The 60484-nt window shown below is 42.2% G+C and overlaps 1 protein-coding gene across 1 annotated transcript; it reads left to right on the top strand.

Moving 5' to 3' along the window:
- Nucleotides 1-27303: 27303 nt before the first annotated feature.
- CNGA3 (cyclic nucleotide gated channel subunit alpha 3) lies at nt 27304-52257 on the top strand. The gene is made up of 8 exons (XM_074149494.1): nt 27304-27404; nt 34171-34287; nt 37036-37215; nt 38780-38833; nt 43269-43400; nt 46207-46314; nt 47236-47342; nt 50855-52257. Exons 1-8 carry the CDS (start codon nt 27304-27306, stop codon nt 52255-52257), a joined length of 2202 nt encoding a protein of 733 aa, XP_074005595.1.
- The last annotated feature ends 8227 nt before the right edge of the window (nt 52258-60484 follow it).

Genomic DNA, 60484 nt, shown 5'->3' with positions numbered 1-60484 from the left:
ATGCTTCCTGAGGAAGTCTAAATAAATTAAGGAACTTTAAAAATCTTTCTCTTTTTTTTTTTTTTTTTTTTCTCTTCAGACACAGAGAATTGAAATAAATAGCATTAAGTCCCATTGCATAGACACATCTGTCCAGTGCTATCTGAAATACTTCAGGATCTCCAAGACATCTGGTTCAGGCTGGTGTATATGACTTAAGGAAGACTTGTTTGATCTGGCTGCTAGATGCTGGGTGAGATAATTCTCAGCACCTAAAATAGCACTGAGCCCTGTCAGTGAAGTCATTCCCTCTGGTGAATACTGCAGGAGAGGCTTAGGTTTGTCTGTTTATATCCATTACTATTTATATCTGCTTGATTATGCCAAGAGTGGAAGAAATACTCTTGCCCTTTGAAAGCTTTAGAAAACAAAGGCACACCTACTGATACCAAGGCATGCCATGAAAAATTACCTAAAAAAACTTTTTCTGCGCTGCTGCTTGAAAAGTCATCAAAAGAACATATATCCATTCTGCAAGTTACATTGAAAAATCATTCAAGCCTAAAAAATAGTCATCAATGACATGAAAATATTAACGTAACTACCATCCTGAAACTAGCTGATGGCAAAGCCACGTCTTTTAGCTGGACAACACAGAGAGAGGTGTCCTGGCTGAGGAAATAGCACCTTTTTAGTGATCTACAGGAGGGTTCAGCTGTGCATGGAATTTCAGGCCCTCCCAGTGCCATTCTCCCTTGCCGGCCTGCTTTTGTACTTGACACCTTTGCTCTTTATGTTTGTTCAAACAGTACTTTTCTAGCAGAAGAAAGAAGCCTCCATGGCTCTTTTCTCCCATCAGTGTGGCAAAGCAGACGAGAAAGGCAGATCCTCTCCCTTATCTTAGAGCACTAGGGCTGTTTGCTTGGAGCTCAGCCCTGCCAGGGGCCAAACGCTCCTAATAAGGTGGCTCAGAGGCAGTGCAATTGCATGCCCTGGGCTGCATCGAGGTGCCTAAAGAGACAGGTCCTGGTGGAGACATTAAAAAATACTTATTTCTTTTTGATTTAAGTGTCTGCTGCTCCCGAAAATCCCACAGCACGTGTAAGTAATCCTAAAACTCTGGTCCAGGGCTCTTTCCGAGGGTATGTAACTGGAGGGTGCTGCTGATGCTGTGTGTGGAGTGCCCGGCACCTGGCAGGATCCAGCCCCAAGCTCCAATCAGGCCCTGCTGGGCAAAGCCCTTCCCAGAGGTGAGGCCAGAAGGATGGTGCTGGCAGACTGAGCCCAGCTGAGGTTTGAGCTTGCCCTGCTGGATCACTGTGATGCGAGGGGACAAAATACCCCAAGCACCCCTGTTGTACTCTCTTTGGGCACAAAGAATTTGTGGTGTAAGACCTGAGGTGGGAAGAAGCAATTCTTTTATTTCTCTACTTCGGTCTTGATGAGGACGACAGACAGGTTCCCTAGCGCCATTTACACTGACCCACAGCTGGGCTTCCCAGTACCTGATTTTTTGTTGTTGTTGTAAATTGTAGCAAACAGGACATATTCCATAAAGTGAGCTCAAGTTTTCCTTTAAGCTAACACCCTCTACTGTTCACTCCTGTATATTATGCATAAACAAAATGTAGCCACGATTAAAGTGACTGTTAACTTCTGTGTGGTACAGTGACTTCTACAGTACTCTCCTAATTTTATTTTTTTTATTCTTTGAAACCAGTACAACAGTGATTTAGTCACCTGACCTACCTTGTACATCTTTCAGAAAAAAATATAACATGCAGCAATGTCACTTTTCAATAGTTTTGATGTAGTATACAACTTTCCGATTTATTTTTGAAAATATCTGTGATTCCTACAGTGCCAAGAATGGCTTAGTCTCACACTTTGATGCTATTGAATGTTGGGGCCTTAGTTTAGTAATCAAACGTTTGTGAGGTTGATTTTCCTATTTTTTATGCTATATTTTTATTTGATGTAGTTGTGAAAGTTAAATGGAGTTTCGTTGTGAATGGTGATTGTTTATGTTTCAAGAAGTTTTGATTTTGGAGACAACTGTCCTTTCCTGTGTTTAAAGAATCAATGTGTATGAGTTATCAGACTCTGAATTACCATGTAAAACAGACATCTGTGTCTGCCTACCTTGGAATTACAGGCACTTGCCATTTACCAGCTGTTTATGCCATAGAGGAGCCAGACTGGTCAGCCCGTGCTTTAAGGATAAGGTCAAGGCAAATGAAATATCCCTAGAATTAAATATTATTTGTCACTGGAAGAAGGGTGCTAAAATCAAAAGGACTTTAGGTTCCTGTCTTTGAAAGACAGCTACATGGCAATGGAAGAGGTAGGAGAAACTGCTGAGCTCCCTTCCGCAGTCTCCCAGTAGCTCTCAGTAGCATGATACAATGGTTTGAAGCTCAGTTTCAGTCTCCTTATTTCTGCATAAGAATATCTAGCACATCCTGCTTTCTAGAAATCCCCATCTCCATTAGCAATAAAAGGGCTTAAGGATAACGTACATTTAGGAATACTATTTTCTAGGGGCATGAAACTTGTCCTTCAGTGCTCTTTTCCATATGTAAACTAATGAATGGGGAGCTAACCTTGAGGAATATAATCTGCAAAAACATTCCTTTCCCTCTCACCATTACCAGCACCAAATCAGCCAGTATTTGTTGTTCTGTTCATAGGCAGGTGCAAGTACAGTTAATTCTTATCAGCTAAACAGGATTTTAATGGGATTAATCTCATGAGTTCTTCTGTCTTACTGCCAGCCTCTGAAGCTACTTCCAAAAACTCTGGGTCTGTCTCTAGAACTCAGATTTTCTGACCACCCAGAGTTTTCCCTGAGTTTCCTCTGTGCTGAAAAAAGAGGCACCATCCCAGGAAATCCCTTACTCCCAGTGGCAGCTGTGCTGCCGTTTCTCATTTGACTTTCCAAGAAGCATCAGAAGATTAGTAGCAATCTCTTTGCTAGTTGCTAATCCAGAGCTCTGTATTACAGCCGTCCCTCTGAATATGATATTAAGTAGACAATAAACAGAATAGTGTTCAGAAGTGCTACAGTGATATATGGAAAGATATATTGATGCCCCTGCCTTGAGCCCTGCTGAAATAGCTGTAACACCCCCAAGGCAATTCCATAGGCCTACTCAGGCCAAGAGGTGATGCATAGCCCTCCTCATTCCTTACGTATGGGCAGCATCAACTTTCAAACTTACGTTTTGGTGACAGTTACTGCTCAAGAGGGTCTTTGGCCATTGTATAGGAATTTTAAGTATGCTATTAGTTTGTTGAAGTAAAACTCCTGTTGGTATGGAATTAGGACAAGCTGGCCCCAAATTAGGATATTTCACTGTCTTGATGAATATATGCATCCTGATAAGCTACAACAGGCTATGCCAGTCTATGGTAAGTTATCATGCCTTAACCTTGTATGTAAGTTAAAAGAAGTTAGGATATAGGTAGCCCAGCGCTCACACTGCAAAAGAAGATATGTCCTCCAAAGAGAGACAGAAGAGCCATCTAACAAGAACCTATCTGTCCCACCAGAAGAGCAGGGAGAGCTGGTAACTTGCTCAGTTCAGGTGCATCAGTGAGGGAGGACATGAATCACTGACCAGAGCTCTCAGACAGCTTGTTTGTTCATGCAAAGCTTGCATGCAGTATGTTCTCATTGGCAAAGATTTCTGGTGTCTGCCTTCATTGTCTGTGGTCATCTTCATATCATAATACAGTTCCCACCTGCCCCAACCAGTGGTATTTGCTCTTTAAAAACATGTCTTCCTTTCTTCAGCATTTCTGCTTTGGCACACCTAATTTCTGGGAGCTGGGGCTGGCTATATCTGCCAGTGATACCGTAGTCCGAGTACTGCAGGTCTGGCTGCAGGTTGTTCCTATGCAACCATGTTGGACTGCTGCTGCCCTGCTTTACTCTCTGGTCTGTGGGAAGTCATATAAAGACATTAAACAGTGCCAGATAAATGAAAATGGACTGGAATGTTGAACATTGTGTCACTTTTTTTTTTAATGACTATTATTAACACCGGTATTAGCGAGGCATACTTTATACTTTGAGCCTTCTATACAGTAAATGGAAATAAATGGTGTTGGCCAAAATAACTCCAAAGCAAAATAAAGAGGATAGGATTTTTTCTTCTCCTCTTTCCTCAGTGGTTGAGGCAAGTCACTGCTTTCTGACAGGAGGCATCAGACTGCGCAAAGTGCTGTTCAATTGGAGGTCATCACATGGATGCTCGGAACTGTTAGTCCCTGGTAGCTGTCTCATATACTTTCTTTAGATCTCTAGTTTCTTTAGTTCTAAGTTTACAACTTGGCACCGTGCTTACAGAAAGCAGTCAGAGACCTACCACTCATCACTTGCCTCATGTATCTCAGGACACAGTCCATCCCGGAGTCTGAGCGGACTGCTGTTAGATCCAAGTAAAGATATTTATGAGTTCATGAAAGACACATCTTTAATCTGTGTTCACCAACATTTGGCTGCAGACTGTCACCCGAGTTTCCTCAGTCATTAGTGAGGCCTGGCCATGACAGCAATTGCCTTCATAAAGCAGGATGAGAAAAGCTTTTAAGCCCTACTTTATATGTCATGTAAGTGTCTCTCTTCCCTTGTGCTTGCTGCTAATGGACCACCATTATGTGACTGAAAATGCCAATTTATTCTCTTCGGAGGAGCTGGGCTGTATCCCTATCGATGCCTCAGGCCTGACTAGCATTTTGCTGAAATTCCCCTAGAGAGAGCAGGAGAGTTTTATTTTCACTAAGAGATAGGTTTGTCCTGAGAAGCAACATAAAAAATAAGTGTTCTAATGTGTACTTATTATCCCAAGCTAGTCACCTGGGAAACATTAACAAGGCTGCATTTGCAATCGTGTTTGTTTGAACAGAGCAGCATGAAAATCCACAGAAAATTCTCCCTGAGCATCTGCAGTGCTTCTGCACGGATCGCCCAGCCTGTGTCTTCAGGCAGTTTGACTCACACAAGATGGTAAGTGAATTCAGAGGTAGGCTTGCAGTCAGCAGGAATTTCCACACCTCTCTTTGGCCACGAGAGCCACGTCCCTGCTGATTGACGTCCGTGTCCCCCCCATCCCTTGGGACTCTCTTCTGGCACAGAACCGGGCATGGGCAGGTACTTGCTTTTCTGTGAAAGGCTCTGTAAACCGGCTGTGCTGCATAAATGATACAGCTGCGTGCTTGCTCCGGCAACAGGCAGGAAGGTTCCTTATCTACCTATGCATTGGCCTACTCTTACGCAAATACCTCTGTTTGTCAAACACCAAACAATATTAAAAGCTTACCATTCATTCTTTGGAAATTTTAGCCTGTAATGGCTTGCATTGTGATTTTGCTTGTAAAAATGACTGGCTTTAGGTGGACGCTAAGGCTTTCGTTTATATACCAACGATCCAATCCTATAACACCAGAATATGAGAGATGTTTTCCATTGATTTCAGTGGGACACAGTACGTGCTACTGTGCACTCAACATTTATTTTTATGCAAACCAAGGAAAAGCTCATTCATTTTGGGTAAAAAAGTTCAATCCTTCCCTCTTACTGTGCATCCCCCCCTAGTGCAGAATAAGGTAAATTAAACACTGTTTATTCACTTATAATTAGAACAGCACAGAAATTACAGAGTATAACACTGAATGGGTATGAGTGCCCTTTTGCTTTTGTCAGGTTCCGAAAACAGCTTAGCCATGTTCAGGTTTCTGCAGTAGTCAGTTCCTCGCAGGATTAGGCTGTTTCAGAACTGTGAAAATACCTGTTTCGGGGGTTTCGCAGGCGTTGAACGCTTTCTGGTCCTTGTTTCTGTTTTTATTTCCTGTCTTTTGAATCTCTTTGTTTTGCATTTGCACCTGTGAACTGCACAGTTTTGCTCAACTGAGCTTCCACTCTGTAGCTCGGCTCCAAATCACAACTCAAGCTCTTTAAATGTGAGTGGCTTTTTAAGGCAGATCTAATCAGTGTTTCTCTTGGGAGCGAAACCAAATGAGCTTTCCTCAGGTTTGCAATTCAGTCCAATTATTTCGCAGATCTTTGTTCATTTAATTCCTCTGAAGTGGAACAATCAGAAGAAATGGGTCAGAACTACGGTGCAAACAGGAAATTATGATTTCTTAACTTGAAGAAAATGAGATTTTGAAAAGCATGTATTTATATATTTATTTGCTTACTTACTTAAAAAGCCTTATTCTCCTGTCATGCATCCTGGTGATGCTTTAGTGCAGAGCACAGCAGTCTTGAGAGAACTACCACAATAATGTCAATGCCCCTCATGGCAGAACCACACAGCCAAAGCCTCAGATACTGTAAATAAGCTCAGCTCTGTTAGTTACCCTGGAGCTACACCAGTTTACAGCAGCTGAGAACTGGAAGGTCACTGGAGTCAAAGGATGAGGTATCACTTCTTGGATAGTATCATTACTTATGTGATTACATATTAATCACCTAAGAGATTCAGAAGGAGACTTCTAGCAGTGCCACTAAACACTTATTCCTTTTTGGCCACAAAAGGTGATTACGTACCTGAATTTCTACTTTGGCTATTGACCGTCTTCCCCACAGGGCCTGACTCCCTCTGTGTTTGGTTGATCATTACAACAGCACATGGTCTGTGGGGGGTATTGACTCCATTGACTGAACAACTGGGGTTTATGCTCAGATGACTAATGCCAGGGATTGGCCTCAAGGTGTGGAAGCACAGTGCTGGCATAGTGTCTGCTTCCAGCTTTTGGGGCCTCATTCAGCTCAGTGAAATCAGTGAAACTGAACTCTGCTCTGAGCCCAAGCTAGCAGAGAGCAGGGTGGGTTTACAGAGCTAGGATCGCACCTGTGAGCTGGCTTGATCCTCTTCTCAGACGTACTTTTTGCCTCACAGATTAAGCATTCCTCAAAATGCTCTCCTGTTGCTGGATGCAGGAGGGCACTGCAGTGTGTCTTCCAGCAAGTGATGAGTTTTGAATGTTTCCAGTCTATCATAGGCTCAGGATTTCATTCTATGATGGACTAAGAAAAGTCTCTGAAAACTCCTGTTGCAAATAACTCATATTTTTAACTGGTTTTAACATTAACTGGTGTATTTCAGAGATGTTACTGCTGCATCATCTGTCTTTTTTTCAGTTGATTTCTCAGAGGCTACTGATGATTAATCTGAAAACTCACAAGCCAACTTGTCCTGGAATTAAAGAGAGCTTCAGCTTGACAGACTAACTCTGGAGAAGTGGAAACCTATGGGAGAAAGATATCTGTGAAATTCTTTCTTTCTCAGAAGATTGTCAAAGTATATGTTATAAAAAAGTGCAATTTATGGACTCAATGATCGTGATTTTTCCAAGTTTTGTTTCTTTTTTCCATTTTAAAGAAAATAGATCAAAATTACATATCATTTTTATAGTCATTTAGCCATGGTGTTATTGGCAGTATTTCTATAACTCATGGGCATCTAATGAATACAATAAAATGGACCTTTTTAAAGACCACAGCATGGTATGAGAGCCAGTTCCATTACATGCAAGTAAGGGCAAATAACAAGACAGGCAGTGTCATAAAACACAGAAAAGGGAGAAGGCTGTTTCCCCATTTTCTCTTCTGAAAATAGCCTAAGCCATGCACTACAACTAACTTACTGAAGACAAAGATTTCCTAAAATGTATTGTTTGGAAAAAAAGGATTGATAGAAAATATTTGAGACATATCACCTCAGCTTACCAGCCATTTTCTAGCAGCTATATGATTTTTAAAGCACAGATATTCACTCTGAATTGGTGTCGCAGAGATTGTGCTTTGTGTGTTTTGCTCTGAAGCAATAAAAGGATACTGCAAAACTGGAATGGGAAAGCTCTTAGAAGGAAATCTTTTCAGGGGAAGCCAAAAGAATGTGGACCCTTCCTCACATCCCTTGGGTTGGTGCAGAATGTTCCTGCAACATCTGCTTTACTGATCGGCAAGAGGACAAAAACATTTCATCTTGGCAAGGTTTTTTGACCAGAGGCTGCTAGCGAGGAAAGTCCATGTTTTTAGGACACATGGACTGATACTGTAGTTATTTGTAGAAATATATATGCAGTCAGGGTAAAATTTTCTCTGTTCTTCAACTCAACAGTGAACTGGTCTGAAAAGTAGAAGGAATAAAAATGAATTAAAAAGTTATTGGACTGCGCTGACACTCAGGGACTTGAGATGCTTGCCGCTCCTGAAGGGGCCATTGCTAGCCCCATGCTCCTCAAGCCTTTGTTGGATGAGACTAAGAATTGCTTTCTTGGAAGACCTTGGTTTTGAGATGAACCCCTGAGAAACCCTGCATGAAACAGAAATCTCTCTGATGCCAGCCAGCTTTAGTAGGGAGCAGGTGACTGATACTCTTTTCCTGGTGACAGGATGTCTGATCCTTTCTTCTTCTCAATCTACTATACCTATGTTCAGTCATTTGTGGATCATTGTGGAAGTTAATTTTATTACTGATGATATGCACAGATGCACGTGAACTATTTTTTCTTCATTTTACTAACCTGGCTGTTTAACTCTCAGATATTTTATGTTTTATTTTCTCTTTTGCAGCAAGCTCATTTCTTCATCTGTTTTTCTAGAAAGAAAGGCACTGATTAAGTATTACTTAAATATTACTATTTTCCTGGACTTCAAAATAAACTAGGAAAGTCTTACAGTGGGTATTAGCATCTATGTTCTAATTTTATTAAAGTGAAGATAAAAATAAATGTACAGTGAAGTCAGACTAAAAATCTAGGAAATAGAATTCTTGGCACAGTAATGAAACAAGAAAACCTGAAAGAGAGAAGTAGACGGGCACAGCTGAATAGGGTCTTAAGGGTAGGTATGAGAAGTTCATGACATGAAAGATGAAAGAAAACAGGAGGAAGAATTTGGAGAGTGGACTGACAGCTGAGGAATTTCACTTGTGAGCTGTAAATAAGCTGGAAAAGAATAAAATGAAAGAGCAAGCTATGAGAGAGAGTACTGTGTTTAATAACCAAGGCGGTGAGGACCAAGGCATGAAAGACTGTAACGTAAAGGGTGGCTTTTTCTCCCTTCCCCCCTCCCCCCGTTTTCTATTTTGAGGTGCTGGAACTCCAGATTTTCCTTTTCTTATTAATTATAATTTCCAGCTGCAACTATCACTGATGCTTTGTTAATTGCAGACAGAGTGGAACAAAATGGGTATTTAATTTGCATATAAAACTACAGAATACTTTGTCAAAATTAGACATAGTAATTAATGGTTGTGTTTTCAAAAGGTGTCTGTCAGAGACCAATAATTTTAGGTCACTGAGTTAAATCATCAGTAGTGCCTTGCTGAACATAACTATTTGGATGGATGATGTCTTGCAGCTGTCAGCGTGTTGAATACACTTGTTGATGGCTCTCAGAGGACTGGCTTAATGATTGTACAAATAAAGCATGATCTAAACTTAAAAAGATAATGCATGAAAAGTAGGAAAATGTTAGAAAGAAGGAGTATTTGTTCCCTGAATAAGCATGTTTTCACTTATATCTAACAATTCAAAAAATGGGAAAGTGGAAAGGTATTTCTTTTTTTCCTGACATCTTCACTACCTAGGCAACTGGCCAAACTCTGCCACTAGTAGGTTGAAACCTGCTAGTAAATAGGTTTGAATAAGAACATGATTAACACTTAGGAACAAATATGAGAACTGGAAAATATTGCCAAATTTAACGACAGGACACAAGATGGTTTTCTGCCCCTTGTGCCTACTACTTTAGCAATGACTGATGACAGTAAACAGCAATTAAACCTTTTTGTCACTCTGTTGTGTGCACTTCACGCGCTATTGGCCACGTATGGTTAGAGCTTTAGTGGTTCCATATCAACAATCCTCTTTGTTTTGTCTGGGTAGCTCTACATTTTAAATGTGTTTGTTCAATCTCATTGGGAGATTATTTAGCAGAATTAAATCTGTGAGCTTTGCAACTAGTTACATTCCATTTCAGACATAATTTCAAATATAATTACTGGATACGTTACTGCCTTTGAAGAGGTATAGTCATGACACCAATGTCTGGAACAGTCACTGATATTTATAAAAGCATTAAATTTAGCAAACCAGATTTTCATTTGGGTAAACTTATGCCAACTAAAAGCCTGTACCAGCATTTTCAGTGAATTAGCTGAACATCGTGGTGCTTAGGAGCTGTACAAAGCCCTCAGCAGCACCTTTGCCTCAGAAGCAAATGGCGCATGAGGACCAGAAGGAGGGGCAGTTGGTTCAGCAGCTCCCTACTGTAGGCTGACCACACCATGTCAGAGCACCAAGTGCGCTGGAGCCATTTGGGTCCCCTCTCATCTTGTGTATGTCCCCAAAAAACACAGTGTGTATGGATGGTGGAAAGAGACTCTCTTCTTTGACTAGATGCGTAATGGGGGCATGTATAATGAGCCATCATAAACTCACAGCAAGTTTAAACCTCTTGCTGCCCTTTTTGGGCGAGTTTCAGTGCCTGAATGATGCCTGCATCCTTTACAACAGCGGTTCTATTTCTTGCTGCAGAGAGCTTTGCTATTACTTTGTCCTTCTCTTCATCAACTCCCAACTAATCCTACTTTCCCTGATTTTTTTTCCTCACCCTTTCTTACTCTCTCCAACAGCTTCGTCTCCCCTTTGCTCCATGCTCACCCCTGGCATTGCTGTGCTACTTTAGTAGACATGCCTTGCTATTGGGACATCAAATGGTTTTATGGCATATTTTTCTGGGAGGTGGTAAGAACACTCTGTCCCAGCTCTCGTTTGCTTGCAACAGTAGTTTCTCTGAGCAGCTTCTCCTCCAAATGGTCACTTGAGTGGGAGAGCAGTCAGACTCCCTCAGCTCTACTTAGTGCTCTGTGAAGATGTACCCTGTTCTCCAGGGGAACATTTAATTGCTCCCCAGTCATTTGGGTGCATGTGGTAGCAGATGGTCACTGGCTGATTAAAAGTCAGTGAGGGACTGGGATCTTAATCAAGTCTCTCTTCTGTGATTACAACCAATACAAATAGTTGACATGGCATCTGTGACTGGAGGACCTCCAGCTTTTTTTTGCAACAAGGAACACATAGCTGGAAGCGGGAGCTGGCTCAGCATGATTACCTTCTAAGGGGCGGGAGGAGGCTGGTGGTGACAGGGAACCAGTGGTTGTGGTTTGGTACCAGTCACAGCTCTGTCATTCCAGGTGGTGTGCTGTTTGAAGGGAGAAACATGCAGTATCTCTCAGTGAGTGCAACTTCTTGAAGACGACAAAAGTGCTTCACACGAGTTTGAAGAGTGGGTACTGTTTTCCCTGGTACTACTACAGATTCGATTTTTCCAGATTTTTTAAAAATGTATTTGCTATGCAGAAGCTTTTAGTGCAGAAAGGGCTGTTCGTTTTAACACAACCGGAAAGCTGAGAATGAGGTGGCACACTTAATGGAGAACACTTAATATTGCTTATGCCTTTGGTATATATTTAACAACCTGCAAATAAAGAATATTGGTGTTGGAATTTTGTGCTTTAATTAAGGCTTCTACCCCTCTACAGAACTGTAAGTGCAGCTTTTATTATTTCGACAGAGAATGATGACTCCAGGAAGAACCTAGGAAAGAGAAAGGAAAACAACTGGTGCAGGCTGTCTATTTATACTCTGAGAAATCAAGTACCTATTCTAAAATTTATGTAATTCAGCTTTACCTAAAAATTGAGAAATAATTCTGTATTCTTTAAAAAAGTTGTTATATTGTCAATGCATTATGTCCTTGAAAATAAAATAGCGTTTTTAAGCAAACATGCATGTTATGATAAATGTTTAAATAAATTTAGTTAACTTAAATAAATTCAGTTAACTCTCCAGCCTGGACAGGCTGGAGAGTTGGGCAGAGAGGAACCTAATGAAATTCAACAAGGGCAAGTGTAGGGTGCTGCACCTGGGGAGAAATAACTCCCTGCGCCAGTACAGGTTGGGGGCTGACCTGCTGGAGAGGAGCAGCTCTGAGGAAAAAGACCTAAGAGTCCTGGTGGACAACAGGATGACCATGAGCCAGCAATGTGCCCTGGTGGCCAAGAAGGCCAATGGCATCCTGGGGTGCATCAAGAAGATTGTGGCCAGCAGGCCGACGGAGGTTATCTTCCTCCTCTACTCTGCCCTGGTGAGGCCCCATCTGGAATACTGTGTCCAGTTCTGGGCTCCCCAGTTCAAGGACAGGGAACTGCTGGAGAGGGTGCAGCAGAGGGTTACAGAGATGATCAGGGGACTAGAACATCTCTCTTATGAGGAAAGACTGAAGGACTTGGGTCTTTTTAGTCTAGAGAAGAGAAGGCTGAAGGGGGGATCTGATCAATGCCTATAAATACTCAAAGGGTGGGTATCAAGAGGATGATGCCGGCCTTTTTTCAGTGGTGCCCAGGGATAAGACAAGAGATAACGGGCACAAACTTGAACACAAGAAGTTCCATCTAAACATGAGGAGGAACTTCTTTCCTGTGAGGGTGGCAGAGCCCTGGAAGAGGCTGCCCAGGGACGTGGTGGAGTCTCCATCTCCAGAGACATTCAAAACCCTCCTGGGCACATCTGTGTGCAACCTGCTCTAGGTGGACCTGCTTTGGTAGCGGGGTTGGACTAGATGACCTCCAGAGATCCCTTCCAACCCCATAACATTCTGTGATTCTGTGATTCTGTAACTTTTTTTTTTTTTCCTTTATGAAACACTTTTTTTTCTCCCAGAGATTTAATTGTATGATATGAAAGATTTGAAGATGCTTAAGATTGATTAGGGAGGTGCATTGAGGTATTGTGAAGATGTATGATAGCTTTAACATAGTAATTTCTCTAAATTTTCTTACACCAATACCACTGCCTGCTATGACAGACTTCAGAAAGTAATGCATTCCCAGGCATGCATTCCCTGGAATGCATTCCCTGGAAGAGTGGCTGGAAAGCTGCCTGGCAGAAAAGGACCTGGGGGTGTTGGTGGACAGCCGGCTTAACATGAGCCAGCAGTGTGCCCAGGTGGCCAAGAAGGCCAACGGCATCCTGGCCTGTATCAGGAATAGCGTGGCCAGCAGGAGTAGGGCAGTGATGGTGCCTCTGTACTCGGCCCTGGTGAGGCCTCACCTCGAGTACTGTGTTCGGTTCTGGGCCCCTCACTACAGGAAGGACATTGAGCTGCTGGAGCGTGTCCAGAGGAGAGCCACCAAGCTGGTGAGGGGTCTGGAGAACAAGTCCTATGAGGAGTGGCTGAGGGAACTGGGCATGTTTAGTTTGGAGAAGAGGAGGCTGAGGGGGGACCTCATTGCCCTCTGAACTACCTGAAAGGAGGTTGTAGAGAGGTGGGTGTTGGCCTCTTCTCCCAAGTGACTAATGGCAGGACCAGAGGAAATGGTCTGAAGTTGAAGCAGGGGAGGTTTAGATTAGGTGTTAGGAAAAATTACTTTACTGAGAGAGTGGTCAGGCACTGGAACAGCCTGCCCAAGGAGGTGGTGGAGTCGCCATCCCTGGAGGTATTTAAGAAACGTGTAGACATGGCACTTCAGGGCATGCTCTACTGCCTGAGATTGTTGGTTTGTGTCTGTTTGTGGGTGGGTGTAGGGTGTGGTTGTGGGCGTTTGTTTTGGTTTGGTTTTGGTGTTGGTGTTCTGGGATTTTTTGGGTGTTTTTTTTTTTTTTTTGGTTGGTTGGACTCAACGATCTCAAAGGTCCCATCCAACCAAAAATATTCTGTGATTCTGTGATTCTGTATGGACATTTGGTTTTGTTGATTCAGCCTGGTTCCCTTGTTGTCCAGATCTAGGACTTTTTGGAAATCTCCACAGCTTTTTCCTGGATTCCCTTCCCAGGCTTCCTTCAAGTAACAACCAGAATATGGTCGCAAGATGTACAACTAGACCTTACCACAGTAGGAAGCCAGGACCTGCAAAGTGCATGTATCTATGTGTAGCACCTGGTAAGTGAAACCAGAGCTTGAACCTTTTGATGGACAACAGCAAGTACTTGGTGCATGCCTGGTCGGCTAGGTCCTCCACCAGCGTTTCCAGGACACTCTCCAGAGTTCTCCAGGGGGCAAAACAGCAGGAAGGGAGGAGAAAAAGCATGCTCTTCAAACACTTTCTGCCTTCCCAGGCTTTTCTGTTTTGATCCCCACCAAAACCTGTTACTCCAAAGACCAATGTGATAGCTGCATGAGACCTTCAGTTTCTGATGGTGTTTTAAGAGTTTTAGACATGGCCTTTTCCACTCATTAGTGCTTGTTGTGTGATGTCGTTCATCATTCTTATGTAAAATAATTCTAAGAGAGGGGAGAGCAGTGAGTAACTCTGCCTGCCCATAAACCCAAGCACTTAAATGCATTTCTAGTGTCATATTGTGTTCAATCTAGCTGAATTGTCATTGTGCGGCAAAGTGCAGTGGCCTCTCAGTTATGAATGACATGGCTTCTGCTGACTCTTTTTCCAGATGAAGAATCATTTTATGGAGCTTTCATACATGGTCTTTGCATCCATCTTTTATGGACCCTGTGAAAAGCAAAATCAGAATTGAACAGGTAAAGTTCAGGGGAGTGTGATAGCCTTCAGGGAGCTTCACAAGGCCAAGATGAGGGAAGCAGGCTGCCTGGTGCTGGCTGAGTATCAGCATGAAGGTGAACTCCATCCAGGAGGTCAGAGAGAGAGGGCCAAATCATAGAATTGTTAGAATTGGAAGGAACCTTAAAGATCACCTAGTTCCAATCTCTCTGCCATGGGCGGGGACACCTTCCACTAGACCAGGCTGCCCAAAGCCCCATCCAGCCTGATCTTGAACATGTGAATGGGGCATTCACAACTTCTCTGGGCAACCTGTTCCAGTGTCTCACCATCTTCAGAGTAAAGAATTTCTTCCTAATATCTAATCTAAATCTAACCTCTTTCAGTTTAAAACTGTTACCCCTTACCCTAACACTACACTCCCTGATAAAGAGTCCCTTCCCATCCTTCCTGTAGTAGTACCTTTAGGTACTGGAAGGCTGCTACAAGGTCTCCATGGAGCTTCCTCTTCTCCAGGCTGAACAACCCCAACTCTTTCAGCCTGTCTTCATAGCAGAGGTGCCCTCTGATCATCTTCATGGCCCTCCTCTGGACTCACACCAACAGGTCCATGTCCTTCTTAAGTTGGGGGCCCCACAGCTGAATGCAGTACTCCAGGTGGGGTCTCACAAGAGAGGAGCAGAGGGGCAGAGTAGAGGGGCAGAATCACCTCCCTCAGTCTGCTGGCCACAATTCTTTTGATGCAGCCCAGGGTACAATTGGCTTTCTGGGCTGCCAGTGCACATTGCTGGCTCACGTTGAGCTTCTCATCCACCAACACCCCGAAGTCCTTCTCCTCAGGGCTGCTCTCAATCCATTCTCCACCCAGCCTGTCTTTGTCCTTGGGATTGCCCCAACCCACATGCGAGATCTTGCACTTGCCCTGGTTGAACTTCATGAGGTTTTCCACCTCTCAAGCCTGTCTGGGTCCCTCTGGATGGCATCCCTTCCCTCCAGCATGTCCACTGCTCTACACAGCTTGGTGTCGTCGGCAAACTTGCTGAAGGTGCACTCAGTCCCGCTGTAGTGAAGAAGAAACCTACTCGTCGGTACACCGAGGAGAAACACCTCCTCATCAAGAAGGCGCCAGTCCCGTCAGTGCTGTGACCGCCTGTGGGGTATCATTTCCCCACGGACGTGCCGGGACGGCGGGGCAGAGACGGGTCCCCTTCTAGGTAAACCCCCTCCCTGACGGCTGCCCGGAGGGGGGGACACGTCCCCCACTCGCCTTCCTGTCGAGGCCCCGCTCCCCGTCCGCCCGAACCCGCTCCCGTCGGCCCCGCCGCCGCCCCACCCGGCCCCGCCGTCCTCAAAGGACGGCCCCGGTGTGGGGGGGACGCTGCGGCGGGCAGCATAATCGGCAGGGCAGCCGATGAAGGCGGGCAGCCTTCATCGAAGGCGCAAGGGGCGGCGTGTGGGAGGACGCGGAGGCAGGGGAGGGCGGCGGGGAAGCGGCTTTCTCTGGCAGCCCGGCCCCTCTGGAGACGCCGCGGAGCCTCCCCGCGCCGCCCGGCCTCTCCCCGCGGAGCGGCAGCCGAGGAAGCCGCGGAGGCACCGGCGGGAGGGCGGGGAAGCGCAGCCGGGAGCGGGATGGCTGGGAGGGAGCGAGGCTGAGGCGGGCTGCGCGGAGGCTGCGACCCCGCAGCCCCCTTTCCCCCAGCAGGGATGAGAGCCCGCCCGGGCGCGGCTCCGCCCCGCCGGTAGCCAGTGCGGCGGGGGCCGAGGCGTGTGTCGCTGCCGGGCGGAGCCGCGGGGCCGGGGGGAGCCACCTCGCTTTTCGTGTCGGGGCGGGAAGGGCGACGCCGCCCCGGGCTGCGGGTCCGCGGGCCCGGCCCGACCCGGCCCGGCCCGGCGGCAGGTTCCCAACTTTTCTCGGCGTGGCACGAAACGTGCCCCGGGGCGCCGCCGAGCTGCTTTGACGTCTTGATCCTCTCCGAGAACTTAACAGGATCGCAAAAGCCTTCGAGCGGCTTTTCCCGGCCGGGCGGGTTTAGGCGTGCGGGATTCGGCTGTAATCCGCCCGTGCGGAGCGGAGCGGAGGGGAGCGGAGCGGAGGGGCGGCCGCGGCGGGCCCTGCCCCGCCGCCCCCGCCGGGCCGGGCCGAGCCGGGCCGCCCCGCCGGGGAGAGGGCTACTGTTGGCCGGAGAGAGGGCTACCGCTGCCCCGGCTTCCCGGCACCGCCTCGGAGAAGGGCAGCGCTGGCTGTCAGCCTTGCTTAAGGATAACGGCCCCGAGGCGCCTGCATTCAGGCAGACAGGCAGAGTTTCTGAGTTGGGATACAGCGGGGGAAAGCGTGGAAAGGTGAGTCTGGAAGGGGAGGCAGCAAGCCTCCGTTTCTGTTACGCTTGGGAGAGTGGGATCATGTCCTTCACCTGACTTCAGTTCTAAACCTTAACTCTAAAGCTGGAAATAGAAGCGTAACTTACAATCTTTTATTTTTTTTTTTTTTTAAGGAAAGTATTAATTTGATTAATTGTCACAAAGATCCTTGTATCCACAGTTAAATAGGATTCAGGACACAAATCCGTACAGAAGCGGGGCTGGAGGGAATTACCTGTTGACTCCCATTGACTGAGGCTTCTCTTTACCAGTTTGATCCATGTGGCTCTAACTTCTCTGCTCTCCGGTGCCTGTGGTACAAGCATGAGGTTGTTAAACCCTATAGAAAGAAAATGCTAGCAAATGCTACAAGCGTAGTGAAAGGAAATAGCTTTCCTGAGATTCGTGGTGCTCCTGCTAAATTGGCCTTGTTTTTAGCAATATGACATCTTTTGCAAAACTCCTGCGGTGTAAACGAGGCCATAGTGTGCCTAAGAATATGCAAGATAGAATAATAACTATAGTCGGTGTCTTTCTCTAGTGCATGGTCCACTCACTTGCCGAGAGAAAAAAGCCAAAACAGGGCAAGGAAAAATGACATGAATGTTACTTTAAACGTCTGAAGAAGTAATGTTAAATGTAAATGTTGGTACGAGTTGTTAGTTGACACTTTTTACTTTATTTTGTTCTCCAGGTTCAGAGTCATTCCATGCAAAGCAAGTAGTAAGAGGATTGTTCTATTTAAAATCTGTAATTTTCATTGTTGCAACTGAGTAAATTGTAGTTTCAGATGCTACAGTTTGTGAAATAGCATAACTTTGCCTTCAGTCGGCACAGTTGTTTTTTTTTCCTTGTATTTTTTATGTTGTTTTCTTTGAGCATGCATGCTAAACCAGCATCTGATTAGAAAAATACAGGGTGCAGATGATAATGGGACTGTCAGGATGTCTAATCAGGAAGGGTAATCATGGTAAACAAGCAGTGAACGACTTGAGGAAAGAGCACATCAGCTTTAAAAAATTATACCCCATCCTTCCATGTCAGCATCTCTCAGCTCAGCCTTCTGCATACCTCTGCCCATCTCAGCCTTTGTCATCCAATTTGCACCCAAGCTCTGTCATTTCGGCTCAGCACGTTATCCTGCAGCCTTCTCCAGTGCTGCCATCTCTTTTCATTAGCATCTCTTAAATCCTCTTCTGTCGAGTGCCTTTTGAAACGTGACACAAATTGCCTCTCGTGTTCCTTCCCTAGCCAAATGGGATGGCTGTGATAGTTCACATAAAGTGGGCAGGGGGTGAATTTGAATGGGTGAAATTGGCACGTATGCATGTGCACCCATGTAAACATGTATATATATATTATAGATACTCGTTAAGAAACGTAAACCTGCTGTGTTTTAGCTGTATACATGCCCTTGTCATGTTTACTTTTAAGAGTTAACTTGGCAAATGAATGCACTGACAGAGGTGTTGGCAAAAGTCGTAAATTTTAGACAGTGATTACGGGAGCCTTGGACAGAGCTTGTTTTCTGTACAGAAACATGGATACTTGCATCATGTTAACCCATGCTAGCGACAGAAACAATGTGATGTGACTTGGTTGTCCAGTCAACGGCAATTTGTAATTTACTGTGTTTTAACTTACAACGTTATATTCAGTATACACAGCTGGTTTCCTGAACAGTTTCCAGTCTAAAAAATAATTAATAGAAAATGGTCTGCAAAGATATTTAGCAGACCTTAGAAAACTGAACTGTATTACTAATAAATTATAGATATAGAAGGGAAAATAATTCGGTCCAAATAATTTATTTAGAAGACTATTTTGCTACTACAAGGTGGCAGGGATTCAACCATCAAATGGATCAAGGATAATCATCTGCATTTCATTCGGAAACTATAAATTATACGTATATGAGTATGCAGTGTTGTGTGTAGTATGCACGTCCTGGAGTATCTGTGAGAGGTAGTGTATTTGTTTGACAGATATTTAGTACTGAGGTTACTAGGCTATGCGTATAAATAATGTGCATTTTCAGGAGATATCAGTGCCCACAGATTATGGAAAATGCAATATGATGTAGCAGATAGTAATAAAATTTGAAAAGTGGTACTTTTAAAAGAGGTCATGGGATTTAAGAACTGTTGATTTAAAGTGTTACGCATAATGATTCTTGAGGGTAAGGTGGTACAGCCTGCTCATTATTTTTTCAACTTCTTGGGCTTGATCCAGTAGCCTTTAAACAGAGCTGATTTCCATGAGAGTGTGGCAGAGTTAAATCTGCAGGTCAATTTACAGACCTCCAAATCATAGAAGAAAAACAAGTTGCAGCTTGTATTCAAATCACATAGTTGCTTAAAGGTCCAGTGACCAGTCTTTGAAGTCCTTTTGTTGCCTGTACTGTCACACATAACATACACAACATACATAAGGTACAGCTGAACTACAACTATTGCGAAGTGATGTAACAAGGATCATGTAGGTGGAGGTCAAATCCTGAAATAAATCCCAAAGACTTACCAGGGTTGAACCTGAGAGGCTGTGTGAGGATTCGGAACGTGTCTTAACTAAAATGATGTAAGTGATCCTGTGCAGCTTACCGCTGGTTCCATAGCAATAAATAAAATGTTCTTGAAAGCCTCAACAACAGCTACACAAATACAGAAGATCCATTATAAAATCATATGTAAAGCCACCTTTTACTTTGTGACAGTGATAGATGTTTCACCTTGAAAAGCCGTTTTTTAAATTCTGCCATATTTTCCGTCTGTAGTCCTTTAAATACATAAGCTTTAAGAATATTAAGTGGTGGTATAAACAGCTTGATCTACCATCAGTACTTGATAAACAGCTATGTTTACTTCATATCAGAAGTATTAATATTTGTTTGGTTAACAATTTTGAATTAAGTTAGGGTGAATTAACATATTCTGCCCCAAAGGGGAATTGTTAGAGTATCCCGAATGCGAACTCTTAACACTCTTGAGAGGGAGACTATGGTAATTCAAACTTCCTTCATGGCTCTTTAAACTAATATGCATTATTGGACAATTTTGATAGGCTACACCGTTCATTTTGGTGGCTTAGCTGTTAGCCAGCAGCTTCCTAAACTTGATATAATTTGTAATGAACATGTGCAAAATTGTCTGAAACCTGTGCCATGAATCTGCTCCTTGGCCTTGACTGTGTCCAGATTGCAGTGGGTGTTGAAAACAGGTATTCCTGCAGCTGCTCTGCTGTGTGTTCTCAGAGCATTGCAAACTCATGAGAACGTATGTGTGAGTGTATCCCATGATCTATTGGTAAGGGGCTCCGGAGAGAGGGGGAAAACTGGTTTTGGCATGAGTAATTTGAAGCAGACTTGAGAAGTTTCTCATTTTTTGAGGCGCAGCTCCTTAGCACGGTGCAATTTGCTGTAAATGGGTGAGTGGACTTGAGAAAGGGGGGAATTACGTCTGTGAACCGGGTGCCACCTCCTTTTGCTGTGGAGTTAGATGCTGAGTAATTTTCAGTCTCCTGTTTTAGCTCCAGTCATTTTGCATTGGCTGGCATGTGGAGCTTCCTTCTCAGCACCTTATTCCTGGGTACCTGACTTTCTGGATGCCTTCTGTAGGAAATCCACTGGATGGTAGAGCTCCTAAAATTTAGATACTGCAGCCTTTGTACCCCTAGTTTCAAATCCTTAATGTTTTAGTTATCAAGAGATAAGTAGAACCTGATTTTAAAAATTAGGAAATGCTTATGTGAACTTGAAGCTTTCATATGTTACTTGAACTCGTATTTGTTGTCAAACAACTGTCTGTCTTGATAAAACAGGTCTTTTATACCAGACAGTGCATATAAAATAATTTGACGCAAAACATCAGTTGCTATTGAATCCTAAGGGAAGAAGACAAAAGAATACATGAACTATTTGCATATGGAGTAGGGAGAGCTATCACTAATGTATAATTTGTTGTATTTTTAGTAGTATAATACGTCTTTCTCATTTAGCTCTAGTTTCAGTCTCAATGATGTATGCACTGAAAAGCAATATTCTTGAGTATGGAATTATTATTCATCTCTTTCAGGTTAGTACAATTGGTTGCAAGGAAAGAAACACTAAGAGAGAAAGCATGTTAAAATTCTGCTTCTGCCATTGATAAAGATGTCAATCTTTTCAAGAGCTAGGATTGTTTCAGATTAAGTTTTATTTTGCTGTCTGACACTGGAAAAGTCTTCAACCTGAGGCAGGTTTTGTTTTCCATAGTTTTACTATGCTTAAAGTGCTTAAAGATAAGTCACCGAGTTGTAGAAAATTAAAAAACAGAAGGATACTTTCAGAATCCATTTCTCCAATTTGGATGCCTAAAACTGGGTAACTAGATTCAGGCTCAGAGGACTATCTATTTGTCTGTCTGTCTCTCGTTAACTCGCTTGTGAGCTAACTACCTGTTTTAAGTGCCTCACGTGGATTTACCAGACTTGTCAGCCTTTAGGCAATCAAGTTTTACCCTCAGTGTAATTAGTGGCTTTAAATATTCAGAACAGAGAGTGTGCTTCAAAGATAATAGAGATTTTATAAAAGGCAAATACCTACTTGTATTGGGTGTGGGAGCCCAGGCACTGGTGGGGGGCTGCAGGGGCCAGGGGCTGAACACAGCTGGTTCCAGCTGGCTCCAGTGGACCCATGGCAGGCACGGTTGAGACCCTCAGCCAAGTTGGTCACACCTTGGGGAAAACGTATTTAAGAAAGGGTACAACACCACACAGGTAGCGTATGAGGATCGAGGGGAAAAAAAAGTGTGAGAAACAGCTCTGCAGACACCAAGGTCAGAGAAAAAGGAGGGGAAGTGTTGTTCCATGCAGTGTAGCTGAGATTCTCCTGCAGCTCATGGAGAGGACCGTGCTGGAGCAAATATCCATAGTGGAGCAAGTAGATCATAGAATCATAGAATAGTTTGGGCTGGAAGGAACCTTTAGTGGTCATCTGGTCCAACCCCCCTGCAAAGAGCAGGGACATCTTCAACTAGATCAGGTTGCTCAGAGCCCCGTCCAACCTGATCTTGAATGTTTCCAGGGATGGGGCATCTACCACCTCTCTGGGCAACCTGTTCCAGTGTCTCACCACCCTTGTTATAAAAATTTTCTTCCTTCTATCTAGTCTAAATCTTCCCTCTTTTAGTTTAAAACCATTACACCTTGTCCTATCAAAACAGGCCCTGCTATAAAGTTTGTTCCCATCTTTCTTGTAAGCTCCCTTCAAGTACTGAAAGGCCACAATAAGATCTCCCTGGAGCCTTCCCTTCTCTAGGCTAAACAATCCCAACTCTCTCAGCCTGTCCTCATAGAAGAGGTGCTCCAGGCCTCTGATCATCTTTGTGGCCCTTCTCTGGGCCTGCTCAAACAGATAGGAAGGGAACAGCCAGTAGAGAGGAGCCCATGCAGAAACAGGTTCTCCTGACAGGAGCTGTGGCCCATGGAGGACCAGCTCCTGAAGGTTTATCGTGAAGGACCGCAGCCCCTGGAGTGGACCCACATTGGAGCAGGTGAATGGTGCAAGGAGGAAGGAGCAGCAGAGAGGAAACATTATGGACTGACCGCAATCCCCCATTCTCTACCTGCTGTGCTGCTGGGTGGGGTGGAAGAGGTGGAGGAGTTGGGAATGTAGGAGTGAAGATGAATCTGGGGAAAAAAAGAGGAGGGGAGGTGTTTTTGTCTTTGTTTCTCACCATCTAACTCTATTTTAATTGGCAATAAATTAAATTAATTTTCCCAAATTCGAGTCTGTTTTGCCTGGAATGATAATTGGTAAGTGATCTTCCTGTCCTTGTCTCAGCCCATGAGCTTTCTCATCTTCCTTTCTTCCACTGGACTGCTGAGGAGGGGGAGTGAGAGAGCGGCTGGGTGGGCATCTGGCAGCCAGCCAAGGCCAACCCACCACACTACTGTAACAACTGCATTTTTAAATACAAAGCTGAGTTGTACTCAGTTCTTAAAACTGTCTTGTAAGCACCAGCTTTTAGTGGCAGTTTAGGGTGCTGCATTTTCCTGCAGGCTGAGTCCCGATAGCTCCATGCTCACTGGAAGCTGCTCCCTAGTCAGTTGCTTGCCAGGTTCCGGATCCGGTTTTGAAATGCTGATCTCCTCCCTAGACCATTAAACACATTTATCATTAAGAACCTTGGAGGCCTAGAAGGAACAAATATTTCTCCTTTATCAGATAGCAAATAATTTGTTAGAATTTTATGTGCTTCATGCAAGGCCAAACCATGTTGCTTCAGGTCTCACCACTTGCGCTGTACCCAAATTACTATCCTGTCTTCTGTCCTCTCTACTACAGCTGGGCATGCGTGGCACAATTTAATAATGAACCTTCATCCACTCTCCCCACCTTCTTCCAAAAATGTATTAATGTATTTTATTGCTTAATAGTAGAGTTGTATTTCTGTGAAATTTATCCCTCCTCCTTTCCTCCAGTCTAGTGCAGAATAAGGGTTCAGACTACACTGTATATTGAATTTGGATTTTACAGCTGAAATCATTGTAAAGGCTCTGAAATGAGGTCCAATTTTGCCTACAATTTTTTTTTTATTTTATAGCTTCTTATTCTTTGCCTTTCTAGAGTAAGCAAGCCCCTTTTTTTTCTTTCTCTCCCTTTTCTATGTCCTTGATCATTCTTGCCATGCTTTTATTCTGCAGTATCTTTCTAAGAGAAAGGGCTAATAGTGTTCCAGATAAATCCGCACTTTTGTTTCATGGAACAGTTTTAATCTTGTGTCATTAACACTTTCCATGTATACATCCCTTCACCTTGTGAGCTACTGTGTCAGCAAGCCTGCTCTGTGCTGAGCAGGGCATTTCACTGAGCTGAACTTGTATAGTGTTCAGGTTCCCTTTCTGAGAGCGTATGGTTAATTTAGAAGCATATAATGTAGTAGTTTACATACTTTTCACCTCTATTCATTGATTTCCATTTGCCATCATTGACATTGCACATCACTTGCCATCAAATTGGGAAACTGATCTAGTTGATGTGGGTCACCCTGAAGTTCCTCGCACCTCTCTTGTTTCTCTTGCTCATAGTACCTCTTGCCCTCCTGAGATCAACTTGTCTCACTGCTCCTTCCTTTTGTCAGCATCGTTAATGAGAGGTTTTCCTAGGGAACCCTGAGGAATGTGGTTCGTAACATTTTGTAGTGGTGAGGGGTGACTGTTTAATCCTGTTTTTGCTTTCTGTCTTCTAAGAAGCTAGTTTTTAATCCAAAATAGTGTTTGATTTCATGTCCTGTGACTTGGTTTGTTTCTTTATTGGCATAGCTTTTGGAAGGCTAAATAAGGTATACAACTGTTTCCTGTATTCAGTGCTCCACTGGCATACCCAAACCATTCCAGGAGATCAGGAATATCTAATTCCAGTGTCTATTAGCGGTGTCTAATTCCAGACTCTAATTCCAGCTATCTAATTTCAGGAGATTAGTAGCATCTGGAGGAACCATATCAGTTTGAAGTTTAAAGAAATACTGTACTTAATGGTTTTTAACCAAACTTTCAGGAACTGATGCAGAAATCACAGGTCTGACAATCCATACGTCACACCTACAGTTTTTGAAATATAGAAAGGCATTGTTCACTACTCTCCAGGTTCAGAAGCAATGTATTTTTTCAGTGACATACTACGTGTTGTCACTAGCAAATTATCTACATTATCGCTAGACTTCAGAAGGTTTTTAATATCTCATACTTCTGTTGTTTTAACAGTTGTTTATTTTTGTTGGAGATTATAAACCAGGTGACCCTTGTTTAAGAAATGCTGTAGATAGACTAATGACAGGGTTATTATTGTGTTAGGTGGCAGAACTAGTCAAGATCTTAACTCAGTACTAACTTTGTGTTGGAAATGCATCCTTAGAAAAAAGTTAATGCTTTGTTACTTATCTTACGAATCATTCTGTTTTTCCCACCACCAAGCTTTTAAGACCTTGAACTAGAGTAAAGTGGAAGTTTAATGGGGGTACATGGGGAATATATGTTCAGCGGAAGAGTGATAACTCCTCCCTCCCTCCTGCAATGTGGTAGATAGTTCTATTATGATTTGAAAAAACAATAAAATTATTTGGCTGACCTTTAATGGAGAGCAGGGTCTATGCCGAGCAGTAAAATCCAAGCAGCTCATGCCACTTCCCTCTTAAAGTTATCTTTTATGAGACTTAGTACAGCTCAAAGTAGTGGAAATGAAACAGGCAGCAAGAGGAACTATTAGCAGGAAGAAGTAATTTGCTACTGTGCCTTGCTTTCTGTATGCGCATCACTCTCTGTCAGGAGGAAGCACGTTGCTCTGTTTCTAAACGAAGTGTCTGTGACACCCTGGCTACTACTTTGTAGCCTCCCGTTGTAACTTGAGGTCCTGGAACCTGAGCAGTGAGAGAGAGTGTAAATTGTAGGCTACTTTTGCAGACTTTGGTAAACTGAACTTTGAAGAAATCAGTAATAACAAAAGGAAAACCGCATTTTCTTCTTGCCTCGAATTATGTTCAAATTAATATATGAGAAATCAGAGTTACTGTAATACTCACTGTTACAGCGAAGTAAATGTTCTAATCACCGAAGCACTATTGCATGTCATCTATCTAATTCCGTGTTACAAAGTATGTAATAGAAGCAGCGATTATAACTAAAAAATGATTTATGAAAAATTTTCCTGGAGATGAGATATTTTTGGTATCATACCTATTTTGAGACCTGTTCATTTGGCTGGCTAATTTATTGATAACAATGTCCCTCTAAGGCTGAATCATTTTAAAAGAAATCATATTCATTGATATTTATAATCAATATACACTAACATAAACATGAAGAATTTGGCAGATGTTTTTTGAACAGACAAAATTGATTCCTGTTGTGAGACTGTTCCAGTTAACATTTTTATATATAGTTATGTTTTTAGCTTAAATTATCTGCACTTTAGGAATAAGTTTTTCTGAGTGAACATTCAAATCTGAGAGCAGATTGAAAGATCCCTCTATTTTTTTATATCAACGTGTAATAGAAATGACTGTTTTTTCCCCCAGTAAAGCTTAAGTTAAGCAGTATGTACAGGGCTCAGGTTAAGGTGAGCCACAGCTAAACATCAATTGACCAGCAAGCACTGAGGTAAAATTCATATTGGGAAATACTAACCAGATTTTTAGGTGTTAAATGATGCCCAAGGGCTATTTGTAGACTCATTCCATTATTTCTGGATAAAAAAAAAAAGTTAATCTAATTTATATTTTGAAATATATTAAACAATTTAAAAAGTTGCCTGGGAGTTGAATGGAGGATAAGTCAGGTATCTGGTTTTTAAGAAACTGGATGCATAACATAGACCTAATCATGGACTGTGAGCTTTGCTTCAGGAATAATTCAGGGCAGATTGTTGGTTTCTGTAAGATCCGTATCTCATTTGCTGTTAAAGCTGAATGTTGTATGGTCAGTGAGACAGAGGATTAGAGATGAAAAGGGGAAGGTGGTCTGATGTAATTGAATGATCCCAATTCATGTAATTGAATGATTCCCAAGCGAATTTCATTCTAGTCATATCTGAAACAAAAAGAGTTTATGAATGGAGTTTCAAAACTTAAAAAAAAATAATCAAGATTCAAAGTTTTCACTGAAAGTCTTTCAGTTCCTCATTTTTAAGACAATTGTCTTGAATTTTAAAACCTGCTCTGCAGGTAATAGATGTGATAAGAATTTGGTAAGGCATTGAAGACCAAACCTGGAAAGGAATTTAGGTCAATTTCCTAAGTCTTATAGGAGCTGGGCTGTGAAATATCTTAACAGAGCTTGTCTTGAAGCAGTGTAATAAAAATGACATATGGAAATAAATGGAAAAAATGCTAGTATGTGTTTAGTGCAGAGTTTAGATAATATAGAATTAATGCATGGCATATATTAAGCTGCGGGATACATTTCATGAATTATCTGTATTTTCAGAATAAAAAACTTCATCATAAAATAGATAAAAGTAGCACAAGGGGATCAACTTAAAGTGGAATGGATTTTCCTAGACATATATTACCTAGCTTTTATTCATTGGCTTTCTTTTAATGAGATTTTAAATGCAATTTCACTATGGATAATAGCTATGACAGTGTAGGCATTCAGAAAGCTCAGAGACTAAAAAGAATATAGTGTCATGTAACCCTTTTCTATGGTGGATTGTCTTGTCACACTTTTACTAGTACTTTTTTCTGTCTAGTGCAAAAAAATAAATAAAATAGGTATCATTGTGTGTGTAAATATCACTGACTATTCTTCAAATGGTTGAATTTGCTTTTTGCTGTTCCATTGTTTTAATAAATCACTGTTTTTAAATACTGAGCACATTTCTTTTGCAGCTTTCACAAAATGTTTTTTTTTTTCCTACTGTTTCAGCTGTCATTTAGATGTTGATATGTAAAGCAAAATGGCAAAAATCAACACCCAGCACTCCTACCCTGGTATGCACAGACTGTCTGTCAGAACTACTGATGAAGATATTGAAAGGATTGAAAATGGCTGTATCAGGTAGTATATTCCTTTCGTCACAGTCAAGAGGAGACAGATTGCTGCATAATTTGTGGCACTGCTCTAGCTCTCCATTATGGGAGTGTTATATCATGATATTGTTGACCCAGTGCACTTACCTGACTTAACGATGTATATCCAAAGTGCAGAAGGGACAGCAAAAGGAAGGTTGTTGTGGCTTGCAGTTTTGGGACCAGAATCTGTACTACCTCAGAAATAAACTCATTTTTTTCACATCAGTGGGAATTACACCAACTCTTTCTCAAGTCACCATGCAGATAGCAGGAACTGTGCTTCCCACAGACTTTCTGGGATTTGGAGAAAAAGGGATCCTCCAAGTGCCATGCAGTGAAAAGCTTCAGGAAATTTTTTATTTTAAAGTTTCAAAGTGTTTGTTTAAAATGTGCAAGTGAGCTTGCACTTACATTTTACGCAATACCAGTCATTTGTCTAATCTGGGCAAACCTTGCTGGGCCTGCAGGGTAGTATCTGATGATCCCTAGCACCTGTACAGACTGCAAAAAGTGTTCTTTTGGCTTGTTACAGTCAACCATCTCCACTATGTCAGACTGTCTCTTGCTGTTCTAATGTGTACCCAGAGCAGAGCACTCAAAATCCTGCTGGACTGATTGATATGACTGCATGTGTTATGATATTTTGGAGGGCGTGCCCCTAGCATCTAGTATAGGTGTGATCCCTGTCCTGTTTGAATCAGCCCCTTTGCTTACATTGTGCGTTCTGTCATGTAGGTGTTACCTACACTACTGAAAATGGAGCTGCTTTTATTCTGCTCAGTATGGCTTGCTTGACTTAGTTATACTATGCCATGGCCTCCTTAGGGAGATTTGCAAGAGCCCTGTCCCTCTGTCTCCATTTACAGTGATATCTCAGAAACAGGGAAAACACAGATCAAAATGAGCCTCTTCATTTCCTTTTTTAATGTCCTTTTTGTAGAGGGTATAGGTGATTGGCAACTCACAGAATGGAATTACTGGCAGGGATGTGAGAGTGTGGTTATAAGGGTTTAAAGGTAGAATTAAATCACTGCAGTCATCTGCAGTTTCAGAGGCAATGACTTGCTTACGACAGATAGAGGGACTGAAATACGAAATGCACTTTATCATGATGATGAGTCTTGAAGAGCCTTTTATTTAAAAGAAAGTTTGCTGTTATCAGCATTAATTCCAGGAGTTCATAGATGAGTAAAATGATACAATCTCTCTAAAAGAGATCTCATATTTAAGGTTTTTGGATTGCTGAAGTGATTGCTAGTAAGTACATACAGTACCTTTGTAATACCACTGAAAGAATTCTGATACATATTTTTTTAATTCAGATTTGTTTAAGAATATGTCTTTACCAAAAGGTAGATCCCGTACAAAATTTTAGCCCTTCTTTGCCTTGTAGCAAAATATACAACTATAGACATTGTAAAAAAACCCCAGGTTTTCTAGAGTAGCATAATTTCTCCTTTGCCTCTGTCTTTCTTCAATTCCTGTTGGCTGTAGTTCAACAAAGCAATTAAGCATATTACTTAGTTCTCATTAAAGTCAGTGGGTGTTAAATTTATGCTTAATGCTAGGGATGTGCTTAAGTCCTTTTCTGGTGTGCAATGAGGTGTTATCAAGGAAAAGCATTCACCGAAATAGTTAACAGAAAACTGCTGGTGGTCTTTAAACTGTCATTCTCGATTATGCTGGAGTAGGTGATTCATGTGCCCATATTCTTATAGTATAGTGTGCTATAAGTTGGTCCATTTTGTTAAAAAAAAAAATCAACAAAACAAAAAATAACAAATGAGTCTTCATTTTGAAAATGCAGCCTCTGTATAGAAACAGCTCAAATAGGACAGGCAGCACAGTAACTTATAGACACGGTCTGGCCACCTAAAAGTTGGCAGTAGGATTCAGATGTGCCTTGTAGACATCTGGATTTCAGTGTCTTGATGTCAGCAGGTGTCTAAAGTTCTTGCTGTGATCAGTGGAGATGCAGTCAGTACAAGAAGTCAGTGGAGCTTAGGGAACTGTTCAGCTTACCCTGAAGTTGAGTAGCTCTTCAGGCTCGTTTGGCTGTGTTGATTATGAGAGGTATTTAGTTGCCTGAAATAGGCCTCTAAAGCTATTTGAGATACCGTAGAGTATCTGAAGCATTTAGCTGGGGCTAGTGGATAAGAGGTGAGACCTGTGCGCTCTGGAGAGGTCAGATAAAGTATTTTGAGGTGTTCCAAATGGTACTAGACTCCTATATTGAGGCAACTGAATCAAGCCCTAAGGTGGCAATTGACTATAATGGGAACTTAGATACTCAGCTTATATTAGAAACCCTAATTTAGGTCACTGTCACCTGGAGCCAAATCCCACCCTTGAAATCTGGCTCATAGTCATTACTCAAAAGGGCTTCAGCAATTCCTGTTCAACTAATCAGAATTTCAAAACAATTGCTACTAAATGAAAATTTGGGTTTATTTGCATGCATTTTAGGTGCAAGTGGTCTTCTAGGGTTTGCTTGAAGATCTTTGAGCATATTTAGATCCAAGTTAAGTCAAGGCAAGGGACAGGTACAGAGCAGCTGGTCATGTAAATATCCTTCCCAGAGCTTACTCTGCTAGATATCTTGAAAGCATGGGAATAAATTGGGTTTTGTAGTGCTGAAGACGCATGGAGCCAGTGAGTTTTCTCTAAGATATAGTGACATTGCTACCCCCGTGGAAATAAAATATTTTTCAGCATAACTTGAGGAGGCACAATCATCTGCTGATGTTTCTGCTTTGTAGCCTGCTCTCTGTTTCTTGGCACAGTGCATATTCTCTTCTCAGGTTGATTTCAGACCGTGTAACACCCTTGGATAGTAATGGCAGCGGTTACCATTTTGCTGCAGATACCAAGCACGTTTATAGAGTCCAGACAGGAGTGACTCTGTTTTTGTAAAAATAAAGTAAAACTATGCCACATGCATTGAAGGTGTTACATCAAAAGCCCCATCTGTAACCGTCCCTCTTTATCGGTATAAAGCCAGCTGACAAAGAAGGCCTCTTGTATTATCTGAACAGGGTTGAGGAAAGTTGGGAATGAGTATATGAGTTTTATAATAGGGAGTTATAATAATAGAAGGAAAGTTTCATTTTAGTTTTACTTTTGATTTGCATTTGTGTGAACTAAAATATAAAATACAATTTGTGATTGCTGTGTATTATCAGACAGGTGCTTTCATAAGCGTTGCCTGGAGGAGTCCTTTGTGTGTTGTTCTCTGATCCCATTGAAGACATACATAAGCTGTATTTGTAAAAGTGAAATGCAAGTTCTTTAGTAGTTTCCACAAAATGATTTTGATTTTCCTGAGTTATCTACACGTCATATCTATAACTTTTTTGTAAGATGAACCTGAATTTATTTAAAAATCATTATATTTAGTTATAACATAAACCTAGTTGTAGAAATTCTTGTTGCACATATAGAGTAATCAGAAAATTGTTTTTTAAAAACAGTCAAGCAACCAAAATAAAAATGTAGACTTCAAAATTTCACCAGTTAAGTCCATAATCTGCCCAGTTTGATTACAGCAGTTGAGTCTGAGAGTTTTGCCTTTTTTTTCCGCTACAGAATACAAATTTTTCAGTGAGTGTGTATGATCACTTATTGGTAAGAATCTGACCAGAGAGCAATTTACATAATTTGAAATGTTTGATTTGTTTTATGGGACTCTGGATCAGATTGGAAGGTGTTCAGATCAGGTCACACTAAGCGTGCCATTTTCTTTCACGTAGATGAAAACATGTCTTCAAAATGCTTCTGGCTCCAGACACCAAAAGCCATACCCTGGATTGAAAACATTGGGGTTTAGAGGGTGCCATTGCGTGCTCGGTAGCCACTGCTAGCAAGAGGACAGACAGTTGGTAAAACTTTTAGTGTTACAGATGCACAAAATATGATGAGACTGTGTGGAGATAATGGAACACAGCTTTCCACACTGCTGAGGAGTATGGAGGTGGTGATGATGCACACGAAGCACTTAACAGGTGATGTACTTAGCAAGTATGAGTCTAAGCTGGTAAGTGGAGCTGGTAGAACAGTATTGCTTTTAGTGCCTGATCAAGCTTGTTTAGAACTCACTAAGCTCTCTCTGCACTATTCTGCTTTGCCTTCCTAGGCATTTACTCAAAATAAAGCTGGGCTTTTCATTCTTAGCCTTTTATTTGTTGGCAGCAGATACCCAAGCACAGCAATGTCAGTAGTAAAAGAGGCTGGGACTAAAAAAAAGTTTACAAAAAAGGAATAAGAAGGATAGTTAACAGCGCATTTTGGATAGCAATTTTAACTCCTGTTTGGCCCTTGTTCTCACTGATAAACCACTGATAAAGTTATATCAAAATAGAACATCACATAGTGTTCATTGTATTTCAGTATGCTTATAAAATCAAAATAGTTCTCCCTCTGAGGCTGCAGGAAAAGTCTGACTGGCCTGGTTTCCTGGGGCTGACCTCTGTGTAGGGTTTTCTTAGACTTACAAAGACTGCACTCTGACAATATTTTTTCTTTTTAAAATTCTACTTGGAAGGATAGCTGAAGTATTTTAAACCTTGTTGACTTTGTTTTCTGTATTATAATTATTCACTATTTTATTTTGTGACCCTTATATTTAATTACCTATATTTGGAGAAAATATATTTTAATATATTTTAATATATTGCAAATATATTAAGCAATACTTAATGTACAGTCACTAAAAGCAGTTGAGTTACTGCCACTTAGTGAGATACTACTCATCTTCTGAGTCACTGATTGAACACAAACTTCTAATCCATCCAAATGAGAAATAAAAGATACTGGCTTAAGCCTCCATGCAAGGCTACGTATTTCTGCAAGATACAATTTTTTTTCACATCTGAATTGTGACACCTAAAATTATTTTCTAAGAACTGCCACTATCTTCTTTTAGAAATGTATTTTCAGGACTCAAAACCAGTAATAATTGGTAAGTAAGAACAGAAGTGGTAATTTATTGGAGTTTATTGCTGTTTAAAATCACACAAAACATATTTTTCCTTAAAAAGGAATAAAAGGACATAAAACCCGGCAGAGCAGTGCGGTCTGAAAAAGACTGACTAGTCCAGTATCCTTTCTCCATCAGCACTGTAGGCAGATGGTCCAGGAAAAAGCAAAAAAAAAAAGCATGCAAATTACAATTGTCTGCAAAATACTTTCCTCTAATATCTCCCAGCATCCAGCTCAGGAGACTTCTTGGGCTGAATGCAGGCTCTGTGTATCTAGTAACCCATGATGGATTTCTGTACCATCAGTTTGTTCATTCTCCCCTAGAAACCATGTTAACTTTGGCATCCACAATATTCTCATCATCCACAACACAAAAGTTTTATGTCTTATAGTCTTATAAAAGTTTTATAAAAGTCTTATAAAAGTTTTTCAATACTAAGCAGTGTCTGTTGGTGTCTTCTTGTTAGAAGAGAAGAAGAAAACAGTGAACAATTTGAGAATTCTGGGACGGCGAGGACCCCTTTTTTTAGCATGGTTCTTTGTGTAGGAATAATAAAGTCTTAATTCTCTGTTTGTCAGTTTCTCAGCTGTGAGTACACACAAAATTGAGCTGCTAATTATCCTGTTGTGGGCATTCAAAATGCTGTTGCCAGTTCTTAGGAAGATACTGCAAGTATGATTATAACCAGTGTTTTCCTGGCAATACGGATTAACAGACTCATGTGAAAGTTCCTGTTCGCATTACAAAGGGGGAAAAAAGTGATCCTTAATGGATGTGACAAAGTCTTGTAAAAGTGAATACTAAAGAATGAAAATCACAGAGAAAACCCTAGGAGTCTTAAAAGAAAATCCGGACTGAGCCCTGGTAAAGTCCAGGTTCTAGTGAGGTCATTTTCAAAATGCCATTACTGAAAGATGAGGCTAAAATTCCATCTGTTTATCTCAAATGCTAATTATTTCAGTGCTAATAAGTAGTCTTACAATGGGGCTCATGGGAGATGGCAGACAGAGTGCGTAGCTTCTCTTTATAATCACTGTCTGCAGTTGTGTGCTACTGGGCTGCGGTAGTGTCTTCCATGTGTGACCATAGCCTGAGGTGCCTCATCCTGAAGATCTGTAGCCTGTTTTGCTATGCAATAGGTGAAGTTTCAGTGATGAAGCGAGCAGCATTAGGTCTGCAGTTATGCAGCTGGTGGCAACAGGCTGATAAGACCTGCAGTGGTGCTGTTCAGGGCTAACTACTGTAAAATCACAGTTTTTCCCTTTCAGTCCAAGCAGGAGTGAAAACAAAAGGAGATGCATATTGTCTTCGAGTCATAAATAGGAACCGGGCTGGTAGAAATTCCAGACTGTTAAACCCAAACAGTATCTAGGAGAACAACACTAAAAAAGCAGTGGGCAGTCACTTTGAAGTCCCCTGGGGATGAACTCCATGTTGAAGGAAAGCTGCTGAGGCCTTACAGAAGGTGTTAGTGTAGAAAACATGCTCCCCATAATTGTGTATCTGCACACCAGAGTAGTACTGACCAGTAGGGAATCCGCTTCTGAGCTTCCTGGAACAGATGGCAGAGCCTCCACTGACTTCATTTCATGTTGGATGGCTCCAGAAAAGTAAGAATATCGGTTTAGCTCTATGTTTGTCAAACGTATGCCATATTACTAGGAGGAGGACAATTTGCTGCATTATTTTCTGGTGTACTGGTGGAAAAAAATCAGATGGGGGGAAGTCTGCTGGAGGCTGTATGGAATTAATAAAAAAAATTTTGCTTTTGCAGAACCCATTCACTGTGTGAGGATGCATCTTCGGAACTGCAGAGGGTCATTTCTGTGGAGGGAAGACATCTATCTGAATCCCAGACGAGCTCATTCACGGGCAGTGGAGCAATGGCAAGGTAACATGCTAACTAATATAATTTCTGGTATTAAGTTTAACTTGTTGAAAGAGACTGATCACAGTTTGGAAGCAAAGTAAGAAGAACCATCACTTTCCAAGAAAATGGATGGAGTCCAGCTGAAAAAAGTCTATAAAAAGTATCAGAAGCTGCTTTTAACATTGATTCTGAACTCATTGCTTACTCATTGCTAATAAAAACCTTAGAATTTTTATTCTCTAGAATATCACTGTAGAGATGCTGAAAGAACTCACACAAATTAGTCTGAATACAAAAAAGTATCTGAAAATATACTGAACACTGAAGAAATACGTGAAGTGAGGCCAAACTGTAAATGGTTAAGTGTTTGGTTCTGACTGATAGCTGATGTAATGTTTCTTTCCTATCAAATAAGACATAATGATTTTCCTTGCTGGTAGATGGCTCTAGCAAGGGAGGAGGCAGGGGCTCTTGTGTTTAGAGTCCAAGGGTTTGTCTCAGGTTTTTAGAATCCAGTTATGTTTATAATGGATTGGGAGCCTTAGTCAGCAAAATTGAAGCCAACCATTTGCTTAAGTCATTTACTTTACCAGGATTTAAACATAAACCTGAAATGGAGCTTCAAAAATGTATTGTGTCTGCTTTAAATATTTCCAGCTGAGGCTGCAGAGCTCTGTCTTCACATACCGCTGTTACACACAATGCAGATCATACTCAATTTAAGCATAATGTATTTCAAAGAGCAAAGAAAAAAATATTATAAACTGGAGTAATTTAAAGAGTGCTGTTTACACTTCAGCCTTTTGGATGGTGGAGAATAAACTTGCATTTCCCTGTTTGGTTGTCAGATAGTGACACCACTGCATGTAGATGACAAAGTCTGCAAGAAGTTGGTTTTAGGTGAAAAACATTTATAGTTGTGTGTTTTGTGTAAGGATAAAGTACATTAATATATAAACTCATATTGAGAACTTCCTTTTTAATCTTTGTTTATATTGTTCTTTACCTTTTTAAGGATAGTTTGAATTACCCATGTGTAGCTACAGTTACTTATGTTCTGAATATACAAGGAAGCCTGTTCTGAAAACATGAATGCTTAGCAATTTAAATATTATGGTAACATAACATGCCTCTTGAATGCAAATTCTCAAGGAACTAAGACAACAGCATTTGATGGACTTAACTGAGTATCTTCCTTCAAGATGTAAAGGACAAAAAAGTGAAAATAATATAGCATGGCAGAAATCAGAAAATTCTACTTCTTTGTTCAAATAGAGAGGCTCTCAATCTTATTTGGTAAAATCTGTTTGCTTCTTAACTGACAGGTCTCATCAAAATGCTTTATTTTCTAATGTAAGAACATCCATATTAGTAGTTTTCCATACCAGTCCTTATGTGAAAGCTGAGTTCTGCTCAGGCAAAGAGAAAAATTCTGTAGCTTAATTTTATGCAGCGTATTTTGAGTAGAGTGAAGAATCTATTAAATAATCTCAGACTTTTATGTACAGATCTGCTTTTCTTTTGTGTTCCTGGTAGGCTTTGAATTCTCTTAATTATTGTCAGTTGTAGATGATTTATATGATGCTATCTTGGTATAGCGCTAAAGAACTAGAAATATCTTTTTTCTAATTCCTGACATGTGATGTTATTCCTGACTTTTTTGTCCTTTTTATATCAGGGTAAGAGAACCTGGGCAAGACCTATGAGGAGGTGTAGTTAGGCCCTTGAGAACTGTAATCAAGAGGCAGATGTACATTACCATAAGATTTAAATTGTTCGTATCAACCTCTTTGTGGATTCTGAGGACATATGTAATACCAGCCAATGCAGAGAGAACGTAAAGAACTTTCCTTGAGTAGCCCAAGGTCTCTGTAAGAAGTTAAGCATCGTTCAGGATTTCATTATGCTGTTTTCGAGGCCAAGTTTGGGAAATCTGAATTAACATCACTTTTGTCCAAACTAGACTGTTGATAGGAAATAATACAATATATTGTGTGGGTAATACATATAATCACTTTTGTAGATTTGAGTCTCCATTATTTTCAATTTTTCAGAAACATGTTTCCTTTTGAACTTTGACAGAAAACATTGTAAGGATTCATAATGTGAATTACTGGGTAGAGAAAAAGATACATAAGGATTCAGCAATAAATTAACTATGTTGTCATGACTTTTTGCTTATCTCATTTCAGTGCTCTGCTAGAAATTTAGGATGAAGGAATAGTGCTTCCTATGCAGTAGGCAGGTTTATGTGTGATAGGCAATTACTATGTCTGCAGACCCTTTAAAATCACAGGGAAAGTGAGTGAATTTTTATAATTCCTTATTTCAAAGTCCATCCTCACCAACTATTCAGCTTTTGTTTCCATTGTGTGTACCAGCCCTTGAGCATGTGGTCCTATGAGTATTTTATATCTTCTAATTCTGTCAGTCCATGTCAGTCCCCATTATCACATAATGTCAGAAGTTTGTCAGAAGTCAACCGCCCCACCCCAGCCACTTGGCAAGAATATTCTTCTGTTGCTCCTGCAGCGCTGATACAGTGGATTAGGAACTGATGTGTGAGATACTTTCCTGATCCACTGCAAAAGGTGATGTATGAAATTGTGGGAAGTGGCTGGGTTCACGCAGTTAATCCATCAAGTTTAATTTCATGGCAGGTGGATAAGTGGAGAAAAAAATCATCCTGGGCTACCTTTTTGGGGGATGATTTAAGCCATCTGATGTTCTTTTCTGGTTCAATTGATGTTGTATGTCTGTTCCATGCAGGCTATCACGATTTGTCGTATCTGTGAGGTCATGGGCTGCAAGACATTTGCACCATGAGGACAAAAGACCTGATTCTTTCCTGGAACGTATCCGAGGGCCAGAGCTCATAGAGGTGTCCACTAGGCAAAGCAACATCCGCTCCTTTCTGGGTATCCGTGAGCGGCCTGGGGGAGTAAACAGGTAAGAAGATGTGTTTATAGTTTAAATGAAGACGACTGAGGTTATAGTATTTTCTTGGTGATTAGGATGTAGGTTTTATTTTAAGAAGAGAGTAAGGAGCTTAGCATGGGAGATGAACAGAGTATCTAATGCTGCCTAGGAATCTTCACATAACTGAAGTATTATGGCTTTCAGCAGATTTTCTCTTTCCCCCTCAAACACACTGTGGCAAAGATCTTTAAGTAAAGGATTTTGATCATGCTGCTTCAGGCAGAGTGGTTTCTCAGAACTGGAATTTTATCATATGCTAACTGTGCGACTTGAGGTTGCTAAACTCCTCTCTGCTGAGGATGAATGCAATTTCTATTTCAATAAACTAGGATGATGCTCGTTGTGGCTTTTCAGGACATTACTGTTATGCACATTATCTGCCAGTGCTAGGAAACTCCAAACAAGCAGTTGTGCAAAACGTGTCATTGCTTTGTTACACCTGCTCAGGAGTTCAGCTGCTAACATTACAGAAGGCTTCTGGTGCAGAAATGAAAAAGATCTTTTCGCTGCTGACGAACTTATTAGCACATACTCAGTCTTTGGTATGGAAGGTAGGTTCAGTCTGATCTTAATTTTTTCTCGATAAAACAACAGAGGCTTGCAAAAGAAACATTTATGTGTTTATAGTCTTTTGACTTGAATTCTTATTACTTTATAAATATATGGTACAGTGTTTTAAATTTCACTCCAGCTAAAAGAGGAAAATGAAGTCCCAAGACAAAAGTTGATGTTCTGTTTGGTATTAGGCGTCAAGATTGGTAGGTAAGCAAGTAATAAGTTGATTTGTTTCAAAATCTCAACTAGTATTTCAGATTAACACAAGAACCTTTTAAGGGCTGTGCATGATACAGGTTACCTTGATTTGTTGTGGTCCAGCACAGCCTTATTATCCTCACTTAATCTACTCCTTAGAAATTCAGCTCAAAAGCACATTTTGTTGAATTAGCCAGACTGTTGTCTGATTTTTCAGACATTGGGATCAGTAGCAACTGCAAATTCAAAGTAATTAGAGAGGACAACGTTGGTCCTGGGCCAACAAACCTCTATATAAAGCTATTAGAAGAAGTGAATTTGGGAATATCCGTCCTTACCTTCTCAGTTTTATACTGTTGCAACTCTCAGTTTTTCTATCATGAAGGCTTAATTCTGCAGCAATGGTAAGTATGGTTGTTACTTATCCACAAGCCTTGACGCTGCATCTGTGAAGAAGACTTGAAAGGATTGAAGAAAGCTTAAAATAGTGGCCAAATGATTACAGGGCTAAAAATAGTGAGATGCATGTTGCCATGCACTAATACGCCTGAGAACAAGCTTCAGACATCACAAATGTGTATGCCAAGCACATGGTAAAAAGAAACTGGTGCCTTGAAAGAGTTATGCAAAGGGGCTTACCACTGCAGTCAAAGCTGACCTTCCTAATCTTATCAGAGCATATGTGAGAAGCTAGTAAGTCAGTCCGTCATGTCGGTAAACACGTGTATGAAATACTTACAGTCTTTACACTCTTTAATGTGTTTTATTTAACTTGCTGCAGTCACTGGCCCTTGGCCAGGTTTAATGTCAACTATAGCAACAACACCAACGAAGAGTAAGTACTGGTAACTTCCAAACACCTTTTCACTAGTAGATTCTTTTTGTTTTCCCTTTCCAGCCTAGTAACATCTGTAGTATAAATCCCTTATCTTTTCCTAAGCCTTTCCTAAGAATATAGTTTGATTATAAAGAAAGATCTAGTTTTCTTAGTATGAAAAGCATCCTTCATGTTCCCTGTGAACTTCTTTTTGTCTGAAGTTACCCTTACCTCTCAAAAAGTGAATTTGATTAACCATTTAGTCCCTACCTTCTCTAGTTCAGCTGGCTGATTTTACTGCACTGCCAATTGATTCATTAATTTGTCAGTTTTTAAATGAGATTCAGGTATTAATTTTCTAATAGTGATTTTCCTCTTTTGATGTACTAGTCTCTTTTTGCAAATCAAGTGCCCCAAAAATTTCAGGTTGTCAAATGAGAAGTGGCACTGATTCAGGGTACCAGGAAAACACTCATGTGTGCAGTCTAAATGAAAACTAACCATTTTTTAAAGTGTGTGTTTCAGTTCAGCAGATATTGTTGGTGTAGATGTAGAGAGAGTGACAGGCAACATAATAAAGGTCGCATTGCAACAGAAGCTCTGACAGAAGCTGCCCTTCGTAGTCTGTTTTGTACATTTGACAAGATATTTCACAATGTTACGCCAAAGAGAAATCTTTTGAAAAGGTGAAGAGCTCCTGTAATTTAAAATCACCCAACGCCAATGTTTGTTGAGTGTTTTAGAGCATCTGAGGACAGAGCTATCTGAGGATGTCTGCTCTGTAGCATCCAGCAGCAGATCGGTTCTCACACATGATGACAGTTAATTTTTTTCACTACTTTCCAGGTGAAAACAAGAAATAAAAATAATCAGAACAGTTTCTGATTATTTCAGAAATACTTTCAAGAAACACTTTTTTTTCCCTCCAAATAGCTCCATCACAGGCTAGCTCAAACTGTACATTTTAAATGATGCTGCAAAACCTCTGTGCACATAACTGAACAAGAGGTCATCCTGCTCCTGAAGCAACTTTATGGTTTGGTTTGCATAACTTTTATTAAAAAGGAAAATCAGTATGCAGTGAACAGTGATGGAAATGTGCAGAATTTTATTTAGAATGGGTGCTAAAAGCCTGGAGCCTCGCCTGCTAGTCAGGGCCCAAAGGACCGATTAGGATGGAAATACTGCTGTCTTACTCTCTTTCTGACAATGACTCATGTGCCTTGGGCAAAACTTTCATCCTTCCAATGTTTCATTATTTTTAAATGAAGACAACACCTGTCTGTCTACCTGCCTGACAGTCTGAAACATCCTTGATTTGCAAAGTACTTGACAGATGAGAAATGCAAATATTTGACTCATTCAAAGACTATGACAGTGTTTTTATAGGGACTGATGAAGACTTGTTTTCTAAGTCTGAAGATGCATGCTGTTTTGAATGTGCTGCAAACACAGAATGGATACCACTGTATTGCTGACAAAGAGGACAGGCACAAACTGGTTTATTAGTTACTGGATTCCAATTTACTCAGTAGCACTGATAAAGAAAAAAAGATGCAGGTTTTTTTGAAGCTTTGGGGTTTTCATTGTGTTAAAAACCTAAGAGTGCCTGCCCCTGGGGAACTGTAGGTCATGCTTTCAAGTTTTTGATTACGGCCAGCCTTTTCCTCCAAGTGACTTCCACTGTCAGACTATGAGTAGGTGGGAGTATGAGAAGTTGGGAGTTACCAATAGAGAGATGAACAGAGGCCACAGAAATAGAAGAATCTCACTTATGAAAGATACCTAGTTGACAGATGGGTTTGTAGGAGATGTCAGGCCAGAGTAAAAAAAGTTTTGGCATTAGATGCTTTTTCCTCCTTTTTTTTAAAACAAAACATAGGAGGAAGTTGGAATTGACAAAATATTCCCTCCACAGTTCACCACCACTGAGACTTTTCGATTGATTCTCTAGCTCAGCCTACTTTTCCCTGTGTAACAGCACCCACAAATGTATAGTGGCCCTAGCCTTTGAAAATTATGTTTACTCATAGTTCTCCCTTTCAGGTAAGAGTGCCAGACATCTGAGCTATTGAGGAGCTATGCTAATGCTAACAACAGCAACTGTGAATTGGCCCTTAGATCAGGCACCATGCATAGTAATGTGCAGTGAAATCCTGATATGATTTTTAAATAGGAAGGAATTTTCAGGGAAGATTTGAAAGAGAAGCCATAAAAATCCAGGAGGGTCAGTGCAGAGGTATAAATACCTGGGAGGCAGTTCCCACTGCCATGTAGAAATCAGCCTTGGTAAACGAAAACGTTTCTTTCAGTTGAGATGCATGTATAAATAGAAGATCAGTCAACCCGAAGGTTCTCTTCTTCTCCAGTTACGCTCCCTTGCACTGTATAATTTTAAAGGTTTCGCTGGTGTTGGTCAGCTTGGAAGGTATTGGTTGGCCAGCTTGGTAGGACATGGAGGAGTGTAAGATCTCAGCATTTTCAGTTGAGTCTCGGCTTTTCCAAATTGCATTGTAGTGCTGCAAAACTATGGAAATGTCTAAGGGTAAGAATTGGAACAGGCACTCATTGCTAAGTAAAAGCTGCTGCTGCCTTAAAATCGATGACTGTTGTCTTCTCCCTTGGAGTCCTTCTTTTTCCATGTAACAAGCACATTTATAGACAGAACTGCCATTCACAGCGTAGACTTTTTCTGATTTGAGTAATGCAAGCAAGTATACATGAAAAGCACAGGTGAGCTTGTGCTCACTAAATGTTGTACCTGATGGTTCAAATCCTGTAAGCAGCATTTTTTCAACTGTTAGTACACATTCTGTCTTTGCTGTGGGATGTTGCTGTTGTTGAACTAATTTGTCCTTTCTTGACACTACTGCAAGGGGAGAATCAGACCCAGTCTTGGCAGTTCAGAGGAGAACACGTAACTCCCATGGGAGCAGGAGTCCATGGCTTTCATCCAAATCAGATCTTATGTGTGGAGAGTTATGTTTACATATGCATTATCCACATACACAGTAGGCTCAGGAACAGTTGGGCTTTTCTGTCTAGCCAATGGGGACACTTTCTGCTTCAAGGAATAAAGAAATTTCAAATACAAAAGAGGGAGATCTCAGATGATAGATTTTCTGCGTGTACAAATGAGTGCCGTTCTTAAGCTTACATGATTCTTGACCAATACATGGAGCAGATTTAGCTCTAAGATTAAGTATTGACAGAATCTTAGGAAAGATGTTAACTTTCTGCATTTTTGAAGAGGATGTGTGGGCCTATCTGCATAAGTTAACATAGCTCAAAGCTCTTCTGTGCAGACAAACCTAAGAATGGGGGAAGTCAGATTCATCTTCATATCTGACTTATCACATTCTAATGAGTTAAAGGCTGTATGTACTTGAACAGTATGAAAATCCATGTCTGGAATTAAATCTTGCAGCTTGGGTCTGTGCTGGATACTATGGAATGGTAGGATATAATTACATTAAATAGTCCATATTTTACTTTTTTGCATGAAAAGCAATAAATAAACACAGGGACAATCATGTTCCACACAGTCTAGGTAAAATTCCCATTGATTTTAGCAAGAATGGAACTTCACGCTTAATGCTTAGCCTTTGAATGCTGTGACAATCGAATACAGGCAGAGCAACTTGGGCATGGCTTCTCTCACCAAACATAGGCACCTGCATCTGAACTAGGCAACCCCATTCTTCCTTTTCCGTTGATGGAAAGATAAAAATGCTTTTAGGGCACAAGTCATCTTGTAGATATGGACTATGGACTATCTCGTAGATGCAGTAGATCTCTACTGTAGAGATCTAAAGTAGGTTGGCTTAATCATGTTGACTAAAGCATTTATAAAATGACTACTATGTAATTAAATGAGGCACACCTCTTTTCTCTACATTTGTTGCTTTTGTTCAGACATTGACTGAGATCCTTCTCCAAGGCAATTGTTGAAGCCAGAGGTAATTAATTAATTAATTATAGCTATGTTGGTTTTAAAGAACTGTGAGAAGAAATTCAGCCTCATTTCATTTAATTACCATTAAAGCTTCAGACAGTCACGGTGAGGTTTCAGATATGCAAAGAACATTGACAGTTTGTTAAGTCATTTCAAATTCTATTATCATTTGACAGATTCCTTTTTAAAGCCTGAGTTCTAAAGAATGAAACAAACTGGAAGCATTTAATTAAAGTCGGCCTGGTACACTGATGTCTGAAAAGGTCAAGAAAGTGTGGGTGACTAATGCACAGAATCAGCCAGCTGGTTACCTGATGTGCTAGCGTGGTGGTGTCAGCTTGGGAGGCCTCAGCTTGTAAACCATTTTTACCACTTGGATCCCTGTCCTGCTCTGTCCAGAGCCTAGTCTAGTTTCCTGTACCTCAACATCCACCCTCTCTCTCCCTTAACTGCTAGAATATTGGTAATACTGCTAAGCCTTACATTATGTTGCAACAGCAAAAAGGAAGAAAAGAAAGAGGTTAAAGAGGAGAAAAAAGAGGAAAAGAAGGAGGAAAAGAAGGAGGAAAAGAAAGAGGAAAAGAAAGATGACAAAAAAGATGACAAAAAAGATGATAAAAAAAAGGAAGAGTAAGTATAAAAAATGAATGTGTGCTTGTAACACACCTCCTACACTACAAAGTATGGTATGGCATTTCATCGTACCACTTCCATGACAACTATTGTTCTGTAGGCTGCAGAATGTTAGCCTGTCAAATTTTTAATGTTTTTTCCTTTCGAAAGGTGCAACTGCTCAACAAACGTGTTGCACCTTTAACACCTGGGTTTAGACCTGTCGTGAACAGCTTCCTAGGTCAGTAAAAGGGAATTCAGCGACCTCTGGTCGCTTTGATTTGCTGTTGAAGATCACTTTTTTACTATGAGGGCGTTTTAGGATTGCAGCCTGCTTTGCAGATCTGCATGGGCTATTCATTATTCTGGAATGTCCATAAAGATTCAGAGCAGATGAACGAAAAGTTTGATTTGGACAAAGAACAAAAATCTTACATGTAGAAAATTACAGATTTACTGTTTACAGATTTACTTATTACACTGACTAGCATATTTAATTACTTAATATGGTTAAGTTCATTACTAGTGATCACTGAGGTTTGCTTCCGGTGTTTAGGAGGTGTTGTATTTCTGCAACAAAACGAGATCATTAGAATGCTTTCGGCAGAAATGGATCATACTCTTAATTTGTTCCCCCAAAGCTGACCCAAACATAGTACAATTTAGTGTTACCAGTCATTGATTGAGAGCAGCCTTGAGGAGAAGGACTTGGGGGTGTTAGTGGATGAGAAGCTCAACATGAGCCAGCAATGTGCACTGGCAGCCCAGAAAGCCGACTGCATCCTGGGCTGCATCAAAAGCAGTGTGGCCAGCAGGTTGAGGGAGGTGATTCTACCCTTCTATTCTGCCCTGATGAGACCCCACCTGGAGTATTGCATCCAGCTCTGGAGTCCTCAACGCAAGAAGGACATGGACCTGTTGGAGTGGGTCCAGCGGAGGGCCATGAAGATGATCAGAGGGCTGGAGCCCCTCTCCTATGAAGACAGGCTGAGAGAGCTGGGGTTGTTCAGCCTGGAGAAGAGAAGGCTCCTGGCAGACCTTATAGCAGCCTTCCAGTACCTAAAGGGGGCTTAGAAGGAAGCTGGAGAGGGACTTTTTACAAGGGTAGGTAGTGATAGGATGAGGGGTAATGGCTTCAAACTCTAAGAGGGTAGATTTAGATTGGGAAGACATTCTTCACTGTGAGAGTGGTGAGACCCTGGAACAGGTTGCCCAGAGAAGTTGTGGATGCCCCATCCCTGGAAGTGTTTAAGGCCAGGTTGGATGGGGCTTTGAGCAACCTGGTCTAGTGGGAGGTGTCCCTGCCCATGGCAGGGGGGTTGGAACTCGATGATCTTTAAGGTCACTTCCAACCCGAACCATTTTATGATTCTAAAATAACAATGTTAGCAGATAAAAGGAGAACGCATTTGAGTGGACTTCACAGTTAAGGAGTATGTTGGCATAATATACTGTAAGTTTATATGTGTTCATATGGTGGCATGTGCTGTGTAGGCATGGGGACATGTATTTAGGAATCACTTCCAAATGGAATCTGCTTGATCTCAAGGTCTTGACTTTCTTAATGAAAGTTTTGTTTTATTAGAAAGCCTATTAGAAAGTTCTATGGATTCTCTTTCAGCTTCAATTACTATCTAGTAAGAGCCTGAGCTTTGCAGTAGCCTAAAGCATTTAAAAACATTTCAGCAAAGAAAGTAAATGTTTTAATGTCTAGAAGGTAGTGTACTCTGTCATATGAAGATGATATTTCAGTTTTGAGGTGGTGACCAGTGTTTTAGAAGAAATGGCTCAAAACCTGTTGTGGAGATGGCAAGGTAAATACTTTTTAGATTAAAGCTGTTTCCTTTACTAAAATCATCATCTGGACATTCAGCTGACAGCAGGGATAATGACAGAAATACACACAAGTATGCAATTAATCATCATTACATTTTAATATATTTACAGTCTTGGAGATAAGGAAAAGTCACACAAATACATACTCAAGCATTGCCCCGTCACATATTCCCCGCACTATACAGGTCACACTATCATCTGTTACTGTTGGAATAAATTCTGCAGCTGTGGACCTCACAATCCACTAATACGTATTTCCTCTGATTACATGAAACATGCCTAATTGCTATCTGTTCAGTATCAACCTTTCTCATGCTGGGGAAGGGCACTTCTGAGCATATGCTACTTGTGCCATTAGCCATACTGTTCTTTAAATCTTCTTTAAATTTGAGGCTTGCGTGCTTCATTTAACATCCCTCATTGTTGAAGCCTAGGGAGCCAGGACTGTGAATGTGTGAAATTTGCCTTTACATATAAATACATGTTTTAGTTCTAGTCACACACTATATGTTTGTATGCACACACAGGCTTACTTGTGTAAACACGTATTTCAATACAAACGTGTTCTGCTTGCTTAAATGTGTGCTCCTACAGTCATTTACACAATAGGTTTTGCCAAAAACTTCTAAATTAGTTTGCAAAGGAAGGCTCTTGCTGGCTGGAATGATAATAAGAAGCATTTAATGTTTTACTTTTTTTCAGTGGGTGTTATATGCAGAAAGGGTGTGGTTTTCAGCCTGGGCAGTGTGAATGGATCTGGTTTGCTTTCCACTCTTACTTTTTCCAAAGTTGGGTCAAGCAAATAAATGGAGCATGTCAGATGGGTTGAAGCTAATATTTGATGTCTCATCCGGAGCTGCCTGCACGGAAACTTTCTCTTCTTAGGCAGCTGTGAGTTCATCATGAGATGAGCAGCCTCCAGAAGAGGGAGATCCAGCAGGTCACTTCATTACATTTCTGGTGTAAATCTGCACATTTTACTTTCCAGGAAGAAAAAAGAGATCTTTGTGATAGATCCTTCAAGCAATATTTACTACAACTGGCTGACCATAATTGCAGCACCCGTGTTCTATAACTGGTGTATGCTAGTGTGCAGGTATGGATTTAAGTTCATAATAATTTTAGGTTTCAAATTTAGTGTCGTACTATGTTTCCTATGTAAATCGTCCTTGTATCTCCCTGCAGTATTTTTTGGGTGGCTTACCTAGAAGATTTACAGTTCATATACACTTAGAGATATACGCTATACGTATCACTGGGAATAGATGGCCAATGTTTCTTTTTATCTTTTTTGTCTAAAACCGGTTTGTCATTAACTTGCGAAGAGCCTCCTCCTGTGTGCTTGCTGGCTGTGGCCTTTGTGTGCCACCTACTGGCGAGCTGCAGAGTTGTGCTTTGGCCACTGTAGGTTCAGTAAACCACTGCTGGAGGGAGGTCTTCCAATCACGCAGTAGAGGACAAAAGGGAGGGGTGTGGACAATGTTGGGTCATCTTAAATTAATATCATGCATCTATAGATGCTTGACAGGCAGGAGGATTTTACTCGAGTATTTATTTTCCCTCACAAAATGTGGAAATCAGTCTGAGTTAAAGTAATGGAGTGCTGTGGAAATGGTCCACGATGTCAGGCTCTGTCAGGTGGCAGGGAGAAATGAGAATAGCTTGCCACTCAGAAACAAATCTTCCATTTGGGAATTATCTTAGTGAAGATGTGTATCCCATGAAATCTGATGCATGTTTAATTGAAGGGATATGTGTGTGCCTCCGTAAGTACACCTGTGTGGCATGTGTTTGAGTTTTGCTCCTGGCCTAAACATCTTTGAATTTGGAGAGATCCTACTGTCTGTTTAGACAGAGCTCTAGTGTGCAGATGTCTAGGCATGGAGATATGCTGCCCTTAATTTTTCAGTGCCAGTAATGTGCACTAACATGCTGCTAGGACTCACATTGCAAGTGCTCTACTTATGCAATTGGTTTAAATTGTTGTGGTTTTTTTTGGGTGTCTTTGTTTCTTTAGAGCCTGCTTTGATGAGCTACAAGTTGACCATATAAAATTATGGCTGTTCTTGGATTATGGCTCTGATATCATCTATGTTCTTGACATGTTTGTCAGATTCAGGACAGGTGAGTGTTTCTAGGGTTTTACAGTGTTTTCGGACGCAGTGTGGATATAAAAGCTGGAAACAGCAATTCCCCTGTGGGGTCTGACCAGTGTAGTGTCCTGACTCCAGCAGAGCCCAACAGTGGAGGCTTTGGGAAGATGAAGCATCTGATCAGCTTGTATTGTTTTAAGTCTGGACATCCCAATCTAAATTCAGGTCTGTCAGTGGTTAGTAGGCATGCCAAACGCTGACTGAGTGGTCACTGTAACAGGCTGTGTGGAAAAGGGAGAATAAGGCACTTTGTGTGTCATGATCACTCTGTGCATGATATATTGCTTGTGCTCATTAGAGCGGGCAAGAAACCAACTGCACCCCACAAGTGTGCTTTCTTAGCCAAGTTGTGCAGCATCCTCCTCAGGAGTGGTTACTGAGTTGGTCAAGTGCTAGATCTGGCACCCATCTCAGCCTCCAGTTGGAGATGCCCTCTGCCTGGAACCAGCACTGCTGCCCCTCTGCCATCAGCTCTATTGCCTGCAGCCTCTGTGAGGTCCTGGCTGGGTCTCCCACTGCCTGGTGGTGGCATAGAGTGGATGGTGGCACCAGGAGGATGGTGGTATGGGGTTAACCCAGGTGCCTCTGCTTAGGCCCTGCCTTCCTGAAGGAAGTGTGAACCTAAAGGATTGGTGAGGACAGTGCCATGTCATGCGTGAAATGGTTCTCTTCAGTTTCCCATTCTGTAGTCCAGACAGGCTAGGAAGATTCCATATTTGAGCATGCCCAGCTGATACAGATTCTAGCCTTACAGGGATATCTGTTTAAAACTGAGCAAAGTCATGATATAGGCCTAAGCAATAACATACTGTGATCCATACCGTTAAATTTCTGGAACAGTCCTTGATGTACTTCGGTGCATGCAGTCTGGTCTGTGCCAGTCCCTCAGGCAGTGTCTAGGCACAGCCGGAAGAACAGCAGAGGTTGGGTGCTGTTCATGGTGTCATTTGTGGAGGGAGCTGGGAGAACTTACATGTGAACAGAAGCTGTCATGGTAGCTGGTCTCAGGGCCAGAAAATATTTCCTGGCTTGTTCTATTTGCTGGTATGGACCAGCCCCAAAATGTCCCTTGAAAGGGTCCAAAAACACACTGATCATTATAAAAAATGAGAGTTCTTTTAAATCTTTGATTTTTACATTTTCTTTTTTCTTTTTTTTTTTTTTAAATCAGGCTGACAGTTTGACATTAATCATGGCTTGTGACAAGTTGTAAATGTAATTCCAAGACAGAGGCTAGAAATACTATCACGTTGGGAAGCACACAATTCCTGACAAGCCAAATTCTTAAACTTAGCAAGTACCTTGTTCAACAGGAAAGTCTATTTCAGAAAGCAGCCTAAATCACAAGACTGCTGTATTTGGGGTGAGGCGGGGGGTGGGGGGGGAAGGGCTTCATCTTCTTTGTGTAGTTAAAATGTCAACTGTGCCAGCTATATTTCTCTTCTGCAGTTATATTTGCTGTTGCAATGGGAAGGAATTGAGCAGAAATCGGGCATGTCCGGGGAATGCAAGTTATAAAATTTCCACGGGCTGTCCTGATAGTGGTTGTACGGCTGTTAAAGCATGGTTAGAAGGTCAGCTTTGCAGGCCTGGATTGGAACTGCAGAATTGCCGCAGAGATCTCCTGAACGCTTCAGTGCAGGTGTCTGCTGCAGTTTCAGGCACTCAGATAAGGACGTCGCTTCTTTTAGGTGCTGAAATCTTTGTCAGCTCTCTTTGTCAACCCCTCCTGGCTCTGCCTGTGCCTGCTGCCTTTTTCTGTGAGTCTGCAAGGTCCGTCTGCCTTGGGGACAGAGGTCCTGGAAGCCTTTGGGGAAGAGTGTGACTCCCTGCTGTCTAAGGGCAGGGACTGGCTTTCAACTGGGATCTAGGTAGCCCTGCAACTACCGTGATCCACGTCAGCTTCTCCGTGGGGCATTCCTGTCTAGCTGCTGGGCCAGTTTCCCTGCATTTCCCCTGTTTGGTGACTGCACACCATGAAGCAGAAAAGATTCACGTCTCTCAGCAGCTGGTCGTGGGGAGCATACCCTGCGTTTTGATGCTTTCAAAAGGTTTTACTATAGGACTTCAGTTCTGTGAGGGGACAAAAACGAGCTGAGGGGCTTTTATCCCCCTTCAGGAGGCAGGCATTTTCAAAGTTATTTTTAGTAATTGTTAGTCAGAAATTGATCTGCCTGGCCAACTTTTCTGTTTAGTTGCATAACTCTGTTAATAAGGGCGTATTTGACCAGCAATTTTCTGGGAGGTAACACATTCATGGCACAGGAACTTCTTCCATTTGTAGTCACCATCAGTTTGCAGATCCCCTGAGACAGACACACACATACACATGAGGCACCGGTACAGACAGGCACACATTCCAGAAATACAGCCATGCTGTATAGGGCACAAAGAAATGCAGCTCGGTCTTCCTCAGCAGACGCTTCCCTGGAAAGCTGCTGCTTGTGGATTGCTAAGGGATTAGCAAAATGTGGTAATCCCTCCGACACAGGGAATGTTTTGCTTTTCTCTCAGTGGGCTTTTCCTCCTGGCTGGGTCTAGTGGGCAGGCAGCTGGACATCTCCACTTGCAATCGCAGCAAGTATTTTGCAGTGCATAGGCTGTTCCCTGCAGAACATTTGCAATGCCTTCAGAGCTTTCAGAGGTACAAACCAGCCCTGCAGCTGTACTGCTCGGGCAGCCTTTCTGTGAGAACTCTTACACAGACACAGGTTGCTTTAAGGTCTCTTACCACTTTTTATGTCTCCTCATATTTTTTTTAAATCTAATACTTTCCAAAGTATTTTGAATGAAGAAATACCAATGTACAAAATTCTGCTTACAATGTACAAAATTCTGCTTACAATGTACAAAATTCTCTCACTAGAAACACACAAAAAAAGTGCAACCCATTTTCCCAAAATGAAAAGGAAAGTCCTGTCAGCTTTAGGATTGGACACAAGAGGAAAAGCATGGCTCGGGGCAGGGTATGTGTGTGTGTGTAAACTGGATTTCTTTATCTCAAGGGTATCTATATTGTTCGGAAAAAGTTTCCCACAATCCATCATACCTAATTATTCCTGGTATTTATTTAAAAAAAATATTCCACTCCAATTTTACACACAATTGCTTAACACTTGCTTAACTTTCATTATGACTCATGCCAATGATTCATGAAAAATTAGACGTTTGACTCTCTCCTTTATTTTTGCAAAGATAGCCGAAATAAAAAGATACAGCTGTCCCAGAATAGAGTGGAAAACTGCAGGAAGCGCTGTGGTAATGACAGAGTCATTGCTCTTTATATATCAGCTTTGAAACTTAATTTAAATATTTTAATTTGCAATTAAATATTTTTCATTAAACGAACTCATAGTGTTTCAATGTCTCTATGCATAACAGTACAACTGTTAGTGTTCTCAGGTATCTGAAATGTAAGTCACTCAGTACTATTGATGGTATTTTTATTCTGACAAGTAAAATAGGTATTTTTATTCTTTGAAGGCTTTCTTGAACAAGGCTTGCTAGTTCAGGATGAAAAGAAATTACGAGATCATTATACCAAAACTACGCAGTTCAGACTGGATGTGCTGTCTCTTCTGCCAACAGACCTGGCATATTTGAAGATTGGTCTAAACTACCCCGAACTGCGATTTAACCGCTTGCTGAGGATTGCTCGGCTCTTTGAGTTTTTTGACCGAACTGAAACCAGGACAAATTATCCAAACATATTTCGTATTGGAAATCTTGTCTTATACATTCTTATCATCATTCACTGGAACGCGTGTATATACTTTGCGATCTCGAAGCTCATTGGATTTGGAACCGACTCTTGGGTCTACCCCAATGTGTCCATTCCAGAGTATGGGCGCCTGTCTAGAAAGTACATTTACAGTCTGTACTGGTCAACGCTCACGCTGACAACCATTGGAGAAACACCTCCTCCGGTGAAAGATGAAGAGTATCTCTTTGTGGTCATTGACTTTCTGGTGGGTGTGCTGATCTTCGCTACCATTGTTGGTAACGTGGGCTCCATGATTTCCAACATGAATGCCTCCAGGGCAGAGTTCCAGGCCAAAGTGGATTCCATCAAACAGTATATGCATTTCCGAAAAGTGACTAAGGATTTGGAAGCCAGGGTTATTAAGTGGTTTGATTACCTCTGGACCAACAAGAAAACGGTGGATGAGAAGGAAGTTCTCAAAAATCTGCCTGACAAGTTGAAGGCTGAAATTGCCATCAATGTCCACTTGGACACACTGAAGAAAGTGCGTATATTCCAGGATTGTGAAGCTGGACTTCTCATTGAGCTGGTGCTGAAACTGAAACCTACCGTCTTCAGTCCAGGGGACTACATTTGCAAAAAGGGAGATATTGGGAGAGAAATGTACATTATTAAAGAGGGAAAATTGGCTGTGGTGGCGGATGATGGCATAACCCAATTTGTAGTCCTAAGCGATGGCAGCTACTTTGGTGAAATCAGCATCCTAAACATCAAAGGTAGCAAATCTGGCAACAGGAGGACAGCTAACATAAGGAGCATTGGTTATTCTGATTTGTTCTGCTTGTCTAAGGATGATTTAATGGAAGCCCTCACAGAATATCCAGAAGCCAAAAAGGCTCTGGAAGAGAAAGGGCGACAAATTCTGATGAAAGACAATTTAATAGATGAGGAAGCAGCAAAAGCAGGAGCTGACCCAAAAGACTTGGAAGAAAAAGTAGAAAGACTTGAAACAGCTCTTGATACACTGCAGACCAGGTTTGCGAGGCTCTTGGCAGAATACACCTCAGCTCAACAAAAGGTGAAGCAGAGACTTGCCAGAGTAGAAACCCGAGTGAAAAAATATGGTAGTGGCACCTTATCAGTTGGAGAAGCAGAGGCTGAAAAACCCGAGGAGACAAAGTAGTAATGGACTATTTATGTTTCCTCATGTATTGGAGAAGGTTGAAGCATGTGAAAGCCATAAATATATGTAAATATGTGTGTGCATACATAGACATGATTATTTTTATATGAACTCAAGAGAATGGTTTGTAGCATTTTTAACTGAAGCAGTATTTTCTTGTAAATAGAATATTGTCACCTTCTTAGGGGGAGATTTGGTCTGGCATTTGGTACTTTTTTGTACTGGGAGTGGGTTTCTTACAAGTCATGCTCAGAATGTCTATTGTGTATGGCACGTATAGGTCTTGACACATTGTCTCTTCCCACTTGTGTTGCGTTAAGAAGGCATCGTACTTAAAGTAGAAGAGATTGGGTTTTTTTAAGGGCTTAACAAAATAGGTATAGGATACATGCTCTATCTTGCTACCTTAGCAGCTGAGTAAATGCATGGATGGACATCTGGGCTTCTCAAAATCTTTGTTCTTTCATAGTGAAGCATATGCACAAACAGTTGGACTGTTGCAGAGCAGCAGCACATACCTTACCTATGCGGTGGAGCCCTGCTACACCGGTGTATGAAATAGCTGTGCATCCGGATGCTTTAGTCTGATTCTTTCTAATGAGCTGGGCTCTGCACAAAGGACCGTGCTGACAGAGTAGCAGTGCTCATTCACGTCCTTTCTGGCATGGTCTGTGACAGCTGCTCTGCAACTGCTTCACTTAGGGAGAGAGTGGGAGATTTCCCCCCCCCCCGCCCCCCCCCTTTTTTTTTTTAATTCCCTCTCGGCAAGTGGGCAATCCTGGAGGGAGGCTACCAAGAAACCGCACAGGCTGCAGGCAGGGACAGTCTGTTCCCCCCCAAGCTTTGCCCCCCCAGCAGGGTTTCTGCAAGGCAGGGAGAGCAAGCCCTGCGTTGCAAAGTCTTTTCTGATACTAGGTCTATGTTTTCTTCCTCTTTATTTCATTTACTCCTTATGCTATTTAGTGCCAGCTTTTCTCTGAACTAGTCGTCTCACTGTCATGTTTCCATTAGTTAGGGAGAACAGAGGCCACATTTGCTCTGGTCCTTCTGGTAGGAGCCTAGTTGCACTGATTGCTTTTCTACTCGCTGCAGAGGAGTTCTCTCTACCAACGGTCCGGCTCTGAGGTGAATGCACAGGTCTGGTCCACTAAGCCTGCCGTCGCATTCAGGGCAGAATGGTCCTGAGAAGCGTTCTTGCTCTGTCACATTGCAACCTCAGGATTTGCCTCTTCCACACCGCTCTTAGCCTCTTCCACACCACTGCTTCCAGTTTCTTTCCAAGTTTCTCGCCCTCCCACTGAGGGGATCTCTCTAATATTCTCCCACTGGGAAGATACTAGCTTTCAGTTTTTGCTGTGTTTTTCTGTTGCGTGGCTTTCTCTATGTTACTTTTATCTTCCAGTACCTCACTGACTTCAGAAGAGTATGGAGTAGCAGAGGCTGTTCAGCATCTATGGTGTGGGGGCTGGACCCTCCAGTGGCATTAGATATTGCCATGGGCAGTGCTTTGCCTTTTAGATGTCCTCAGCCCTGACATAAGGAGTCCTAACAGCACGTGGGCATAGATGGCCTGTTGGAAAATTGGTAAGAAACCCACTGAGGGTGGTTTAACTAGGTGGTAGTGAAATGGGAGAGGCAGTTGCTTTGCTAAACTGAGTACAACCACTCAGGGTAAGCACCCATCTCTGGGCAAGTGGCTGTGCCCCCACTATGGACACTTCTGAGCCTGGTGAGAGTGACAAATCTGACAGTGACTAAAGAATAGGGCCGGCAAAGGGATCGCCAGGTAGTAGATAGATGTCCACACATGGTCCATGTCTAAACTCCTGTTATCAACAGCCTAGAAGCCAACTAGACTTAGGTATCTACTGTAGGCTGGGCTTAATCTCTCTTATCCCTGGAGGTGTTCAAGGCCAGGCTGGATGGGGCTTTGAGCAACCTGCTGTAGTGAGAGGTGTCCCTGCCCATGGCAGGGGGGTTGGAACTAGATCATCTTTAAGGTCCCTTCCAACTCTAACCATTCTATGATTATCAAGATTTCCACTGACTATAATGAGGGCTTTGGAAAGTAGCTGAGACCTATATGCAGCCAGCAGAGTTTGGGAGTTTTGGTGTTTCAACTGAATCTTGTCCTTATTGTCTCCAAGGGCTTGAGACAAATGGAGGTAAGAGAGGCTGCTTTTGTCAGAGGTCTAAGTGCCCTCACTCCTGCACTGAGGAGGGCAGCAGGATTGAGGTGGAGATGACTGCTGGCTAGTGGCAGTGTACGACTGTAAGCATGGACAGTGCTGACCACAGATGGTCACAGGCTGCTGAACTTGCAACTCTCTGTAACAGAGGCAGGTACCGCACTGGCCTGTGGCTGACATTCACGGTTGTGTTATTCCAACACCTTATCTGGTAGGGGTTTCTTATTTATCGTCATGTTCTGTATCAGTCATCATTCTCTGTAAATATCTGGCTATCTACCCAACATACTAAAGCTGTTCCAGCCTACTAGGTATATACAAATAGAATTGTTCAAACTACTATTTATACAAATTTATACCTGTTAAAAAACCCCACAAACACAAGAATGCTTCTTTACCTGATGGATCAGAACAGCTTAAGCTATCAGTTAAATACATGTTTGCTCTTCCCTTTTCCATGCCTCTTGGTCTGGTTTTCATATGCCAGAAAAAGAGCTATTTTGATGCTATTTGCTTCAGTCACTTTGAAATATATCGCTTTTGGCATGATGAAAATCACATTCTTCACTGTTTTTCATCTCTCTAAGATGCTTTCCCCCTTCTTTAATGCGACTACAGCATGTACATTAAAGTATTTTGAATAACGTTCAAGCAACTCTGTGTTTTCTCTTACCCGTATCCTGCTGGATTTTAGTGCTTCATGACAAGACTTTGATAATGCCAGTATTACACAGCCCAGAAAATCATTAGCTGGAACAGAGATCTGAAGTGACAGAAAACCAAGGGGGAATGGCGGTGTTCTCCCCTCACCGCAGGACAGCTGGCATGTGGCTTTGGTCCCGTGCCCAGTTTTGACACTGTCACTGTGTTTGCAGATATCACAGAGGCATGAGAGCCCCAGCCACCACCCAGCTTCCCCAGTGGTGCCAGGCATCCTGGGGCACAGAGCCTGCCGGGCTTCTCCTGCTACTGCTACCCGTCTCACTTCCTCCCCTTCCCCGGCTCCATGCAGGGCAGCACAGCAGGGATGGGGCCTTCTCCAGCAGAAATAGACGTGTTTGCTTTTTCTGGGCTCCCCAGTTCAAGAAAGACAGGGAACTACTGGAATGAGTCCAGTGGAGGGCTACAAAGATGATCAAGGGACTGGAGCATCTCTCTTATGAGGAAAGGGAGAAGACTGAGAGGGGATCTCATCAATGCTTATCAATATCTAAAGGGTGGGTGTCAAAAGGACGGGGCCAGACTCTTCTCAGTGATGCCCAGTGACAGGAGAAGGTGCAACAGGCACAAACTGGAAGACAGGAAATCCCATCTCACCATGTGGAAAAACTTCTTTACTTTGACAGAACACTGGAATAGGCTTGCCAGAGAGATTGTGAAGTCTCCTTCTCTGGAGACATTCAAAACCCACCTGGACACGTTCCTATCCAACCTCTGTAGGTGAACCTGCTTTGGCAGATCTCCAAATGTCCCTTCCAACCCCTACCATGCTGTGATTCTGCCACTTGCGCACATGCACTTCACCTACAAAATTCTCCCCCAGACAGTACCTAGCAGGGGCTGTGCTGGTCCTTCAACACCACCACAAGAATAAGCAAGGAACGGGACAGCTCCTACGGAGCATCTGAAAGCACACCTTGAATCTGCAAATGAGTTTAATGGCCACTGCACTCACTTCTTACAGGCACAGGAGCCAACACACAGGGAAGTGGGCAGCCATGAGGTGGTACCATTGCTCCAAGCTGCCTGTGCTGAGCGAGACACCTGATGGACAAGGCCTGAGGTTATCTGAACATCTGCTGCAGGTGCAAAAGGAGGGTAAAGCTGGTGGAGCAGCAGGTAAAGCTGGTGCCACGCTCCAGGTGCTGCCTGGCCTGAGCTGTTCCAGGGAAAGGGCCTCAAATCACGGCAAACAGCAAATGATTCAAGTCCTTCTGGTCCCTAAAGTGCTCTCAGTAGTGGCTCCCCATCCTTTCCCCCTCATCCTGTAGTATTATTTTTACTTAAAACAGTTTTTACAGTAGAAAGGTCTGCTCTGGAAAATTCAGCCAACTGAACTGGACAACAGTAAAGGTGGTGACAGCAAAACAGCTGGGGGGTGTGTGTGTGTACAAACTCCCTCACATACAGCCGAGGGTTGGGATGAGCCTGATTGTGCAGCTCTTTCCGCAGAAACAGCCCGGGGCAGGAACAACCCTACATTTAATTCTTTTTTTCTGAGGCATCTGCTTTACAGTTTTATTTCTGCCAAATATTTACTAACCTACAAGCAGAGAGTGCTCTGCTTTACATTAAGAAATAAACTGTTCATTTTCCTTTCCCCCACAAAAGTGCTAGTGCTTCCTTGGAGTTGGCCTGTACGTTACTGGTGTAGAAGACACAGTTGTTGCTGTAGCGCTGCTGCTGGCGAGGATGAGAGAGGATTTCACAGGCCAAACCTAGTCCAGGTTGTCCAACAAGATAATGCAGTCAGACTGACTAAAGGAGAGCTGCTCTTCATCCAGAAGATTTGTGAGATGACAGCGTTTGTACTTGGTTTCAAAGTCCCCCGGCTCTTCTATTAAAGTTTCCATCCTGGAACAGACAGAAAGAACCAAACCCTTGTTTACATAATTTAGCATTCATAAAAACCCTTTGTGTACCCCTGAGAACAAAATGAATTATGCACTAAATGGATCTGGCAACTGTACAGGCAGCTAAAGCACAAGACTTCAGCTGTGGCAGCTTTCCTGAGGGAAGCCATGAATCCGGGAATCCCCCTCATCCTCCAGCCCCATCTACAGTCCAGAGCCCAAGGAGGATAATGCCTGGGGAGTCCTTATGGGGAGGATGGGGAAGCCCTGCTTTCTTCTGCCTTGGGCAGAAGGGGAGGGAAACACGCGTGAGCCCTGGGTCTAAAAATGGTTGGACCTTTTGTTTCTGAAATTCAGATTTTGCAACTGTTTACAGCTCAGAAATCGATGGCCAAGGCTTGCTGCTGCCAACTGCCCTCGCAGCTTCACTGTGGAAAATAAAATTCTGCTGTTCTGTGTTTGCAATCCTCCCTGCTCCGTGCCCCAAAAGCAGAGTGAGGAGGGAAGACTCACATTATTTAAGCAAAATTGGTTTTTGCAACCTCAAGAGCATGACAGCAGGGCAGGGACCAGCTTCAAGGATGAACACAAACATCAGCTTTACTCCAGAAGCAGCAGCGGTTCTCACAAAGAGATTTTCCTCATCAGCTCTACCATTTCTCCTTGGCTTCCGCAGGGAGAGCGCAGGTTGCCGTGCCAATGGCCACAGCTCCCATGCCAAAGGCTGTCCCCCCAAGAAACCAAGGAGGACACTGTCCAGCTCTAACAGAGGCCTGTCTTATTTGTATAGGTAAATTGGGGGTAGGTTACTAAAATCAGAAGTGCAGAAACATGAAAGCTATTACATTTTTCTTTCCTTAATGTTTGTTGTGGCTGGTATCAATCTTTCTGAAAGAGGGCAACTGAAGAACAATAGCATGGAAAATCAGGAAAGCACAACTGTTTTCTAGACCAATGGGCAGCTTGATGAATAGCTATTAATTTCTCATTTTTTTGTCTGTTTGACATGTCATTTCTTTACTTTCCTGACAAGAAAAAAAACAACAAACCAAGCACCCCAAACCATTCTGGTTTTATTGCTAACAGTTATTTCTCCCCCATTGCCCTGGAATGGGAGCCACCCCACAGCAGTCACTACACCTGAGCGGCCCCTCCAGGTGTGTAGCACAGCAAGAGCCAATGGGCACTACCTGCCTTTCCCAAGAAGGAGATAGAGAAGCACAAAAGGATTATTTTTTTTTTTTCCCACATAGCTTGCGTTCACAGCTGATGAATCAAACCATCCACGCTGCAAAGATTTACTCGTTAGGAGAACTGATTGCCAGTTCCCCTCTGAAGGACAAATATTTTACTTGCAGAATGGTGCAAATAACTCATCCAACAAGCTTCAGTGGGATTCCCACTATTTTCATATTATTTGCAGATTTAGGCTGTCTAAAACACGTCCCCAGGGCTGTTTGTTCATGGGTACTTGTCCAGTGCTTGGCACAAGGAAACTTCTCTTACAGCAGTGACTTTGGGCACTCCATGGTAAAGGAAATGATCCAGAGGTGGGTTTTTTAATAGATTTTGACTACTGGAAACCCAATGCCTCATCTCCTTGCGATAACACAGCTGCCTCTGACTACACTTGCGTGAAGGTTAGAAAAAAACCACTTGTGTCTAGCAACAAAAAGCTGCAGAACTTTTCTAGGAAAGCACCTCATGACTTTCCAAACACATCAGTTGCCACCACAGCTCATTTATCCTGTCAGCCGCAGACAGGCTTCTCCACGTGTGATTCAGACCAGAGTGCTGACAGCACGGATGAGGCTCCCGGCCACCAGGCAAGTTGGCAGAGAAGCTGCCCCAAGCAAAACACTTTCAGTTCAGGGTTTCAAGGCCAACCGCTTTGAAAAGGTTTCTCCTGCCATAACCCAACTGCACCAGCCACAAGCGCTAGCAGCCAAAAGAGGATGAGCACAATGAAGGATTGGAGCAAGGAGAGAGCCACGCAGCACCTTGGGGCAGCTGATGGCAGAGAGGACAAGACCTGTCCCAGGCGAGGGAGAAGCACTCAGCAGCTCAGCTTGCTGCCACCAGGAGAGAGGCTGTTACAGAAGAGATACAGTGACCTGGAGCCCTGGAGAAAGCAGGTGGGAAAGCCCTTTTCTATTGACCAGGCAGTTTTCTACAATGGATTTATACAAACTTTGGTGGCCAGAAGGGACCCATGCCAGACCAATGGACAACAGGGATATTGCCAGTGCCAAGGGTGGGAGAAGCATTGTGCAGCACAGCAGAGCTACCTACTCTGTACAGGCTTCAGTCCTACAAGGCTTCACTCTCACTTGTGTAGGGGGAAAAAAAAAAATTACAGAGGAAACTCAGAAGGTGATGAGACAAACTGATGCTGCCATCAGCCAATGGGAGACTCCAGAGGCTGCAACCAGCCTTGGGATGGGAGATTCCCAGAGGAAAGGTGAAAACCAGCAGAATATGGCTGCTGGAGGCTCCCACCTTGCAGATGCTGGGAAGAAACTGCCAAAACAGCCCATTTTTACCACCCACAGCCCTGCAGCAGCGAGGTCTAAAACCATCCTCTGAAGGTGGCAACAGCAGCAGTGGGTGGTCCCAGAAACAGAGTCCTGAACCCAGGAAACCTTTCCTAGGGCTGAGACATCAAGAAGGCATCTCTTCTCCAAAAGCAAAGCCAGCAAAGAAACTGGCAGGGATGACAAAGTCAAACTGCTTATCCAAAAAGCTGCAGATCTGGAGCAGGATCCTCTCTGCAAGGCCTGAGGTCCGCTGTCTGGAATGACTCCTGGCACAGGAGCGATGCTTTCACCTGGCTGCTGGCCATTACAGCTGGGGCAAAAAGCAGCACCCAACAAAGGCAGAGCCCAAGTCTGCAGCCCTACTCCAAAGAAGCCAGACAGGAACTTTGTCAGAAAGGATATCACCTTAGGGATTTTTGTTTCAGAATACAAGATCCTCCCCAGAGAGATTCAAGGTGGAAAAAAAACTGGCCCAAGAACAACCCTTATCAGGCGGCTCATAAAGAAGCCTGTGTTGTGTTTTGAAAAGAAAGTATCAGCGCTGGTGAGGCCAAAATGTCACCTGCTTTATTTTAGGTGACTTGCTACAAAGTTCATAGGATTCTTTATGCACAGATGGCAATTAAAAAAATTAATAAAAAAAATAATCAGTGTACATAGCATAAAGGAGATTATTCTTTTGAAAACATGCTTTCATCTAGGAAACATTCTAGTGCTGAATTTCCCATTTTTTACTAAAATCAATTATATTAGCAAATAATAAAACCCCCTTAATTGTATCATATTAGCTCACCTGAACTTTATCCCTTGCTGCTCAAGCCCTGAGTACTTGCAACAGAAAACAACTAAATCAAATGTAGCAGCACATAACTTATGGCACCTCAAAACTCAGAACACAAACATTCAACTATTTGCCATTTTATAGACA

This window comes from Numenius arquata, chromosome 1, assembly GCF_964106895.1.
Source record: "Numenius arquata chromosome 1, bNumArq3.hap1.1, whole genome shotgun sequence".
NCBI lineage: Eukaryota > Metazoa > Chordata > Aves > Charadriiformes > Scolopacidae > Numenius > Numenius arquata.
This window is presented reverse-complemented; position numbering and strand designations above follow the sequence as displayed.

What these genes read in the sequence shown, in the direction of transcription:
- CNGA3 (XM_074149494.1), top strand. Translation starts at nt 27,304, where the DNA reads ATGGCAAAAATCAACACCCAGCACTCCTACCCTGGTATGCACAGACTG. An exon ending in CGGCCTGGGGGAGTAAACAG is followed by an intron (nt 37,216 to 38,779) that starts GTAAGAAGATGT and finishes AACTTGCTGCAG; the next exon opens with TCACTGGCCCTTGGCCAGGT. An exon ending in GATGATAAAAAAAAGGAAGA is followed by an intron (nt 43,401 to 46,206) that starts GTAAGTATAAAA and finishes TTTACTTTCCAG; the next exon opens with GAAGAAAAAAGAGATCTTTG.